The sequence below is a fragment of the Gymnoscopelus microlampas genome, assembly GCF_963454915.1.
Source record: "Gymnoscopelus microlampas genome assembly, chromosome: 18".
NCBI lineage: Eukaryota > Metazoa > Chordata > Actinopteri > Myctophiformes > Myctophidae > Gymnoscopelus > Gymnoscopelus microlampas.
Window position 1 is genome coordinate 3,766,840 of NC_139955.1, and position 72,089 is coordinate 3,838,928.

Here is a 72,089-nt window from a genome sequence, read left to right on the forward strand (position 1 = left end):
TGTCTGTCTGTCTGCCACTCTGTCACTGTCTGTCTGTCTGTCTGTCTGTCTGTCTGTCTGTCTGTCTGTCTGCCAGTCTGCCACTCTGTCACTATGTCACTCTGTCACAGTCTGTCTGTCTGCCAGTCTGCCACTCTGTCACTGTCTGTCTGTCTGTCTGTCTGTCTGCCAGTCTGCCACTCTGTCACTGTCTGTCTGTCTGTCTGCCAGTCTGCCACTCTGTCACAGTCTGTCTGTCTGTCTGCCAGTCTGCCACTGTCTGTCTGTCTGCCAGTCTGCCACAGTCTGTCTGTCTGTCTGCCAGTCTGCCAGTCTGCCACTCTGTCACTGTCTGTCTGTCTGCCAGTCTGCCACTCTGCCACTCTGTCACAGTCTGTCTGTTTGTCTGTCTGCCACTCTGTCACAGTCTGCCAGTCTGCCAGTCTGTCACAGTCTGCCAGTCTGCCACTCTGTCACTGTCTGTCTGTCTGTCTGTCTGTCTGTCTGTCTGTCTGTCTGTCTGTCTGTCTGTCTGCCAGTCTACCACAGTCTGTCTGTCTGCCAGTCTGCCACAGTCTGTCACAGTCTGCCAGTCTGCCAGTCTGCCACTCTGTCACAGTCTGCCAGTCTGCCAGTCTGCCACTCTGTCAAAGTCTGCCAGTCTGCCAGTCTGCCACTCTGTCACAGTCTGCCAGTCTGCCAGTCTGCCACTCTGTCAAAGTCTGCCAGTCTGCCAGTCTGCCACTCTGTCACAGTCTGCCAGTCTGCCATTATTCTCGAAACCGCTCATTGCTGCTTGCAGCTATATTCTTTGACTTGTTTTTTGGCCCACTCTGGGCCATACTTCAGTACTCTGTGTGTGTGTGTGTGTGTGTGTGTGTGTGTGTGTGTGTGTGTGTGTGTGTGTGTGTGTGTGTGTGTGTGTGTGTGTGTGTGTGTCCCTACCGTGAAATAACGTTAGAAATAACGTTATTATTTCTGAGCGTCGTCATGGGAACCATTGCCGAAGCGATAACTGGTGGAAGATCCGTGATCAAACTTAAGTGTCTAGAAAAAGAAATTTTAACAAAAGGCCGTCGGTTCAGGCTTATTGGCGGCGTAGTACATGCTGAATTAGAAACGGTTCATGCCTGTGTGGTTTGTGATGGACATGTTGTCCAGCGGGTCAATCTGAAAGACCACAAGAAAGACAAGCTGGCAGTCGGAAACACGGTGTTGCTGAAAAGATTTGGAATCACGGAAAGTGACCCAGAAAAATATTTGTAAAAAGAGAAACTACATTCTTTTCCACTGGCGGAGACCTCAACATTCCTCCTGAACTGGAAGCAGCAGCAGCTCAGATCCTGCGACCAACATCTCTGCAGGTGCCAATGGGAGAGATCCACTCGGTGGATGGCCTGATTACCATTTTTGGCCAAATCAAACGGGTATGTATTTATAATGTTTAACTTATTGAATTATTAAATATGCAGACAACATTTCGCTTGTGTGTGTGTTTGAACTTAAGTGATTTTTGATTGAATTTGTTTCTTATTTGTGTCTCTTAGATTTCTGCACCAAGAATGGTCGGACAGGGCATTCCAGTGATGGACATGACTGTGGAGAATGCGGGGGAGCCAGTGGACATCACTCTGTGGCGGGAGGTGTGCGTGTGTGTTCCACAGTTCACAGTCGGGCAGTGGGTGACCATCACCCACCTTAAAAAGACGAACAACGTCTTCGCTGTGAGGCTGGGGTCAACAGCATTCACCCAGATTAATGTAAGTAGCATTTTCATGTTGGTAGATCTATCTATAACTCATGCAAGTCCGAGGTTATTTAAACTGTATCCCCTGTATTCAATTAATGTTCATGCAACTGAGGCTATATGCATAGTGTAAGAAGAGACATTATGATCAGCATCACATGCGCTAATGCTCTGTGCCTGTTTCTGCTTATATTCTCAGGACGCTACGGATCTTTTGGTATCCACTGAGTTCCTCATTGAAGGGATAACATAGGACGGGGGTGTCTTTCTGCTGCTGGTGGAGGGGAGTGACGTTGAACTCCGCGTCCCTAGGGAGAACTGGAACGACACGGTGGAATTCAACGAGTTCTCGAGCACCCTGCCAATTTCACTGACACTCCGGTGTTTTGGTGACTTGGTTGATGGTCAGTTCCCTCCGGACGCCTAACGTCCAGTTTGCAAAAGGAGAGAAAGAGAGAGAGAGAGGGAGAGAGAGGGAGAGAGGGAGAGAGGGAGAGAGGGAGAGAGGGAGGCGGACAGACAGACAGACAGACAGACAGACAGACAGACAGACAGACAGACAGGCAGAGAGACAGAGAGACACAGAAAAAGGGAGACAGACAGTTAGTCTGTCTGTCTCCTTCTTTCTGTGTCTCTTTCTGTCTGTCTGTCTGTCTGTCTGTCTGTCTGTCTGTCTGTCTGTCTGTCTGTCTGTCTGTCCGTCTCCCTCTCTCTCTCTCTCTCTCTCTCTCTCTCTCTCTCTCTCTCTCTCTCTCTCTCTCTCTCTCTCTCTCTCTCTCTCCCCCCCCGTAATCTTTCCTTATTTCCTGGACCCATAGCATAGCATGCGGCATGTTGTCTATTGTTTTTTGTTTTTTTTACAGAGGAGAGACTCAGTTAACCTGCCTTTGGGGTCATTCAAAGAATTTACCAATCCATTCCCATTGAAGTTTTCTTTGATTGTTGTATACCATTAGTGCTCTAATGCAGATTTGTCTAAAATATTCATAATTGGATTGTACATTCTGTTGTGAGGTGATTTCACCAGAACTGTGATTTTTATCTTATATTTTTCTTTCTTCGTTTTTTGTAATTATTTGATAATAATTTCAAACCTTTCAAACCCCTAGAACCTTAAACCTTTCAAACCTTTAGAACCTTAAACCTGTCAAACCTTTAGAACCTTTCAAACCTTTCAAACCTTTCAAACCTTTCAAACTTTCAAACCTTTCAAACCTTTTGAACCTTTTGAACCTTTTGAACCTTTTGAACCTTTCAAACTTTTCAAACTTTTCAAACCTTTCAAACCTTAAACCTATAACACTACTAACACTATCAATACTGAATACCAGCAACATTCTTAGCGATCCCACACTGTTTCTTCAGGATCAGTACTTTCTAGTTCATTATATTATTATATGATTATTAGATAATGATTATACGTGCCCCATGATTATTATAAGATCATATATCTTAATCAAATATAATTAATCATCATATAAGTTATTAATAATCATAATACAATAATCCTAAAAACCAACAGAAAAGAAAGATTCTGATAAATATTGTCTATCGTGATACAGCTTGAAACATATCGTGATAGCATATTTTTCAAAATCGGCCACCCATATGCCCATTCATTCACAACAAACAATTTATTGCCCATTTTCGGCCAGCCGTTTCGCCATTTATATGTATGTATGTATGTATGTATGTATGTATGTATGTATGTATGTATGTATGTATGTATGTATGTATGTATGTATGTATGTATGTATGTATGTATGTATGTATGTATATATATATATATAGACCATCAGAGGGGCTCATGGGAAATATAGTCATTTCTGCTAATTTCGGTTCTACTGTATTAAGCTTGTGTTACATTACTGCTGCTTAAGGCCCCTGCATGCTACCAAATGAGGTGGTCACCCTAGCACCGTTTGTGACCACCAAAACGGGCCTTAGGTGGGCCCCACCTAGCCAATTCAATATGGGACCGAGGTGGTTCTTACGTAACTGGGATGCCCATGTGGGCTATAAGTGGGTTCTACCTGGGCCCTAGGTGTATTCCAACCAACCAGAGTGCAGTGGCCATCACTCCAAATGTTGTGACGTCAGGGCTCTCAATACTGCACATTGGGGGAGAAGGAGGGGTGCAGGGCGGGCGCACAGATCGCTGAACCAATGGTAGCCCACGGATGTTTTCTCTGGAGATTTAAAATCCGCCCCTCTATGCCACATATCAGACGCGCTACAGGGTCTTTACTCACCGAGCCATGGCCCCACTGGCTACACCAGGGATATGCGCTGCCAAGTGGGCGCAGTTCTAGTAGTATTAATGAATGTAAAATCAGCTCAATGTAGATACAATAGCATTGGTTTCATTGTATTGAAGATATGAGTAAATATACATGAAAGGTTCAAAATAAATGTGAAATTACATTTTAAAGGTAAAATACAATGATTTACAAAACCCTTCATTGGAGTAAATGTTCATTTTTCCATTTTTAATACAACTTTACAATATTCATGTTTAAATGTTCTAGACCGGAGCTTCTCACTCTTTATAGGTGGAGACCCCTCAAAATAATCATATTTGAACTGTGGACCCCCCAAAATAATCATATTTAAACTGTGGACCTCCCGAAACAATCATATTTGAACTGTGGACCCCCCAAAATAATCATATTTGAACTGGAGACCACCCAAAATAATCATATTTAAACTGTGGACCCCCCAAAATAATCATATTTGAACTGGAGACCCTCCAAAATAATCATATTTGAACTGTGGACCCCCCAAAATAATCACATTTGAACTGGGAACCCCCCAAAATAATCATATTTGAACTGGGGACCCCCCAAAATAATCATATTTGAACTAAATAATCATATTTGAACTGTGGACCCCCAAAATATTCATATTTGAACTGTAGACCCCCTAAAATAATCATATTTGAACTGGAGACCCTCCAAAATAATCATATTTGAACTGTGGACCCCCCAAAATAATCACATTTGAACTGGGGACCCCCCAAAATAATCATATTTGAACTGAGGACCCCCCCAAAATAATCATATTTGAACTGGGGACCCCCCAAAATAATCATATTTGAACTTTGAACTGGAGACCCCCCAAAATAATCATATTTGAACTGGGGACCCCCCAAAATAATCATATTTGAACTAAATAATCATATTTGAACTGTGTACCCCCCAAAATAATCACATTTGAACTGGGGACCCCCCAAAATAATCATATTTGAACTGAGGACCCCCCCAAAATAATCATATTTGAACTTTGGACCCCCCAAAATAATCATATTTGAACTTTGAACTGGAGACCCCCCAAAATAATCATATTTGAACTGGGGACCCCCCAAAATAATCAAGTTTGAACTGAGGACCCCCCAAAATAATCATATTTGAACTGGAGACCCCCCAAAATAATCATATTTAAACTGTGGACCACCTAAAATAATCATATTTGAACCGGAGACCCTCCAAAATAATCATATTTGAACTGTGGACCCACCCAAAATAATCATATTTGAACTGTGGACCCCCCAAAATAATCATATTGAACTGGGGACCCCAGGAGTTGAGGCATTACATTTAGTTTGGCTTTGTGAGCTTGTAGATCTGCTATTTTCACAATAGTTTCTCTTTCTTATATTATTTTACAATTTGTCCGTTTGACCAGTTTATCATACTATCATCATACTATAATTCTAGTAACCTCTGTAGTGGTGGTGAGTACGTGAGTGAAGATACCCGGTTCTCCTCACTGGCTGGACCAATTGCTCTGATTTTGCACACAGCCATTGACCATTACCATCTGAACTTAACTGTGAAGCCCGTTTTTCAATTTCATCAAATCTCAGCTTCTTATTAGCGTTTTTGTATCAAACACTGTCGCCATGGTTACGGGGCTGCCCAGCTATGGGACGAACTGCCTCCCGGGTTGCCAGATCATGTGCGCATATCCCCCCCACGGATGCGCTGCGCCGACCGGGTATGGTCTAGTTGATTACTATTGATGCAGTAATGATCTGTTTTTAGGTATTAAAAAGGTCTTAAAAGTCCTTAAATTGTCATTTCACTGTCATCTGGGGACCCCCCAAAAAATCATGTGGGGACCCCCTTGGGGGTCCAGACCCACAGGTTGAGAACCACTGTGCTAGACCAGTGGTTCTCAAAGGTTTTCATGTCAAGGACCCCCATCTGAAAATTCTTTGTACCAGAGACCCCATTTTATACAGGATTCATTTAAAAAAAAAAAAAAAGCAGATCTACAAGTTCACAATGCGGAGCGATACGACACGTTGTGAGCTTGTAGATCTGATATTTTCAAATAGTCAATGTATATAATTATGGTTAAGGTCCTTCTTGTAGTAGGTTACACAGATTTTGATGTTATATACATGAATGTCCCTGAGGACCCCCTGTAACCCCCTCAAGGACCCCTGGGTCCCCCCACATTGAGAACCACTGAATTCATGGATCTATACATCTATACTATATTCATGTTTAAATGTGTTAGACACAGAGCCCCCCCCCCCCCCCCCCCCGCCACTACCACCACCACACCTGTTCCTGATTATTACATTATGATACATCACCCTGTCTGTCCTCACATAGAGACATAGAGGAGTCAGGGTTAATCCCAAACCCAGCATAGAGAGGTTCAGTGAATGTGTTCTGTAAGGTGTAAAGGTGTGTCAGAGTGTCCTCTAACACTCTGTAAAAAGACAGAGACCCTGCAGAACAGTCTAGATACACTGCTACTCTGTTGGAGTCAGAGGGACGGACAGGAAGGACAGTAACCTTAGTATTGTGTCTGACATAGTAACCGTTACCATGGTGACCATCTTTACAGACCAGATTCCAGGACTTGTCATTCCATCCATGGTTACAGTCATCACCCTTTCCTTTCCTGTTGATTCCTCTGTAAGTCACTGCTATATCAACCTGTCCACTCCACTCGACCTCCCAGTAACAGTGTCCAGTCAGACCCTCTGAACACAGAACCTGGACCATTACATCAAACCTGTCAGGATGATCAGGAGGATCCTGACTCTCTTCCATCCGTGTCGCCTTCATGTTGTTCTCAGACAGAGAGATGAAGGGGTTTGATGTGTTTGTGTCCAGAGTGAGATGAGACAAATCTGATGAGAATAAAAAACACAGTAAATTAAAAACATCATTCACTGAGTGACACACACACACACACACACACACACACACACACACACACACACACACACACACACACACACACACACACACACACACACACACACACACACACACACACACACACTTTCCAAACATTTTAAAAAAATAGCAGATGTATAAGCTCACAGCACGGCACAAAGTGATGCTCTGTGAGCTTGTAGATCTGCTATTTGTAACTCATTTAGACCTGAGGCTGATTCAGGTGGAAACCTCATATGTTCCAAAACTGTTACTTTTCAGGATTCAAATTCAAAAGCATCAAAAGTATCAGATCTACAAGATCAAAACGTGTCGCTTCACGCTTCACGCTTTTTCATGTCAAGGACCCCCAAAATTATATGAATTTTGGCCGTGGACCCCCATCTCAAAATATTTGGTTCCAGGGACCCCCAGAAGTTGTAACAGAGTAAAACATTTTCGCTATGGAAAAATATATATTATGTGCACACATTTTCACAATTTGAAAAAAAAAAAAAAATAGCAGATCTACAAGCTCGTAGCGCGAGTGCCGCGCTACGAGCTTGTAGATCTGCTATTTTTTAATAGCCAAAAAAAATCTAAAATGACACAGAGATGCTTTCCAGGTCTGAATGGGTTCATTAGCCAACGTGTAGAATATCCTAAACGGGAGGCATGCGTTAATCCGACAGACCTTTTCTCCGACTATGCATCCGCGTGCGGTTAGGGTTAGGGTGCGGGTTTGGTTCGGGTTTACTGTTTAATGTCGGAGCACTGCGCTGTCGGAGGAATGCGCTGTCGGACTAACGTATTGCACCCATGGTAAACAAGGGGTTAAAATGAGTGTGATGCTGTATGAACACATTTAGCTTGGGATCCCCTGGAACCCCCCCAAGGACCCCTGGGGGTCCCCGGACCCCACTTTGAGAACCCTCAACCACTTTAACCCTTCATGGACCGGTGTCTCCCAGGGCTCTATATTTGGTCTGCTCAGTTTGTTTCCCCTCCACACTCCAAATCTCTGTCGAAAATAGCAGATCTACAAGCTCACAATGCATCGCAGCATGAAGCGTTGTGAGCTTGTAGATCTGGTATTTCTGATGTCAGTCAGTGAAGTGGGTTTAAGTATTTAACATACAAAATAAAAATAATTAAATAATGTTTTATTAAGCAAACATGTTTTATAGCGCACCGAGTGCCGCGCTATGACCTTGTAGATCTGCTATTTTGAAAAAAAACTTAACATATGTGCACATCTTTGAATATATATATGTATCTTTAAAGTGAACATTTTTAACTCAAATCTTTGAATATATATATGTATCTTTAAAGTGAACATTTTTAACTCAAATCTTTGCTTCTGGGGGTCCCTGGAACTAAATATTTTGAGAAGGGGGTCCACGGCCAAATAAATATAATGTTGGGGGTCCTTGACATGAAAAGGTTTGAGAACCAGGATTTAGAAGACATTTGTAGAATCAGCCTCAGGTCTTAATGGGTTAACCACTTAAGTTCTATTTCAAATATAGTGAAAATATCAGATCTACAAGCTCACAACGCATCACACCGCGGCACGTGGTGAGCTTGTAGATCTGATATTTTCACTATATTTAAAGTTCAGTTTGTATGTATTCCTTTTTTGGTTCTAAATGTCAATACAACAATGCATTGATTTATTAAAAAAAGTGCTTAACACATCGGGTGCCGAACACGGTCTGAACCGTGTGTTTACATAGTAGCGCTCCGGTGCCAAACACGGTATGAACCGTGAGTTTAGTCTTTTTGTTTTTTTCGTTTTTCTCCGCGCGGGCGGGGCTAGAGCAGCTCTGGGAGCACCCATTGTAATCCTGCGAAGGAAGTGCCAGATCGCTCACCGGAAACCAAAAAATGAATCCCATCCGCTTCCTGTCTATTTCCTACTTTGAAACGCCTATATCTCCGAATCTGTTTCCTGTGGGTAAAACCGGTCATGCGCGATGCGCGATCCCAGGCAGCCGTCTACATAGACGACCTGCCTGTGCCCTCTGCACCATCGCTTGTTGTCTTCACCGATGTCCCGACTGTCCCACCTGTCCCCTCGTCAGCTGTCTGGGCCAATACCCCACCTGGGACCATGTCAGTTTCCTTGGCTGTCACTGCTGATGAACTCTCTGTATTGCCACTGTTTGTCGCTGCCGAAACCAATCCAGCACTCCAGCCGTTGGACTCAGGGCCCGCACCCCAGTCAGCGGGCCTTGGGCCTGCACTCCAGCGGTTGGATCCCGGGCCTGCACTCCTGCGGTTGGACCCTGGACTGGCTCTCCAGTTGCCAGATTCAGGGCCTGCACTCCAGCCGCCGGACCCCGGGACTGCTCTTCTGTTGCCTGGCCCCTACTCTGCACCACTAAGGCCGGTCTCTGTCCCCGACCCCAGGTTGGTTCCTAGCCTTGTTGTTAGCCCCATTCCCAATCCTGTTGTTAGGCCCATTCCCAGCCCTGTCTGTAGCCCAGTTCCCCAGGCCAACTCTGTTTTTCCTTCCGTCACCCAGATAGCTGCTCTCCCTATTTGTTTATCTGCTTGTCTCCCCGTATGTGTGTCCGCTAGCATGTCCGCTACTCTGCTCTTCCGTCTTTCTACTCCCCCGTCTACCAGTTTCCCTTTCGACCCTTTTACCCGCCTGCTGTGTCTAACCTCATGTTGGTCCGCCTGCATGGCTGTCTGTCAGTTGATCTGTATGTCTCTCGGTCTGTCTTACCTTTTACCTGTCTGCTTGTCTGTGTGTATGTCTGCGTGTCTGCCCTCCTGTCTTTCTATGTGATTCCGGTTGTATGATTGTGTGTTCAGCTGTCTTTCTGTCTGTCAGTGTTTTCTCATTCTCTGTCCGGTTTTCAGCATTACGGCTAGATGTCTGCTTGTCGGCTAGTCTGTGTGATGTCTGTTGCCTGTGTCTCTTTGTCTGGTTTGAATGTGCTTGTCTTTGTATTTGTCCTTTTGAATGTCTGTATTTTGCTCTGTCTTTTCCTGCTTGTCCCCCTTTCTGCCCGTTATGTGTTAACCCAGTCCCTTAACCCAGTCCTGTCCTGCCCTGCCCTGTACAGTTCTGCTGGCCCAGTATTCTTGTCAGTTCTGTTTTTGTTATTTGCCCTTTTGCTGCTCTCACTTCCCTGCATCTGGCTCCCTCCTCCTGGCCCCCTCCACCCACCCTTGTTTGGTAGTCATGTGGGATGTCTGGGATCCGTCCCTTGGAGGGGGGGTATTGTCACGGTCCGCTCCTCGGGCCGTGGACTTTGACATTATTATTTACACCTTGATGCCCTTTTATGGTCATGGACACTTTAGGCCGACGTTATTATTTAGACCTTGAAGGTCTTATATGGTCATGGACACTTTGGGCCGGTTAGACCCTTAGTGCTTACTGCATGTTCTGCTTACTGCAGGTTCTCTTTGTATATCTGTATTGTTACTCTGTTGCCTTTTGCCCTGATGTGTATCTTATTTTGTAGTCTTGTTTCCTGTCTGCCTTGTTTGCTGTTTCCTGTCTTGTCTCCCCAGTCCTCTGATTAACTCTGTCTTGCACCTGTGTCCTAGCCCATCCCTGCGTTGATTGTCAGTTAGTTTCACCTGTGTCCAGTTACCGTGTGTCTATATATACTCCCCTGTTTGTTCAGTCCCTTGTTCGTTCGTAAAAGTAAGTCACTGTTTAGTCTTAGCCTTGTCCTACTTTGTGACGTTTTCCTAGTCCCCTTGTATCCCTGTTTGTTATTCCTGATCCCCTGTTTTTGGTTAATAAACCCCTTGCATTCGATCCGCCCTGTGTCTGCCTCGTCCTCTGCCTTTGTCCTGCGCTTGGGTCCTACACCTCCAGAACCACATTGTGACAAAACCAACCTCAGTTGTTGCATTCAGCCTTTTTTTTTAATCGCAACTTTTTCCTAAAAACATGCCCCGAGGAGAGAGAGGGGGGAAGGGACGCGGCGGCGGCAACTCAACGGCTGCAGCGTCCTGTATGGCACCCTCCTCGGACTCAGACGAAGCAGACTCCCAGGGCATGGCAGCAGTCCTTGAAGCCATAGCAAAATCTGAGAAAACTGTGCTGTCAAAGATGGCAAAGCTATCAACAGAACTATCCTCGCAAATTACTGCTCTCGCTACTGAGGTCAATAAAAAAATAGACGCAGTGAAAGAAGATGTATCCAAACATGACTGCTGTTTGGTTGACCTGGAGAATGCCATGAACACATACTCAGACAAAACAACGGTGCTGGAGAACCAGGTCACTGAACTATCGGATGAAATAGCCAAACTTATCCGCCATCTTGACAGCATCGAGAGCAGACAGCGACGCGGAAATTGCCGCATCTTTGGGGTGAAAGAAGGAGTAGAGTCCGTGGGCGGACTGGGGCCCACTGTCGCCATAGCCGAGATACTGAAAACCTGTCTCGGTTTGGACTTCACCCCGACCCTGGACCGTGCACACAGAATCGGAACAACAAGAGAGGGGGATCATCGGCCCAGAGCTATCATCGTCAAATTCCATTACTTCCAGGAGAAGACCATGGTCCTCCAGAAGGCAGCGCGGGCTGCACCCATTACCTACGACGGTCAAAGGATTAGCATCCACCAAGACTACACCGCAGCTGTAATGAAGAAAAGATCAGCCTTTAAAGAAGTACGGTTTCTACTACACCCCTGCAAGGATACCAAATTCGGCCTATTTTTCCCGGCAATATTAAGAATAACCATGCCATCTGGCGAGCAGAGAAAGTTTGAGGACCCCACCCAAGCTAAAGACTTCATCATAGCCAACCTGGACCCCCAACCGGAGAACAGATAGCCTGCTAACGGGGCAATGGCTCCAAGCTGGGCTGGCAGGACTGAGATTCGACAACACTAACTCTCAATGCAAGTACTATGTCTAAAACATTTGTGTTAATATGCTATTTGGTTACTTCATTATAGGACGCCAGCCCAGCTAACGGGGCTAACGGGGCTAAACTAGCTTGGAGTGGCTAACATAGCTACGTAGCTAAACAACAATCTCACGTCGCTAATCCTGTATAATGTCGCACTGAAAGCTGCTTGACTTTAACATCTATCCAGGGCTCTACGACGAAATATAGGTGATGATTGGGATGTTATGATTTATGATGCTGGGGAATGGGTATGGGGTTATTTATTTTACGTTTTGATGCTTGAAGTCAACATTCTTCTTTTTTTCCTCTCCTTTTTTTTTCTCTCATGTCACCATGGAATGTCTGCCCAGAAAAACACCGGGCTAAAATGGTTACGAGCGGCTGCGATCGCTAATATTAAGGACACGACGCTAATTTTACAATGTTTTACAGATAGCTGCCGGATGTAACAATTTATTTTCTTTTCGGGGTTTTATGGGGAAATGTGAGGGACAAATACGTGGTTCCGATCCACGTTGGGGGCGACGTGCTTAATAACTTTGTTTTTTACTTTTATTTCCTATCTCGGACGGCACTACTGTCGCTAAAAAACGTTAAGTGAATCACATTGGGCTGTAGGCTAACCCCCGGTGTAGCTTTCAAAATAAAAGATTGCATGCATCGTAAAGTGAACGGTATTGTACTATAATGGCATTTCCGGGGCAACTTTCAAAATAAAGGTGCACTAGCACCGTCAAGAGAACTATACTGTGATGTAATGCAACTTCCGGGACAGCCTTCAAAATAAAAGCTCACTAGTTTCGTTAAGCAAACTATACTGTGATGTAATGTAACTTCCGGGGCAGCCTTCAAAATAAAAGATCACTACTATTATTAAGCGAACCGTATTGTGCTGCAATGCAACTTCCGGAGTAGTTTTCAAAATAAAAGTTATATAACCTAGTTATACTCCCCTCAATGGGACTCAACAGGACAGTAAGGGGTCTAGATGGGCCAATTGGCAGTAATAACCCCCAAATACTAAACATTAGTTTTATATAAATGAATAATTTATGGTTTATGTTAGTTACTGAGGGAACTGCTCGGATAATTTTCTCTATTATTTCATTGTATTATTATTTCAGCTGCTCATTTTATTAACTTCCCTCCTCTCTTTTTTCTCCCCCCTCTCTCCCCCACTCACATGGGCTTGCAGATCGGCTGTTTTCCCTCTCGTTCCATTTTTTATGTACTTTTCCCGACTGGATAGGACTATGGAGGTTGGGGGGCTATCATATTTGTCTGATGGTGATTGGGTGTATGTGGGGGAGAGGGGGGGGGGGGGGGAGACTACTTATTCAAGAAAAAAATAAAAAAAAAATAAAGAAAAAAAGGAAAAAAAATAACAATTTTTCTTCCCTATAAAATCTTACAAGACTACAAATGGTACGACCTTATCAAGAAGGAGAGAGATAGAGGTAGAAGGTTCTGATTGGTAGTAGCATGTTGTATGCAATGTTTACAAATGCAGTGTAATGAAACAACATATTATTATTATTATTTTCTTTTTTTATACCCCATCTATTTACTATTACCATTAATAGTATTATTCAATTATAATGTTGTTGTTTTTTTACTATTATTATTACTACGATTATTATTATTACCATCATTATTATTTCTGTTTTTAATTTATTTATTTCTAGTATTATTTATTTATTTTGTTCTTATTTTTTTTCTTAAAAGTTTTTATTTTTTATTTTTTTTGCTTTTGCTCTTGATGGGTTTGACATAGTTTAACATGGGGTGGACTGTGAGTGAAGTAATTGCTCCCCTTACAGCCTGCCCCATGTGCTTTTAATTAGGTCTCCTTTGATTGGGACACACAGGTTTAGTCTAGCAGGTTGATAGGATATACTCCTGTCTAGGCGATTTAGAAGCAGCCTCCCATATATGGGTTGGCCAGCTTAGGGGTCCAAGACTGGTATTGGGGCCCGTATGTCCACGTTTTTGGTTGTGTAGTCATTTTAGTTTGGTGTTCAGTATTTTCTGTGGTAGTTTTCTGTCTTTTTGTTTTGTTTTTGTATCCCAACCTCCTGGCACAGCATCTCTACGGCCATCTATTCAAGTACTATGATTTCCTATTATAATGCCTAATATAGATACACGCCTGCCTGGCTCCACAACTTTTATTTCCTGGAATGTGAAGGGGCTAAATCACCCGGTTAAACGCAGCAAAGTATATGCACATCTGAAAGCACTGAATTCTGATATTATTTTTCTCCAGGAGACCCATCTAAAACCTAGTGACCAATCTAAGCTTAAAGTAAGGTGGATCAACCAAATTTTCCATTCCAAATTCGGGGCCAGAGGGACTGCTATATTGATCAGAAAAGGCATACCTTTTACCCCTTCTAAAACTATTTTGGACTCCAATGGCAGATATGTTATAGTAGCAGGAAAACTATATAATACAAATATTGTGCTAGCAAATGTATATGGACCCAACTGTGACGACCCCCAATTTTTCTCAAACTTTTTTTCCAAATTCCCAGACTTAGACTCCCACCTTCTCCTACTTTCTGGTGACTTTAATTGTGCTCTACATCCGCTGGACAGATCAAATTTTAAGCTGAACAGACCAATCCCAAAATCTGCGGTAGTAATAAATTCATTCACAGAACTATACAAGCTATCAGATCCTTGGAGAACGAGTAACCCCACTGCTAAACAGTATTCCTTTTTTTCCCCAGTCCATCAATCTTATAGCCGTATAGATTACTTTTTACTGGATAACAGAAATATACCTTACAGACATAATACCCAATACCATAGTATAGTAATTTCAGATCATAGCCCGGTCCAACTGGACATATGCTTTCCGGAAAGTACTACCGCTCGACGCACCGCACATGGCGCCTTGATCCATTGCTATTGTCCTGCAATATATTTAAACAGTATATATCAACTCAAATTGACATGTTCCTAGAGATTAACCAGACGCCGGAAGTATCCCACACTACGGTCTGGGAATCATTGAAGGCTTATTTAAGAGGCCAAATTATTTCAAAGCTAGATTTAACAAGATGGTCATCTCTTCCCATCTCATTAGCCGGCCGTATAAACTCTATTAAGATGTCAGTGCTGCCTAGGTTTCTTTATCTATTTCAGATGATTCCGGTCTTTATACCAAAATCATGGTTCAAACAATTAGATTCTTATATTTCCTCTTTCATCTGGAATAATACCCATCCAAGAATTAGAAAGTCATTTCTAGAAAGACGCAAAAATGATGGTGGACTGGGCCTCCCTAACTTTCTTTTTTATTATTGGTCAGCAAACATACATAAATGCATTATATTGGATCTCCACTTTTAAAAATAACAGAAATCCTCCAACGTGGGCTCGTATGGAACTCCAATCAGACACAACAACTTCCCCGGTGTCTCTCCCTCTGGCCCTGGCACCCAAATCTCCAATATCATTGTTAAACAGGCCATAAAAAAATGGTTTCAATTCAGGAAACATTTTAACCTCACTCAGATAAGCTATCTCTTTCTATTGGTTTCCAACCATCTTTTTCCTGCATCACAGTCCGACTTTGCATTCCAGCTCTGGAGGAGAAATGGTCTAAACTTTTTAGGTGACCTTTTTGTAGATAATACTTTTGTTGCCTTCTCTACACTTACAGAAAATTATAATATTCCTAATACCCATTTTTTCAGATATCTTCAAATTCGTAGCTTTGCGATACAGCACTTCCCTTCATTTCCACATCTTAAAGTTTGATTCTGAATCCTTCAAAGAAAGGCACCATCTCAAGTCTATATAATGCGATTCAAAACCTGAATCCCCTATCCTGGGTGGGTGTAAAGTCAGCATGGGAGCAGGACATAGGTATAGAGATCCCAGATGCTATATGGAACCATAGTATTGAGCGTATCCACTCTTCATCATTTTGTATTAGACATGGTCTCATCCAATTCAAGGTCTTCCACCGATTACATTACTCAAAGGAAAAACTGGCTAAAATGTATCCAAATACAGATTCCAAGTGTCCAAGATGTAGCCACAGCCCCGCAACCGTGGGACACATGTTCTGGTCCTGTCAAGCGTTGACAGATATCTGGAATAATTTCTTTAAAACATTTTCACATATTTTCAAGAAAATGATCAACCCGAATCCATATATCGCCATCTTTGGAGTATTCCCCATCGAATATAAGCTGTAGATGGACAGCACTGTCGATTGCTGTCCACATGATAAAATGAAAAAAAAAAGAAAAATAAAGTATTAAAAAAAAAAAAAAAAAAAAGTTCACTTTATATTAAATAAATCACTACATTCTAGGGGAGTTGCAGTGGTGGAAAAAGTACTCAAATATTTTACCTAAGTAAAAGTATCAATACTGCAATTTAGAAATAACCTGTTACAAGTAAAAGTCCGGAATTTAAAATTGACTTGAGTACAAGTACAAAAGTATTGATATCAAAATGTACTTAAAGTACCAAAAGTAAAAGTACTCATCATGCAGAATGCCCAATTTCACAAGTTTTCAAATGTATGAAATGTATAAAAAATATTTTGAAAATAGCAGATCTACAAGCTCACAATGCGTCGCATCACAACGCATTGTGAGCTTGTGGATCGACTATTTTCAAATGGCCAAATGGCTGAAGTGGTTAACTCACTGAGTGCCATTAACGTGTTTCACCGCTATTGCGCAACGTGCCATTAACGTGTTTGACGTGTTTTTGAAAAAATTGAAAAAATTGGATTTTATTTTTATTTTTATTTTTTTATGTTCAGAACCCAAGATATCATTACCTGAAGATGTGTAGCTCCATCCACTCCTTGTTAAACTTAGAACTAAAAAAGGCTATATCTCTCTTCCTAAGCACTTTTTGTTTTCTGTGAAAAAAAACTCTGGCACTTTTCAGAATCAATTCTGAAATAATTCTGGCAATCCTGGCACTCAGTGAGTTAATGTATGTTTTGTAATAATAATCTGCATCTACAAAGTACCTAGTAACTAAAGTGTTCAAATAATTGTAGTGGAGTAAAAGTACAATATTTGCCTCTGAGATGTTATGGAGGCAAATATTGCCTCCATAACATCCAAGCCGTCCCGGCTTGGAGGAGAGGGGCTTAAAAATGTTTTTAGTTTTTACATTTATAAAGTGTATTTTCATTCTCCTACCATAGCATGATGAAATGATCTAAAATGATCTAAAAGTGTGATTTCATTTTCAAAGTAAAAGTACTGAAAATTGGAAACACTCCAGTGAAGTAAAAAAAAACAAAAAACTCAAAATTGTACTCAAGCACAGTACTTGAGTAATTGTACTTAGTTAGTTGACTACAGGGAGGGAGGGGCCAACGGAGTATAAAACAATGTATAACATGTCAATGTGACAGACATACAGACAGACAGACAGACAGACAGACAGACAGACAGACAGACAGACAGACAGACAGACAGACAGATACTCACATCTCTTAAGGCGTGTCCAGTGTTCTCCTCCATGATTCACACTGTAGGAAGTAGAACAACAATGAATAGTGTTTTATCACTAGCAGGCTTGATTACTGTAATGCTCTCCTGTCTGGTCTTATATAATAAACTATAGGTCTGTTACAACTTGTCCAGAACGCAGCAGCTCGTGTGTTGACAAAGACCAAACAGAGACACACATTACACCTATTTTAAAGTCCCTGCATTGGCTGCGTGTCAGTTTTAGAATAGATTTTAAGATCCTTTTAGTGGTTTTTAAGTCATTTAATGGGAATGCACCTTCCTACTACTTCTCCTACACATTCTACAGACTAAAACTAAAAAGTATGGAGGAGCAGCTTTTAGCTATTATGGCCCCACGCTTTGGAACAGCCTGCCGGGGATCTGAGGGTCTCTAAATCTGTGGACATTTTTATAATACATCTAAAAACACATCTTTTTAGCATTGATTTGACTTAGATTGCAGCATTTCTCTTCATAATTTACTTGTTCGTTTAAATATTTTGTATTAATGATTTAATTTTTAAAGCACTATTTTTTAAATGCATTTCTATGTATTATGCTTCTTATCTCTGTTTATTTTTTTTGAGAGTTTTTAAATTATTTGTTTTCCTGTGAAGCACAATGAACTGCTTGTTGTCTGAATTGTGGTGTATACATAAAGCTTGATTGATTGATTGAATCAATGTCTAACTGTCTAACACAACGTCTCCACTATCTGACATTATTATTATCCGTCCCGGCTTGGAGGAGAGGGCTTAGAAATGTTTTTAGTTTTTACATTTATAAAGTGTATTTTCATTCTCCTACCATAGAATGATGAAATGATCTAAAATGATCTAAAAGTGTGATTTCATTTTCAAAGAACGCTGATATGAAGAGGATGTAGTTATAGTTTCTGTCTCTATGTAAGATAATAACACAGTTCTGTTCCTTTTACTATGACACACACACACTCATGGATTATGCATAATTACCAGTGATGGACAGTAACTAGGTATTTACTTGAGTATCTGTACTTTACTTGAGAATTTGTATTTTTAGATACTTGTGACTTTTACTCCACTACATTTCTAAGACAAAGTGAAAAACTACTTTATGAATTAACTACTTAACCCCTATATCCCTTAGTGAAAATAGCAGATCTAAAAACTCACAACACGTTGCATAGTGGTGCGTTGTGAACTTTTAGATCTGCCATTTTCACTAATCTTTGCATTTCTTTTTCATGTCAAAATGTTAATGCAGCAATACATTGATATTTATTAAGTACTGCTTAAGTATTTAATACAGTATTTATATATATAAAAAGGGCTATAGTCTCCGCCCCTGTCCGTCCGTGTGTCCGTCAGTGTATGTGTAGGTCTGTGACTGTGAGCAGCTAATCTCTGGCACCGTTGGACCGATCAACATGAAACTGTGTGTTATATATACACATACTCCTTGGAGGCTGTAAAAACCTCTGCCCCACATTTCTCTCATCGGCCTGTTATATCTACTGCCAGGTGGTAGATTTATGCAAAACACTTTTATTTATATTATTCCTACACATTTTGCCCAAACACATTAATCAATAGTCATGTGATCCAAGACAGAGCTGTACGATTTTTCATATTCCATCCTGATTGGCTAAGATTGTCTTCTAAAGTTTGCAGGAGTTAGTCATGAACGCAGCGTTAAATGCTGTGAAATATTGCTGGCCCACAATAAGCTACCTGCCCTGGTGGAGACCTGTGCTCTGAGGAGCACATTCTTCTAGTTTTTTCTCCTGTCCGTTCCTTGACTGACAGGAGAAATAAACACTGATACCTGTTTATCTTCAAGGCAGTTGATGAGACATTACCCCTGTATATTAAATCTATAGAACCATGGATCATATAGACATTACCACTGTATATTAAATCTATAGAACCATGGCTCATATAGACATTACCACTGTATATTAAATCTATAAAACCATGGATCATATAGACTTTACCACTGTATATTAAATATATAGAACCATGGATCATATAGACATTACCACTGTATATTAAAGCTATAGAACCATGGATCATATAGACATTACCACTGTATATTGAATGGACCATGAACAGATTATTTACACAAAACAGTCCACCTCAATGCATTATGGTATGGTATAGAACATGGATAATACCGTGATTGCCAATCATTATTTTTTAAATATAAATATGTGTATATATATATATATATATATATATATATATATATATATATATATATATATATATATATATATATATATATATATATATATATATATATATATATATATATATGTGTGTGTGTGTCCTTGCTTTTATGCATCTTTTCATTTTTTACATGTTGATTGAAGCTTTGAAATTCAAGTCAGACATACTATCTATAGTGTGTCTAGAGTATTGCTGTGCTATTATCTCATTTTGGACAGAGGACTAGTTCATAATCCTGTGGGGTATAAAGAAGGGATGGAAGGATGAGGATTGTCATGGTGACCTGCACATTGGTCTGCCTGGCCCATCCAGTTAAACATTGTAAGGGAAACACTGCACTAACCAACATGGACACAGTCCAAGTCTACTCACTTGAGAGTCTCCAGTGCAGCAGAGAGCTTCTTCAGACCAGAGTCTCCTATGTGGCTGAAGTTCAAGTCCAGCTGTTTCAGATGGGAGGGGTTGAAGGTCAGAGCTGAAGCCAGAGAAGAACAGCCTTCCTCTGTGACCCCACAGCCTGACAACCTGCAGAGAAATACATATTTAACAAACTGCTGTTGATGTAGAGATCCACACAGAGAGAAAACACATTATTTACCTCAGGATCTGCAGTCTACAATGTGGACTCTTCAGTGCAGCAGAGAGCTGGTCCAGTTGTGATTTCTGCAGGCTGATGAAACTGAGATCCAATTCTCTCAAATGGGAAGGATTAGAGCTGAGAGCTGAGGCCAGAACGTCAAATCCCGTCTGTGTGATGTTACAGCCAGCAAGTCTGTAATTACAGATTACATATCTGGATTAACTATCAGAGTTTTGGAGTAAAGACCCAAGAGATGGAAAGAGCAAGCAGTCAGGAATAATGAAGTTAATTATCTTAACACATTGGCTGCCAGAATTATTTATTTATTTTGTACAGTAGACTGCCAGACTTTTTCCAATGAAAAAACAAAAGTAGTTGACCACCGGCATCTTCATAAAAGCAAACTGAGATGAATCCTGACTTTCATTGAACGGAGTTTGGCTGACTGTTGATTTGTGTCAGGGACGACACACTGAGAACAGTACAGATCACATATTGTAGTTACTGTACCAACACAAACTCGGACCGTATCATGATTCTAGTCAGTGTGGGATACCATGATGTCAACTTTATTCACTCTTCTTATTATAATCAATCAATACATCAAAATAATGCTGGTTAATTGATCTGACCTTAGTATCTCCAGTCTACAATGTGGACTCTTCAATCCAGCGAAGATGGATGAATCCTCCTCCATGTCATTATAGCTGAGGTCCAATTCTCTTAGATGTGAAGGATTAGAGCTGAGAGCTGAGGCCACAATTTCAAAGTCTGCCGTTTTGAGTTGACAGCCAACAAGTCTGTAAATGTATAATATGTAAAATCAGAGATTATCAACACAGATTAGATCATGTTCATGTTCAAGGAAATTAACTAAGAGAATATCTATCTAGTTAACTAGACATTAACAGGTCATAAGAACAGGGAACCAGAAAACATAAAAGTGAAAGACATAATCTGTATACTACAGTGTGTAACTTTACATGGATCTTTGAATTAACTTAGTCATCGTATTGTATCATTTTCTTTTTCTCCTACAGATTGTGTCCAAATCTCACAAAAATAGGTATGCATGGTGTATTGTTGCATTTATGGTCAATTATATATGTTTATCGATAATATGAATGAGACTTAAGAATCATGATAATGTTGATTAGTCAATCATTATGTCCGTCCAACAACATACTTAAAAATACAGGCAATGCAACTTCATGTTCCCCAGAGGATGACCCCTAGTGATGACCAAATACAACGAACGTCCTCTAGTACCACACCATTAGTAATGTCTCAATTAACATAAAACATAAACATAAACATAACACTTAGCGATCACACTATTAGTTATGTCTGTATTGCCATAAACGTATCAAACACATCCGTTTTCCATGGATGACAAAACGTACTGATGAAGTGAATGGCACTGTGTAGATGTTTTGTTTTATGTTCACATACAGGTCACACTAAAGTTTTTTCTGTTGTTCACAATATGGGTGAAGCGTTAAGTGAATATTCAATATAAACCCTGGTGCTGATAATATGTTCTCTTTTAAATGTTTAGCCCCTCTTAAAGGTATAATCAAATGTACTCAGTACCACAACATTAGGTCACTTGCACAACTTGTTAATGTTTAGCACCACTCATGAAAGGAGGACGATGTAAAGTGTCTTGAGACAACTTGTTGTGATTTGACACTTTAATGAATTGAATTGAATTGAATTGAATTGATATTAAAGTGGTGCTAAACTACTTTAGTCTGCTTGGGTGTACCTAGGTCTTCTAGACTCTGTTTTACCCGGCCTTAATAGGTCTAGTCTTTATTTACACAAGGCATGTAACAGTATACAGTATTATGGTATTACAGCGATATAAACAGCCACGGTATTGATACAGTGAGATTTACGAGCTGAGGCCCAGACCACTGGCGAAGCGGTCCGGGCACCTAGGCTCCAATGTATCCTGTGTCGCAGGTTCGAGTCCCGATCCCGACGGCCTTTGCTGCGTGTCACTCCCCATCTCTCTCTCCCGTTTCCTGTCTACTTACTGTACTATCAATGAGGCATAACAAGCCCCAAATGTTCCACGCTCACGGTATTCCAAAAAAAAAAAAGTAATATGCACATATTATGCGTAGCTAAGCACAGCTCCACTCACACGAGCCTGTGACCAAATAAAACATTATCTGACTAATATTACTTCTTTGACTTAAGCAGCAGTCAATGAAATCATTCATAATCATCATTGTGTCCCCCGTCAATTGCTCACTGACACGACGACACAAGGACGTGATGAGAATGTCAAACAAATCGCCCCCACCTCTTTGAGCGGCGTGTTGATGACAGCTCCAAGTTGAAGTTAATATTGTTGAAGTTAATATTGAAGTTAATATTGTTGAAGTTAATATTGTTGAAGTCAATATTGAAGTTAATATTGAAGTTAATATTGTTGAAGTTAATATTGAAGTTAATATTGTTGAAGTCAATATTGAAGTTAATATTGTTGAAGTTGATATTGTTGAAGTTGATATTGTTGAAGTTGATATTGTTGAAGTTAATATTGTTGAAGTTAATATTGTTGCCAGAGAGAATACATCATTCATCTCCGTGATTCCATGTGCCATATTAACCCTGCACAACCTTTTAAAGACAAAGTAAGATAAACTAACATAACTCCTTTGTTGTGTGATGGTGTTTCGTTCAGAAGAGCGAGAGTACAAGCTGTCATCGTGTCGCCACGAACATTATTCTCTCTAGTACAGCAGTGTTGTCCAAAAGGGCAGATCTACAAGTCACTTCATCTCCTTATCGCAATGCATTGCAGTGACGTCCACCCACAAGAGTTTACATGCCCCTCTGATAAATTGACTATACTAGACCATACCTGTGGGGGGATATGCGCACATGATCTGGCAACCCGGGAGCCAGCGAACACAAAAACGCTAATAAACAACTGAGATTGTGTGTTACACACACATGGTAATGGTCAATGGCTGTGTGCGAATTCAGATCAATTTCTCCAGCCACTGAGGAGAACCGGGCAGAACAATTTTGGCCTCACCACTACACCACTACACCACGCACTACAGAGGTTTGTCAAATTATAGGAGGATATTGTTTAAACCCATGTATCAGATATGTATGAATGAATAACAAAAAGCTTTAAAATCCTAACTTGATATTTTACTCAATTCATAGTGTGTCAGTTTCTTTTTGGCAAACATGCCATATAAATATTAATGATTAAAACACAAAAAAAAAGATACTGTATATACCGTGACATACCGTAAATAGTAAATGGTAAATGGTGCATTTATAAGCGCTTCTATCCGAAGCGCTTTACATTGATTGTGCCATTAACCCATTCACACACACATTCATAGTAGATTGATTCTCTACTAATACGTTTTCAATTCACATGACTACTAACCGAGCTTTTCTGCTGTTCCTCACAGCCGGGATGAGTCTAAATTTCCCCCATGGTGTTGCGTTGTATTTGTCCAGGTCCAACTCATCCTGAACCTCCTCTGACGTCTGCAGCATGAAGGCCAGAGCTGAACACTGGCTCTCAGACAGTTCTGTCTTTGATCTGTCCCCTGACTTCAGGTACTGTTGGATCTCCTGATGTACTGAGTGGTCGTTCATCTCCATCAAACAGTGGAAGATGTTGATACATCTATCAGCAGAGAGAGAATCATCCTCTTTTTCCATCTTCTTCAGGTTGTTGACTACTTTCTGGATGCTCTCTCGACTGTTCACTGTCTGACTCAGCAGACCTCCTAACAGACTCTGGTTGGACTCCAGTGAGAGGCCATGAAGGAAGCGGACAAAGAGGTCCAGGTGGCCATTCTTACTCTTCAGGGCTTTTTCCATGGCTTTCTGCAGGAAGTCATCCAAGGAACTGACATCAACTCCAAGGAATGGCTCCAGTACCTTCATGTTCTTCTCTGTGAAACAGTGGAACAGGTAGACTGCAGCCAGAAACTCCTGGATGCTCAGATGAACAAAGCTGTACACCTTTCTCTGATATTGCACAGTCTCTTCTTTGAAGATCTCTGTGCACAATCCTGAGTACAGCGAGGCGTCTTTCACATCAAGACCACACTCTTCCAGGTCTTCTTGGTAAAACATGATGTTACCTTTCTCCAGATGGTTAAACGCCAGCCTGCCCAGCTTCAGTAAAACCTCCCTGTCAGCTTTCATGAGCTGCTGTTGATTCACATCATGACTCTCGTGATACTTCTTCTTCCACCTCTTTGTTTGAACCAACATGAAGTGGTCGTACATCTGAGTCAGAGTCTTTGGCAGCTGTCCTGTCTCGTCTGTCTTCAACATGTCCTCCAGAACGGTAGCAGTGATTGAACAGAAGACTGGGATGTGACACATGATGTGGAGGCTCCTTGATGTCTTCATGTGTGAGATGATTGTGCTGGCCAGCTTCTCATCACTGAATCTCTTCCTGAAGAAGTCCTCCTTCTGGGGGTCTGTGAACCCTCGTACTTCTGTCACCATGTCAACACATGCAGGAGGGATCTGATTGGCTGCTGCAGGTCTGGTAGTTATCCAGAGGAGCGCTGAGGGGAGAAGATTCCCCTTGATGAGGTTCGTCAACAGCACGTCCACTGAGGATGTCACTGTGACATCAGAAACAATGTCATTGTTTTGGAACAATGAAAACCTGCTTTCATCCAGACCATCAAAGATGAAGCCAACTTTCCAGGCAGCGAGCTGCTCTGCTGTGACCTTCTTTAATGTTGGGTGGAAAACATGGATCAGGTTGAGAAGACTGTGCTGCTCATCTCTGACCAAGTTCAGCTCCCGGAATGAAAAGGGAACCAGGAGAATGACATCTTGATTTTCCAAACCCTTTGCCCAGTCCAGAGTGAACTTACGCACAGAGAATGTTTTTCCAATGCCAGCGATGCCCTTGGTCAGAACTCTTCTCTTGGGTTTGTCTCTGCCAAGGAGGAGGGGCTTAAAGATGTCACAGCATTTGATTGGATTGTCATGGAGGGTCTTCATCTTGGAAGCTGTCTCAAGCTGCCAGACCTCATGTTGGTTATTAACCCCTTCACTCTCTCCTACTGTGATGTAGAGCTCTGTGTAGATGCTGGTGAGGGAGGGCACTTCAGTGACGTATGTCACACGATCAAGTCTGTTCAAACTGATCTTATAATCCTTTAAATCCTCCTGCAGACTGACATCTGCTATGAGAAGAAAATGAAGATGTTTTAAACATTCAGCAGCATCATTTTTAACTTTACATTCTTACAGCTGTGTACACACATTATTAATGTGTTAAATCCTCCATTAGGAAAACTAAAATAGCCAAGAAAATAATATTGTGCGCATTGTTTTAGTCCAGATTTGACAGATGTTTAGCTACACTATTTGACACGGTTTTCATCCATTTGCATATTTAAGTCATTAAAGGATTAGTTTACCCCAAAACAAACTTATCTTCTATCAATTATACACCTCTTGAAGCCCTGAATTCATGATTTTTTTTGTCCTAAACCAATATTTTGATGACCGGATGTATTTCCAGTAGGAGACACAAAGAGTCGAAGAAGAATGCGACAAAAAAATGGGGTGTGTAATTGACTGGCTGAACTACTCCTTTAAAATGAAATGTCAATGAGTGTAAATAGTGTCCAGTCTTACTCTGTCCACAGCTGGTTTGACCGGGTGTCTTCAGTCCAGGTGTGGTTGTGAACGTCTCTCCTGAACATCTGGATGTCTGCTCAGTCACAACACTTCTCCTCTTCCTCTCTCTTTGGAGATGAAGACACTTTATTATGACAATATTCTTGGCTTATATATGGATATTTCCATACCGTTTGGTGTTGGTACGTATACTTTTATAGCGTTCAATCTGTCATGGAATTATACATTCATAATTATCCCTTCAATATAGTATTGCGCACTTTTTGTTTGACTGGTTAAGACGTATGTTTTTATGCATTGGTCTGTAAGTTCTAAACAAACATAATATTTTAAAATCTCCAGACATTTAAATCCCCTTGATTGTTCTTTTCATTTCTTATTGTTGGAATTCTGCCCAATTCTTGACCTTTTGTGTTTTTGGACAGTAGAGAAGTAGTAGTTAATGTGGTCACAGTAGTTACTTTATTTATTCATTTACAGATTGAATCTTTGTCCAGATGTATAGATGTCAGTTGAGTATATAAACTACCAGCTCCTCTCTATACTAGAGTAAAGATGACAGGTGTATAAACGACCAGCTCCTCTCTATACTAGAGTAAAGATGACAGGTGTATGAACTACCAACTCCTCTCTATACTAGAGTAAAGATGACAGGTGTATAAACTACCAACTCCTCTCTATACTAGAGTATAGATGACAGGTGTATAAACTACCAGGTCCTCTCTATACTAGAGTAAAGATGACGGGTGTATAAACTACCAACTCCTCTCTACACTAGAGTAAAGCTGACAGGTGTATAAACTACCAGCTCCTCTCTACACTAGAGTTTAGATGACAGGTGTATAAACTGCCAACTCCTATCTACACTACAGTAAGATGTCAGGTCTTTATTAGACTCCATGTCTGACTCTACTTAGTAACATACTTTGTGTGTGGAGGTCCAGGTTCATTACTGAAGTTAAAAGGAAGTCCTATAGACCGGTCACTCTTCATAGTCACACAGCTGGGTGTTGGAGACTCTGGTCTGTGGTGAACACTTCTGGAATCATACAAATATACCTACAATTATCATGTGAATGAAAAAGTCAGTTTGTTGCATAGACATTCCTAGTACTTTACAGTATAGCTGAAGTTTAAGTCATCTAGAACAGGGTTTGTCATGGTACTGTGTGCATGATGTCATGAAACAGAACCACCTGACCTCACAGTACATGACAGCTTGAAATGCTGCTGCATTTAAAGTCCAACTCATGAAGACCTCAGTTGAAAATATATGCATGTAAAAAGAATATGCTTTTAATTTTTATCAAGATTATCAGAGAGTTAAATGAAATAATTTGCTGTGTATATCTTATGTTGTTTAGGTCATTTGCACATCATGTAATTTAGCATGAAATCACTTTGTTAAGTTATAGTGTTGTGTATATCAGGGACGTGCAGAGGAAATTAGAGGGGCGGGACTAACATTTCCAAAAGGGCTCATTACGTTTTTGACATTTCTAGTCAGATTTATAGTCCGGGCCCTTAAGTCCATTTTTATGTTACAATAGTTCACTTTGTGATACAAGCGCCAAATTTGGCATGAACAATGCCTAGGACCTACTTTTGCAGAAAAGCCCGTTAGCCACGCAAAAAAAAAAACAATATGGCTGCCATTTTCCAAAATGGCTGCTGGCAAAAGACATATTATGTGTATTTTGACCTGGATTGTGATTCGATTTTGATTATTTTGGTATCAACATATAGTTTTGACTCCCCCCGCCCCCCATGTCTGGATCACACATTGTTCTAATCGTCACATTTGCAGGCACTCAGCCACAGCGGTAGCACTTGCATCTACCACGACGTTCAGTCTTGCACCGGCTTTTGTCAGTTGTTCACAAATGTGGTAAATTGGTAGAGTGTCATCCACGCTACTTGCCAAATGTCATCATCTGCTCGCCATCCCCAGCTGGCAGGGCTCTCTGTATGCATTTGACATACAGTTACCTTGATAAGTGGCATGCTTCACATGATGTGCAAGAGATGCCCTTGTAGGTGGAATGGCATCATAGGACCTCTGCTTCCATGCAAACAGGTAAAATCTTGCATCATCAACCCCATCACCAGTGCTGTTCTTGTCATACACTGTTACTGGTGGGTATTGACTGAGCTTCTGCAAGACATGAGACACTTCAGGCCACACTTGCCGGGTTTGCCATGCTGTCTTTTCGCCCTTTCCCACGAAAGGCTGACACGACATCACATCCAGTGAAAGTGTGAAAGAAAAGGATGCCAATGGATTTTTCAGGGCCTAGATTCTTCACTAAATCGTGAACTGGTAACCAACAACAATACAGTACAGTACAGTACTGTGCTATACAATAGCAAAACCGTACAGTACTGTGCTGTACAATAACAGAACAGTACAGTAAAGTACAGTGCTGTACAATAACAGTACAGTACTGTTTTGTAATGTGTTTGTCCTGTTTTAAGTGGTTACTTAGTTTTTACTTTACTGTTGTGTTCGTTTTATTTTGTCGTAGCGTTTCCTGTCTTGTCTCATTACCTTGTGATTAGTTTTATTTCTCCACCTGTGTCCCGTTAGTCCCTTAGCTCAGTGGTGTGCATTCTGTGCAACCTTTTTACAGTACACCCTCAGAAAACATTTGGATTATCTAAACACAATCCAGGTCAAAAACCACATAGCATGTCTTTCGCCGGCAGCCATTTTGGAAAATGGCAGTCATATATTTTTTTTTTGCGTGGCTAACGGGGGGAGGGGGCGGGGGGGAGTCAAAACTATATTTTGATGCCAAAATAATTTCAATTCAGGTAAAAAAAAAAATCACACCCTGTGTGAAGGAAGCGGTGCCTTTGATGAGCCCCGTTCTGGTGGGGAGTTTGTGTTGTCATCAATATTTGTTTATAGCCCAGCCAATAAGAATACAGAGGGGACATACGGACATACGGACGGACATACGGACAAAGTCAGATATAGAGCGGTTGGCACCACTAAAAAAAAAAAAAAAAAAAAAAAATGTCTTTAGCTGGCAGCCATTTTGGAAAATGGCAGCCATAGGGGCGGCATTGGCTCAGGGGTAGAGTGGCCGGGTAGAGTGAACTGGAAAACCGTAAGGTCCCCAGTTCGATCCCGGGCTGGGGGACTCCCCTAGAGTTAGTGTCGAAGTGTCCTTGAGCAAGACGCTGAACCCCTAATTGCTCCCGATGAGCAGGTTGGTGCCTTGCATGGTTTCCTCTGTCATCGGTGTATGAATGTGTGTGTGAATGGGTTAATGGCACAATCAATGTAAATCGCTCTGGATAAAAGCGCTATATAAATGCACCATTTACCATATTGTTTTTTTTTGCGTGGCTAACGGGGGGAGGGGGTGGGGTGGAGTCAAAACTATATTCTGATGCCAAAATAATCAAAATTGGATTATCCAATCACAATCCAGGTCAAAAACCACATAGCATGTCTTTCGCCGGCAGCCATTTTGGAAAATGGCAGCCATATTGTTTTTTTTTTGGGTGGCTAACGGGCTTTTGTGAAAAAGTAGGTCCAGAAGAAACTTTGTGGAAAATTTAGCGCTTGTATCAAAAAGTGAACTATCGTGTCACTAACAGAGTAACAGAGTAATATTCATCCAAAAGTAAGTGAGTAAAATGTATTGTTATAATAATACTGTTGTGATGTCATTCAACCTCTTAAACCTCAATATTCTCCTTTCCTCTCGCTTTCATCTCACCACATGCTCTCCCTTTAGATTGTTTACACTCCAAGAGACGGATAGCAAAATCAATAAATAAATACAATATTTGCAAGAGCCACAACCCCCCATATACTCCCTTTGTTCTGTTTTTATTTTATTAATTAATGAAGAGAGCCACACCTCTCCATGCCCTCGGGTACATGGCATGGAAAGGGGGCATTTGGATTTCTTTCACCATTGTAAATGTTGCATTCATGGTCTGGACAGAAGGCACTACTTACAAACGGGTAAAAGGGCAGGGGCTTAAACCCCCTTTGATGTCAATGTGTGTACATGCCTGGTGTTTATTGTAAAGGAGGATTCAAATACCTCTTGTGTGGAGGTCCAGGTTCATTACTGAAGTGAAGAGGAAAGTCTTTAGACCGGTCACTGTTCATAGACACACAGCTGGCTGTTGGAGACTCTGGTCTGTGGTGAACACTTCTGGAATCATACAAATTTACCTACAATTATCATGGGAAATAAAAAGTAAGCTTGCTCAAGATTATTTTATTGTTACGTCCCTTTATTCAATAATAGGAGAGGAACATTATTGGCTTTCGGTCCTCTTTTTTTCCCAGCAAGATAAAATAACCCCCTCTGGACATCATACCCAGGGGGTGTTATTTTATCTTGTGCATCATGCCACCTCACACTACAAACACAGGAGATAGGCTCCTGACCTATGGGCCACATGGCTCAGCAAGGCACCTTATACAGTATATATTCCATAGTTGGTTACATACTGTAGATAGGACATGAACACAAGAAGTCAGTCTGTATATTGCAGCTTCTCCACTGAAGCCTCACCACTGTTGATTCATGGTGGCGCTATAGCAGGCTGCTTCACGTTTTGACCTATACAAATTGTTAACCATAAGTTGTACCATAACAAAAATATGTATAGTGTTGTAGAGTTATGTATATTGTATAGTGTTATAGTGTGTATATTGTATAGTGTTATAGTGTGTATATTGTATAGTGTTATAGTGTGTATATGTGATCCCTACTGGTAAAACCTTCCCCAAGTCGCGTCTGTGGAAACAGAGTAAAAATGGGAATTTAAAGGGATTGTAGGCAACATTAAGCCTAAATTTGAAAAATATTTATATATATATATTTTGCATTTTTTCCCCTCTATCAGCCACTATATAATGATGCTGGGGTGTTTTCCTGCATTGAAACACAGTCCTCTTTCTGAAATCCGTATTTTCCCTACTGTTTATGTTTGTCCGGGGCGTAAATTAACGCATTTGTGCGCGTCCGTGTCCGTGTGAACTTTTTACATTCGGTTTTAAAACACTCTCAAACTTCTTTTTTGAGGCACAGAATTTACTTTTAAAATAGCGTTTGGATAGAATTTAGTTGTTTAACTTCATATATGTGGTCAATTTATCATGAAAGAGCCTATTTAAACATAAAAATTCAGAGAACCGGCAGGGGCAGTTCCGCGAATTGTATCCGAATAAAGCAACCTATATTCGGCATGGCGCATATAGAAGTCCCCTTAACTCTATGGAAGCCCTCCCTGTGTCACCCCCTGGTGGTCGGGGAAACAAACTGCTGAAGTTTTTTTCTTTGTCTCTGAACTTGCCTACAATCCCTTTAACTTAGATTTTTTTCTTTTGTGTTTTTCGTTTTTTTTCCATATTAACACAGTTCGAATGTTGAAGAAGGTTTGTATTCTATAAGAAAGCCGTTTTATAGTCATTAAATGGTTACAATTAGATTGTGAACATGCCTCTGTTTGTGAGAGATTTTCTGTGTGTATTTTGGGGGTTGAACATTCATGTCCAGCATTTGCATAGAGTTTTCGATTGGCCTGGCTATAGGCATCGTTCTCCGGTTTCACTCTGAGCACCGCCTATCTTCCCACAATGAGCCAGTGTTCCCAGGTAAAAAAAAGTAGTATACTTTAGTATTATGAAAAATATAATATAAGTGTACTAATATTATTAAAAGTATACTTTGGATTTTTGTACTTAATTAAAAGTATATTAAAAAATAAACGTATACAAAGTATACTTAAAAAAAGATGTAATTAAGTTCAACTTCAATGTACTAAAAATAAATATACTAATTATGGAATACTTGAAATGCATTTTGAATGTACTTATCCAAAGTGTACTTTATGCAAAGTATATTTTTAATGAAATGTAAGCACACTTTTTAAAAGTACACTAAATTGAAACTGCTTAATAGTGTAATTTTAGTGTACTTAAGAAAAGTGTATTTATAGTAAAGTCATTTGTAATACACTGTTAGTCTAATATATGTAATTGTACTATAATTGCACTCCATTGCAAATGTATTTTAATATACTAAAAAGAAGTGTACTTTAATGTAAGTATATTAAAAGTTGTATGCCAATGTCCCAGCCAGCACGCCCACGTGGGTCCCATGTGGGTTCAAGGTGGGCTAAACCATATGAGCCCCATGTCGGCATGTCAGCGGGATCCACATGGGTCCCATCTGGGATGCCCATGTGGGCCTTACGTGGGTACTACCTGGGCCCCACATGGGCCCCATGTGGGCTTTAGGTGGGTTGTACCTGGGCCCCACATGTGCCCCATGTGGGCTTTAGGTGGGTTCTACCTGGGCCCCACATGGGCCCCATGTGGGCTTTAGGTGGGTTCTACCTGGGCCCCACATGGGCCCCATGTGGGCTTTAGGTGGGTTCTACCTGGGCCCCACATGGGCCCCATGTGGGCTTTAGCTGGGTACTACCTGGGCCCCACATGGGCCCCATGTGGGCTTTAGGTGGGTTCTACCTGGGCCCCACATGGGCCCCATGTGGTCTTTAGGTGGGTACTACCTGGGCCCCACATGGGCCTCATGTGGGCTTTAGGTGGGTTCCACCTGGGCCCCACGTGGGCCCCAACTAGGCAAGTCTATATGGGACCGAGGTGGGTCGCAACTGGGATGCCCATGTGGGCTTTAGGTGGGTTCTACCTGGGCCCCACGTGGGCCCCAACTAGGCAAGTCTATATGGGACCGAGGTGGGTCCCAACTGGGATGCCCATGTGGGCTTTAGGTGGGTTCCACCGGGGCCCTAGGTGGGTCCCATATGGTTTTAAGGTGGGCTAAACCATATGGGCCCCATGTCGGCATGTCAGCGGGATCCACTTGGGTCCCATCTGGGATGCCCATGTGGGCTTTAGGTGGGTACTACCTGGGCCCCATGTGGGCTTTAGGTGGGTTCTACCTGGGCCCAAGGTGGGCCCCAACTAGGCAAGTCTATATGGGACCGAGGTGGGTCCTAACTGAGTTTGTTTGTGCAATGGTTCCTTTGATTTCCAACGTGGGTCCTAATAAGATTTAAATATAAATAAAATAGATTAAGCAGCAAACATGAACCGTGTTAATTCTTGTAAGCAAACCTAAAGTAAAAATTGGGTATAAGATTTTACACGTCTTCAGTTTTACCAGGATGAAAATAGACAATATATATTTTGACAAATGTATTAAAAACAATATTACAAGATAATGAAAATACAATGACAATAAAGTGAGATGGCAAACACATCAAATGTGCAAGTGTACATACAGTATATACATAAAATCACAAAAATGCAAAATAATATTCCGACAATGCGCCACAGAGACTATTAACAGAACAATATATAAGAATAAAAATGGTCCAAAAAATAAATAAATAGTGTATAAGAGGTGCATCAAAAACTTCCATTGTCCATGTAACAGGGCCAAGGGATTCTGAGATCCAGTTTCATGTTGCAGATGAATCTGGGCCCTCTGTGTGCCTGGGTGTCTCTTGAGCCTTTCTGTTTAAAGCCCCAGTGACAGAACCAACCAAGCATTGTGCTGCTATGGGGAGAGAAAGAGAGACAGAGTCATTGTCTACTGGGGTGGTGCATCATCCAGTTGTGGAAGCTGTCTCTGAACTCAAACTTTGTTTCCACCTCTATCACGAGCCCCAGTGAAGGACTTGGAGAGAGCCTTCTCTGCATCCTTGTGTTCTTCAGTCCTCCTAATAGAAATGACAAGAAGCCAACTGTTAGAAATTATAGAATTCTGAAACTTTCCATTACTGTATATGCTGTGGCATGCCTTCTACTGGTATACATCAAATGTGTTGCCACATTACATTTAAAGTTAGACAGATAAAGACATATCAATGTCTTGGCATTCACCAAGACAAGCAGGAAGAATGCCCGAACTGAGCAGCATAAAACAGCATGAAAATAAAGTTTAGCTTGAGAACAGAGTAATGCACAATCTACTACTTAAAGAGATCAGTACAGCATTTAAATATTTACTTACTTAGTTATGAAAAGAGAAATCCATCACAAGGCAATTCTCCTCTCTGCTTTGCTCCTTGAGTCCTTTGTCAGTTTAAATTTGAATTTAGTGGACAAAAACAGGGGGCCTTTAGGACCCAAAGCAAGCAGGACCTTTAGCTGTCCTTAGAAATGCCTGAGCAAATAAACAATAAATAAATAACAATAGAATACTAACTGAAAACTAAATACAATGGCCTTGCCTGTCTTAAGTGTGTAATACTGCATACAAGCAAACATCACCAGCCTTAATCAACATAACCTGTGCTGATGTAAACATTCGACTTTCTAAATGAACACCCGAGCTCGCTCTCTCTCTCTCTCTCTCTCTCTCTCTCTCTCTCTCTCTCTCTCTCTCTCTCTCTCTCTCTCTCTCTCTCTCTCTCTCTCTCTCTCTCTCTCACACACACACACACACACACACACACACACACACACACACACACACACACACACACTCTCTGTCTTTCTAAAAGAAAGAAATGTGTGTCCCCACTGCTGCCTAAGCTAAGGCTATTTTTTTTTTTAACTTTTCTGACTAATCCATATTACAATAAAAAATTAAAACTAACCTTTAAAGAAAGAAATAAACTAAACCTCCACCCCTCCAGCCCCAGACTATTCTGGCATGGCTTTGAAGTGATAATTTGCATACCCATTGTTTCATTGTTGCTATCTGTGTGTGACCCCCATAGGGCAGTGTTTATCAACCTTTTTGGTGCCAAGGTACACCTGGCTTAGCCAAAATATCCCAGGGTACACCTAGATATATGGTGCATATATATATATATATATATATATATATATATATATATATATATATATATATATATATATATATATATATATACACACACTATACACACAGATTATTGGGCAGGTATATAAAGAAACCTTGACCATTACAAATATATACATCTTTGGCCTACAAATATATACTGTCTGAATGAAAGCCATAATATTTTGGCACACTGAGTATAGCAACATTGTATGCCTTTCATTGCTTTCAAGGCAAAAAACAAACCATGTCACTCTGGCTTTCATGAATATTCAAGGCAAAAAAAGTACCATATGTCATTGCTATGCGCTAACTGCTAGCATCAAACTCTGCTGGAATTGATAGTTTTAAACTCTCTAAAATGGATCTAAAATGTTGTGCTTACCTCGACAATAAGTGTTGTCCCTATCTACTTCAATGGACTACTTTATTTGGGCTGTTTGCTGGATTCTTTTTTTTTAACGAGGCAACGAGCAACGACAACGAGCGTGCGTGCGCGCACACACACACACACACACACACACACACACACACACACACAGACACACTCTCACAGGCTGCAGGCTGCAGGCAACCCTGGCAGTCAGTGGCTGCACAGGACAACTATTTGCATTCCTGGGTGACGGTCCCTACACTGAATGGACTCGGCCGTGGCTGTGTGTGAAACGGATGATGGCCGTATCGATTGACGGACGCGCCATTGTTCTCGAGGGGCTGGTTTCACACGTTCTTCAAAGCTCACGGTACACCTCGCAAGTACCCGCGGTACACTTAGTGTACCATCTACCGCGGTTGATAAACACTGCCATAGGGTCACACACAGAGAGACAGCCATTAACAGGCAGTCAGGGGGAGGGGATTTAGTCTGGATTTGACCAGGAGAATACAAATGTACTGTAACTGAAAAAAGCAGAACGCTCTGAATCCACAAGCTTATGAACATATTGTATTATCATTGCTCCCTATCACAAATGACACATTTATACTCATATCTAAGAAAAAGTGAGTTGGGTAGCTGCCCCTTTAACCACTTAAACCCTTAGTAAACTTGTACTTGGTCTGATCTTTTTCCCCCCTCTACACCAAACCTCTTTGCCAAAAATAGCCGATCTACAAGTTTGAGCTTGTAGATTGGTTTATTAGCCAGGGATCCTTTTAATGGTTACCAGTTAAACGGTTTACAGTTAAACAGTTAAACTGCCATGGCCATCTCTAATAAATATAAACAAATACTTAAAAACTTAAAAATACAATTTAATGTCCAATCTGTATGGTAGAGTATGTTCATACAATATAACTTATACTATATTATATATAATTGGGGTGGTTGCATTTTGTCTCCCTGCTCTTCTATTGAGACACTTTGATTGTGTCAAAGGTCATGTCTCACCTAGACAGAGGATCTGACACAAATTCTGTCCTGATGGTCAAGATTGAAATCATCCCCTGAGCAGGCAGGCTCTATCTTAATGGTAAAATATGTCAGCACTTGTGAAGGAAACTGGGTTAAAATCCGGGGTAAAAGAGGAAGATATAAACTGCTCACAAAATGTAAGGAAACTTGAATTTGGGCCATTATATCTCCCCTTTACTAATACCAATCAGTAAAGTGTTATATATCATTTTTATCGGTGATTAGTCACCTTTACAACAAGGTACAGCTTGTAAGCATCGGGCATTCATGGAATGAGCAACACAGGCAAACACGTGGGTAGCGCCGAGCAAAAATGTGCCAAAATGGCCTGTTAGACTTTTCTGCTGACATTCAATGTCGTGACATTCAATGGGCTTCAGGTGTGTGCCAGTCACAGGTGTGTGACTGCCTCACAGGTGAGTGACCTCCTGAATATGGGTTCTGCAACTTTGTTGAGTTTGTGTATGCTCCAAGCAGCAACACTGCCCCCATGGAAAGATGCCACTTTTGTCAGGATAAGGCCCGTGCAACAGGGCAAGTGAAGTTGTGTTCCGTTATGCAGAGTGACAGCATTATTTGGTGTTAGCCCTGGTACCATTTCCAAACTTAGGACTAAGTTCTGTGAGACTGGTGAATTCAACAAGGAAGACAACCCAGACCCCTTGCTTCACTGACGAACCATAGATTTACAGGCAAGATTTGCGCAACGGTACATGCTCAGGTGCCAGTCACACACCTTTGACTGGCACACACCTGCCTGCAAATGGTACCAGGGCTGACATCAAATAATGCGTAATCTGCGTAATGGAACACCAGCTTCACTTGCCCTTCACGGGCCTTATCCTGAAGGTACAAACGTGGCATCTTTCTATGGGGGCAGTGTTGCTGCTTGGAGCATACACAAACTCAACAAAGTTGCAGAACCCATGTTGCAGAACGTAAAGTTGCAGAACCCACCTCTCAGCAGGTGTGTGCTGGCAGGTCGCTCAAAACAAGAGCGATTACCAGCAAACGCATATTGGGTGATTTTGGCACATTTTTGCTCGGCAATACCCACACATTTGCTCATTCCATGAATGCCCGATGCTTACAAGCTGTACCTCATTGTAAAGGTGACTAATCACAGACAAAAATGATATATAACACTTTAATGATTGGTATTAGTAAAGGGGAGATATAATGGCCCAAATTCAAGTTTCCTTACATTTTGTGAGCAGTTTAGTACAACTTAAAATGGGGTTGAATATTTTGTCTGTCTTTGTGAGCTTGTAGATTGGCTTTTTGGCCTTAGCGTTTAGTTTGGCAGTGGTAAAACAAAAACAAATGTTTCTGTTTACACATTAATCGATTTATAGTGAGTGAGTGAGTGCGCGTGCGTGTGTGTGTGTTCCAACCCATGCCCAGTTAGCCCATATGTACATGCCAGTTAGCCCACATGTACACCACGTGGGAAACACATGGGCCTGCCCACTTCCAACCCATGCCGGTTAGCCGACATGCAGCCCACGCAGGAACCACGTAGGCTTGCCCGCCGCCAACCCATGCGGGTTAGCCCACATGCAGCCCACGCAGGAACAACGTGGGCTTGCCCGCCTCCAACCCATGCCGGTTAGCCCACATGGGCTTGCCCGCCTCCAACCCATGCCGGTTAGCCCACATGCAGCCCACGCGGGAACCACGTGTGCTTGCCCGCCTCCAACCCATGCCGGTTAGCCCACATGCAGCCCACACGGGAACCACGTGGGCTAGCCCGCCTCCAACCCATGCCGGTTAGCCCAAATGCAGCCCACGCGGGAACCACGTGGGCTTGCCCGCTTCCAACCCACGCCCAGTTTGACCACATGCAGCCCACGTGGGACCCTCATAATTTGCCCAGTTCAAGCCCATGCCCACTTGGTACCCAAGTAGCCCGCATTGGGCCCATATGGGTCCCACGTGGGCGTGCTGGCTGGGGTACTTTGAGATAGTATACTAAATTACTAATACCTATAAGTGAGCTTTTAGTGTACTTAAGAAGAGTACATTTATTTTCAGTCATTTGTAATACAGTGTTAGTATACTTTATTTAAGTGTACTTTAATTGCACTCCATTAGAAATGTATTTAATATAGTTAAAATAAGTGTACTTTAATGTAAGAACATTGAAAGTCGTATGCCAGTGTACTTTGAAAAAGTATAATAAACTACTAAAGCTTATAAGTGTACTTTTAGTATACTTAACATAAGTACATTTATTTTTCAGACATTTGTAATACACTGTTAGCATACTTTATTTTAGTGTACTTTAATTGCACGCAAGTAGAAATGTATTTAAATATACTTAAAATAACTGTACTTTAATGTAAGTATATTAAAATGATATGCCAGTGTACTTTGAAAAAGTATACTAACTTACTAATACTTATAGTAGGAATTAAGTGTAGTTTAAGAATGTTATAATACACTATTTCTATGCTTCATTAAAGTATACTTTAATTTAACTTCAGTATATGTTTATTAAATTATAATAATACAAAATGCATTATAATAATTTTAAGTTGTATTTTAGTGCACTTTTAAAAATGATACCAAATTGCAAATACCTATAGTGTTAATTTAGTGCACTTATGAAAAGTACACTTATTTTCATGCCTTGTGTAACATACTATAAGTATGCTTTATGAAAGTGCCCTTTAATTTTACTCAGTTAGAAATGTACGTAAGTATGCTTATTTTAATGTAAGGTCATTTTAAAATGAATTTAGTGTACTTTAAAAAGTATGATTATTTGCAAATCCTTTTTAATATACTATTAATATGCTTTATTAAAGTGTAGAATAATTTAAATACATTAAAAGTCCTGCAATCCTGAGACTGCATGCTGCACTGGCTTCCACGTGATTGGTCAGAGTCACAGGGTTCCCTTTCAGCAGAGCCATTGGCTCTCCCTTTCAAATTTGCAGTCATGTGAATAGGCCTATAAATGTTTTAAATTGCACATTTGCAGACTGCCTTCAAGAGGTTTCAGTGGGCTTTAATTAAACTTAAAGGGTTAGTTCAGATTTTTTGAGTATTTTTTGTAGGAAATACTTACCATTAATGTAGTGGTTGCAAAGGTATTAATTGATTGCCCGAGTCCCGTGGTCAGAGTTATGGTCCGTTTCTGATAAATATGAAGTAGTTCCGGTAGATTAGTAGATTTGGTGGGGGCCGCTCATTAAAAATAAATTAATTAAAAAAACTAGCGTCATTTGTATTGTTCACCTATTTCTACCATATAGAGAAAGTTTCGTTCAATTTCGACCCCTCGAACATGGTACTAATGTTTGTGTCCAGAATCACTACGCCGCGGCAGCCTACTCACGCACAAAATATATGCTTTTTCCTTTTTTTCGATTAAAAAAAAAAAAAATCAATTTTCTACACGGACCATTTTCAGTGTAACACCACCGGAACGGAACTATTTGCGATCCGGTTTTGCCGTTCCCGTCGGCCTCCATTCTAAAGCGCACACAAAAACGCCATTTTCTCCCTTGTAGTTTTTTTCTCCTCGGTCATCACTGTTTAACATAAACCGTTCTAACTACAACATTTGCCCCGTTTGACACGTGGTCTGCACTAGTACACACAGGGACATGTGCACGATGTTTACAAACAGTGCATCGCGCATTCTTAAGGATTTTAACGGGGTCTATGGCGACATGAAAAAAACAAAAAACAACAAAAAAACCTTGGCACTGGTGAGTACATTATAAGATTAACCTCTGGCGGTGGATGTGTTAAAGGTGGAAAAATTGAGCTGGTCAGTCACATCTTATAAATACCTGGGCATTTGACTAGACTCCAAGCTCTCATTTAAGATTCATGTGGAGAACCTTATTAAAAAACTAAGAGGACAGATTGGTTTCCTCTACAGAAACAGGTCCTGCTTTTCCTTTACCAGCTGAAAAAGCAGTTATTCAATCTGTCATAATGTCTGTGTTTGACTATGGTGTTGTGCTATACATGCATGCTTCAACCTCCACACTTAAGCCTCTGGATGCAGTCTACCACAGTGCCCTACGTTTTATCACTGGTGATGATTATCTCACCCTCAAGTGAGTTGGCCATCTCTCGCAGTACGGAGAGAGCAGCATTGTATGTTATTTATTTATAAGGCCTTGTGTGGTAAGCTTCCTTTGTACCTATCTTCGCTTTTAGAGCCAAAGGTTACTGGACATGCAACGCGTTCACAATCACACATTAGATATACAAGTCCACGTAAGAGCAGTGAACAAGGAAAAACTGCTTTCATGTATTATGCTCCACACAAATGGAACAAACTTCAGGACTCTCTGAAACTGGAGCGATTGGTCTCAATAGAAACATTTAGGGTACTTCTTGAGGACCCATTGCATAGTAACTGCTCCTGTTTCATGTAACACTATATTTATTTGTATCTGTGATGATCGTAATTTGATTCAAATGTTTGTTATGGTTTTTCATTATGTATGTATTTCATTTGTTTTAAATGCTGTTATCAGGGTGTCCTTGAAAAAGAGAGGTTTGCTCTCAATGGTCTACCCTGAATAAATAAAGGAAAGAAAGAAAAATTAGATCAAATCAAATCTGTATAATTATGACTCCAACCTGGACTGAAATGAAAAAAAAAAAAAAACATGAATGACTCTCCTCTGTTTTCCTCCAGTAGACACTAGAGGCTCAGAGTCATTAAAGGAGACACACCATGAAAAAAAAAAATATATATATATTTAATATCATATGGTGTATGTCCCTCAAACCATTTTCAGAAGGTTTGACCCTAAATCAACACTCAGATATACTCATCCCAAGTCAATTCTCTCAGGCTTATAAAGCACTTTCAGCTGCAATACCAAAACGTCCTGTTGGGCAGAGGGGTGCTACTGAGCAATTCTGTCTGTCAAAATACATGGGCAGAAAGTGATGTAAGCAAACATTGCCATTCTGAGATGGCCTGTTCAGACACGCCCATTCTGAAAATCTCTGAAATGAGAATGAATGACTGAATGTTAAAAAAAAAAAATGTGGGGGTACAAGAGACACTGGGGAGCCCAAAAAAAAAAAAAAAAAAAAAAAAGTGAAATTCATGGTGTGTCTCCTTTAAGTTATAAAGTCATAAAAGGTTGGTCAGTATTTTCAAAGCAGACATTATAATTATCTATGGTTTACAATGTTCAATAATATGTCACAATGTGATGCATTAATAGAAGGTCTGCTATGGAAAGGTAGAGGGTCATATTCCACTTGAAGGGTCCATTTGGTTACATGTTTTACTCTCTCAGAGTTAAATTAACACTGATATTTTTACTGTAAACACAGACGTGGCTTATACTATGTCTTACAACTGTGAGAACCATATATTATATATACAAAGTAAAATAATATAATATACAAAAACATGTTGTATATTATAATCAGCAGTGTTGTAAAGTTGTGCACTGCAAAAGGATTTATGTTTTGTTATGTAGGCTAGGCCTAAACCATTCATTTATTTAGTTTTACAACATTTAGTTTAATGTTAAGACATTTATGTTTGGAGGAGAGTGATTATCCACACATGTTAAAACACTTTATAAATAAGAAAGGAGTTCATAATATGTATTTAGATCAAATAAAAACATTCGGAGGGAAAAGGTTGAAGGTTAAAAAAAAAAAAAAATCTCTCAAAAGAAAAAACCCAAACAGTACATTGGCATCTACATTGAACATTAGACACATTTCACAAGATAGATTTGTCCGTTGAACAAGATAAAATAAAGTGCTTCTTTAAATATGAGTTAGATATTAAACTTTATGATTATATGAGCTGCCAATGCAACATGATAACAGAGACAGTAGAGGTCAGGTGGTTTTACTGGTTGTACATCTATCTGTAAATGCACAAAATGTGTGTCTGTGCACGCACGCACACATGCCTTTGTGTGTGTGTGCAGGCACGTGCACACATAGACATAAAAGATCTTGTTGGATGCGTGACTTTGAGGACATTAAGCACACAATGATACATTTTCAGATTTTTCAGGGTTTCGGGCCTAAAAGCATGGTAATTGTTCGTAAAAGAAAAAATCCAATAAGTGCCCTTTTGAAATTCCAGCCCCTGCCTCTCAAAACCCCTATGCACGTGCATGCGTGCGTGCGTGCGTGCGTGCGTGCGTGCGTGCGAGTTTAATAAAACTAAATCATGTGTTTTTTTCTGATAGTTTTATATTCTGACCTCTGATCAGTAGAGTGGTGTCCATCTCTGAAAGTAATAAATCCTTCCTTGGAGCGCCGGCGGTCACTCTTCATGGAGACCCAGCTGGGTTCAGGAGACTCTGCTCTCTGCTGATCAACCCTGACAGGAAGATAAGGAACCATTGAGTGTTTAGAATGATCACTGGAGGATTTTAAAGTTATCTGAAATTAAAAAAATATATATATGTTTATCTTGACCCATCACAATGCATTGACACAGTGAAATGGTTTTCATGACCTGATTTTTTTATCCAGACAAAATCTTGCTTTTAATTAATGTTTTCTTCTATTCTCATTCCATCAGCATCAGGACAGCATCAAGTTTCAGTAAAAATCATAATTCCTGTAGATACTAGTCAGAATTCATAACACGACTTATTGTGATAATACAGTGTGAAACTAGCATTATAATTGTCAATGCAGGTTTTATTTTAAAGTCTCTCTCTCTTAATGGCAGTTGGCCAACAGCTTTTACATGCATTACCAAAATGTTATATACCACAATGTGTGTGTGTGTGTGTGTGTGTGTGTGTGTGTGTGTGTGTGTGTGTGTGTGTGTGTGTGTGTGTGTGTGTGTGTGTGTGTGTGTGTGTGTGTGTGTGTGTGTGTGTGTGTGTGTGTGTGTGTGTGTGTGCGTGCGTGTGTGCATGCACATAAACCAGGCCTCTCTCCCCATCCAGCTATGTCTACCCCTTGTTAAACTTTATGATTATACAGCATGAACTGTTTCAACATGTTCCGTATCAAAGTGTAACAACATCAGGATGATAGCAGACCAACACAACACAATGACAATCAAAGACATTAGAGGTCAGGTGGTTTATTATGTCTATTAAATATTGAACATTAACTATTATTATAATCTACAGTACGTCTCATACCACTCATATACTCTAAGCTGGTTTCTGCCCTGGCCGCTCCAGTACTGGACAGTAGCTCCTTTACTATGTTTCATCTGTTTCAATTAAAACAGGCCTCCAGATCATTAAGGCCGCCCCTGGTACTGGATAATCTTTACCAACACATTGAGGATGGTTTGAATGTAAACTAATAACTAAAGCATATTTGTATAGATGTCTCTGCTGCCTATGACACAGCACTGTACAGAGGTCAACGTCAACACACTACTGGACATGAACTCAACTTATGCTAAGTCATCAAAAACCTGAACAACAACAACAGACACTTTTACGTCCAGCTGAACGACCAGAGGAGACCAGGGGCCTGTTCCTCAAAAGGGAATTAGAGCTTAAGCCTGGCTTTAACACCTATCCTGGCTTAATTTAGCCAGGATTAGGGCTGAATCGGTTCCTCAAAAGCTGAATTAGCTTGAAGATTAGTTTAGCCAGTTCACCCTGGCTAAGTTTAGCCATGACCCGATTCCTCAAAAGAGAATTGAAGCAAGCCTACCTGCAATTTAGCTGTGAAGTTAGCCTGGTCAGGAGCAGGCTAACAGCCAAGCTTACTTAATCCAGTGCCTTTGTTCTTCAAGTTTTTCCACAGTTAATTCAACACATGTGTTTGTATGGACTAATTTGAATGACCCTGCATTCAAATAAAATGAAATAAATACAATAAGATATAATCAAATTAATTATATTACTGAAATAGTGTGTGACCATGAATCATAATTGTTTCACAATGACTCATGTGATATGTCATTGTCACTCTGTTAACACTATAGTTCATATTGTTGTTAGATGTTTGATAATATATTACAGATTTTTTTAAATGTTATAAAAAATGTCTGATATATATATATATAAATAAATTATTAGTATTAGTAATTATTAGTTACGGGTTTAAAACAGCCTTTCACTGAATGTAAGTGAGGAGCATATTTTAAATTATCAATTTCTAGTCAATATGGAGGAATATTTTTTTTATTTCTTGTCCACTTTTGGAGTTACATCATGATGGCAAGGTAACTACACCACAACCCAAACCTCTACCAAAGTGGTCTTGCAAATGTGGGGTTATTGCGCGTCAACCCCCCCCCCCCCCCCCCCACCCTTCTCCGTGCGTCCCGTCGCGGCCCCCGTCGCGGTCACCCCCCGCCCCCCACCCCGTGCGTCCCGTCGCGGTCAACCCCCGTCCCTGGGCGTCCCGTTGCCCACCCGACCCCCGTTCCGTCGCAAACACACACACACACACACACACACACACACACACACACACACACACACACACTTTGCCACGCTTTCTCCCTGGATCTATTTATTGCGGTCGCGTTTCCTTTATTGCTTCATACATTTTACTTCCTTGTATGATTTCATGAGCTGCTGCAGTGCTGCTGTACAGCCACAGAGAAGAACGCCGCTCTGGTTTTAGGCTCCATGATTGGTCAAGTTCAAGGATTCTGCTATCGACTTTCATGGTCTTTTATAGAAATACGTGAAGCCTGGCTTTATTATCCTGGCTGGACATAGCCTGGCTTGACAAGGCCTAGCTCGACAAAGTGGCTCCTTTTCAGCCTGGCTTTGCTTCGAGGAACGGAATAAACGAGGCTTATATGGACCCGACTTTGTCAAGTCTGGATTTGGCTTAAGTCCAGGCTTAGTTTATTCACATTTTGAGGAACAGGCCCAAGGTATCATACTGGTCTCCCTCCTTTTCAACATCCTCACAACACAATCAGAGTCCCTGCCCTTTTCTGTACCCAAACCTTTAGGTACAACTCACGGCCAAAGCAGTGCTCCAATTCTCTCCCAACTTGCTACAAAAATCGCTGATGGCTTTTCTGACAGTAACATCTACTTTATTTTCCACCTTCACATGTGTCTCCACTTCTAATAATCATAAAGTGTTTGCAATATTTCAGCGCGCAGTTTACTTCCGGGATGTGTGCAACGTCAAAATGATCACTGATTTGACAAGCCCATCATGTGTGAGAAACAAGCATTACCACATCCGTGAAACGGGCGAGAAACAAGCATTGCCACATCCGTGAAACGGGCGAGAAACAAGCGCTGCCGTGGTCTATGAAAACGGGCCCAAAAGAAGCGACCAAATAAGCCGAAAATACCTTACAAAATAAGCACACCTGTGTGTTTGTCATCAAGCTGCGATGCACACCCCTACTCGCGCTGGCCGCTCATACTTATTCCAACTGTTGTGTTCACTACAACTCATGCTAACAACAACACGTTGACTTGAGAAGCTCTATTTTCTTACACAAACTAATCACCATGTCACAGAGAACACGGCGGCACGGCGGGAGGGAGGGAGACAGAGAGAGAGAAAGAGAGAGAGAGAGAGAGAGGCTATGTGTTGCACACTCTCCTAATATTACAGATGACCGTGTACATCGTATACTTGGAGAGGGTGTATCTGGCCGATCTATGAAGTGGGCGGTACGTCACACTAGATGTGAGGCCCGCGCAGCAGGCCGAACTTCTAGTATACACAAATGACACATGATGGGAGAATGAACATTGAATTAAATATGAATTTAGCTTTTTCTAGATGTGTATTCACCCCTGATTCACACACAGAGACAACAGACTCATTTAAGATGCTGAACTAATTATAATAAAGACATTGTGATAGTTTTACATTCTGACCTCTGATCAGTAGAGTGGTGCCCATCTTTGAAGTCCTTATGTAAACCCTTGGAGTGGTCACTCTTCATGGAGACACAGCTGGGTTCAGGAGACTCTGCTCTCTGCTGATCAACCCTGACAGGAAGATAAGGAACCGTTCAATGTTTAGAATGATCACTGGAGGATTTTAAAGTTATCTGAAATAAAAAGGCCTGACCCTCCTGATGACATAAATATATTTATCTTGACCCACCCCAATGCACTGACACAGTGAAATGGTTTTCATTTCCTAAAAATTAAATCCAGAAAAAATTGTGCTTTTAATTTAGTTTTTCTTCTATTCTCATTCCATCAGCATCAAGACACTCACACAGTCAGACCTTCTGGGAATCTCCGGTGGTGATGTGTTTTGGTTTACCGTAAATCCTCTAATAGTGACCCAGGCTTTTATTTGTTTCAACTGTAGCGGGCACCAGGTTTTTATTGAAAGGAGGTATATATAAGAGAGACCTATATTTATATTTTTCAAACGGATCAGAATGAATGAATGAACATGTTGTGTCAGTTTGAACAAAGTAAAATGTACTGGGTTCATTTATTTAAATCAAGTACTTATTGTAAGTCGCTTTGGATAAAAGCGTCTGCTAAATGACTGTAATGTAATGTAATGTAAGTACTGTATGAAATAAACAGTGCCGTTAAAGCTGCTCACTGGTCATTTTAACTTTAAATCAAGTAACTTTACCTGAGCCTCCATATACCACAATACTGGTATAAAGGTAAGAATCAAGATAATTCTGAAGTAGGCTTACTCTCTTGGTAAACATTAACCAAGAGGGGGGGGGGGGGGTGTATATGGGGACATTTCATCTATCCTAATATCAGGAGCAGTAGCGCTACAGGGAAACAGTTATGTCTTGCTCAGTGACATGTAGTATATTAGAATAAGCATATAGTCTAGAAAATACTACATAATGAACACACACAAAGAACTGACCAACTGAAAGAACTGAACAGACACTCATCCCCCCAGGATGTCACACACAGCGCCTAGTAAGGCATTCCCGATTAGGGACAGAAACCCTAAACCTAAAAGGCCCATTCTCTTAGGAGGTCCAGATGTCCAGTATCCAGGGGTCATCTGACCTTAGTTTGACCAGTATATTGTCTTAACCAACTCACACAATAGCCTTACACACACACCAAACTACTTAGCTTAGCACATACACATTTACACACATAGTTTCAGCACTTGTAACACACACACACACACACACACACACACACACACACACACACACACACACACACACACACACACACACACACACACACACACACACACACACACACACACACAGGACACACACAGTTAGACATCTGGATCAGAACACATACACCTCGTGCACAAGCCTATAGAAAACAGCATGCATGTGCATACACATTGGGTATAAAGATCCACTCTTGAGCTGAGTTCTGTCTCTTTTCCTCCTGAAAACTGCCATGTCCTGACCTGTGTAACCATGTAAGTAATTCTCTTCTCTCCTTAATAAAATCAACTGAGGAGAAGGAATGCCTGGACTCTTTAATTCTCCTTAAACAAGGGCAAATAGCCCCACAGATTAATGCACTTTTACCACAAATGGCGAACCAGCTTGGAGTTCATTAATTCATTTGTGGGACAATCTTCTAGTTTGTCCCTCAAAATGTTTTCGAAAACGAGAACCTATTTTTTAATTTTTATAGTTGCCATCTGTGGGGCATTGTTTTTGCCTTTGTTGAAGGAGTGTTTTGGGTTCATGTTAAATTCATTTTTATTGAAATTTTGGTCAAAAATATATGGCTTACATTTCAGTGATGCCTCTGTGTCAGGCGATTACGCATCAGATTAAGACGTCACGCTCTGTCTCCTAATAATTTTGCCTGACTGATCATGAAGCTAAAAAAAAATAATTAAAAAAAATAGAAAAAGGAACAGTGAACTTTACTTGGTCACTCTGGTGATAATTTATGTTCGTTGCTTAGTTACTAGTGTAATGAGTTGATGGAATGTATTTATCGCTTGTGTGCTCAGTTGTTTTGGGGAACTTTACTTTCTCACTCTGGTGATGGGTTGTTTTCGTTGCTTAGTTGCTCTTGCAATAAGTTGATCGGATGTACGTTGTCACTTGGCTGTTGTGTAGTTCTTGGAATTGGGTTCTTGTTTTGTAATTTTTTAAGTGGTTTAAGAGTGACTGGGATGTGATTGTTGTTGTCTTAAATGTTTGTGTTTTTGGGGGTTTATTTTTTTAATGTTGTGTATAGGTGCATCTTTTTTGTTTTTGTTTCATACATTTTGCATACATGTAATAGCTATACATGTGTACAAGTGAGGAGATGAGAATGAAAGTGTCTTGTTTGTCTGTCTGTCTCTATGGGTATCTAATGTGTCTGCCTGTCAGCTGCAGTGAGCGGTGGATATGTCTGTGTCTGTCTTTGTCTGTAAGTGGCTAATGTCCACACTGTGTGTGTGTGTGTGTGTGTGTGTGTGTGTGTGTGTGTGTGTGTGTGTGTGTGGGGAAGTCTGTGTGTTTCTGACTGAAGAAGATGATGGTGTTTTGATTAGGTTGACCGTCTAACGTAAAGGCGGAAAGAGGTATAAGCAGTTATAATGATAATAATAATAATAATAATAATAATAATAATAATAATAATAATAATAATAATAATAATAATATTAATGATGATAATGATAATGAGTTTTGCTAGGTAGTGTATTCCATAGTTGGACAGTGAGAGTGGTCCTACTCCCTCACTTGTCTGCTGCTCTCCTATTTTCTCCTCTGTATGGGGGAGAAGGGGGGGTCCACACACGCACACAGGCCTGTCATTTTGCCTGGAGAGTAGTTCTACTTAGTACTTGAGTGCTCCGGTCTCTTTCCTGTGCGCTTTCCTCTGTGTTTCTGAAACCTGATTCTCATGTTTCAAGAGGGGAGGTGAAACAGGAGAGATGCGTGATGAGTATATTTACTTGAGTAACTCAGAAGGGGATGCTTTGAGGTAACCAATTACAGTGTCCCATTCTATTCCTCTGAGCAGTGGGAGCATAGGACCCTGATTAGAGCCCATAGCTGAGAGTGAGAGAGAAAAATGATGTGGCAGCACATTCTCACCTCAGATGTTCTCAGATACGTATTGTAGTGTACTGTTTGAGTTTTAAAATAAGTAATGCACTGTTTGCCATCTAGTGATAAACATTATAATTGTGAGCATGTTATAAAAGTGTGCAAACACATATCTTCTATTTCACCACGTTAATAACAATAGGGGAAATCATAATGAAACATGTAGTAATTGTGAATCTCCTTTACATTCTTCATAAAGTATAGTCTGTTTGAGACATTTAATTCTGGAACCAAACAAAAATCACTGTTGGTTGTCTGTGAGTGAGTGCGTGTATGTGAGCCTAGGCTCCCTGTCTCTATGCCCCCTCAAGCCCCCACCTCTCAGTGGGCACCCACAGTCCCTTGGCCCCCACCAATTTTTACCCTATGCTATAGGATGTGCCAATCTCTCTCTCTTCTGTGTGATTGGCCTTTGTGTCATTTCTCTTTTTTGTTTGAGTGAATGAGTGAGAGTTAAGAGTTATTCTGCATTTAATGTAGTGTAGAGATTATGGTTTGAAGAATTGAAGAATTGAAGAAATAACGCTAATGCAATTGTTTATTTTCTTTTGTGTTGAGCGCACATGTGCCATGGGGAGTTCCCTGGAGATCAAGCCAAACCTTCTGAGGCCATCCCCCTGATACAAAGATCCAGAAGGCCAAACAGACAACACAGAGGTCTTTCATCTGGATGGACACAAGCAGCCCCATTCCATGACCTGAGGGATGCCGGTCCATTGTATCACACAGGATCAGTTTGTCCCTAAACCATTTGGAACTTAATAGCCTAACAGCAGTAGTTTGACATTTATTATTTGAGTGTGTGTTTGTGTAGGCATGGAATCGACTCATTGAATTAGGTAAAGTGATCTCTTTTTTTGTTTTAAGTGGTGAACATGGCTAGGTGCACTCTACCAAAAATCATTTTGGAGTTTTGAGTGCCTGGAAGAACTATGTTCGCCTGGCCGTCGAAACCTGAAGACATAGGGAGGAGTTAGTGACAGTATAAGATTTGGGGTAGGCAGAAAGCCATGGGGTTCAATGAAGAGGTTACATGCCTGTGTGTATGAAGTTGTTTGAAAGTGTATGATTACATCATGTATGAGTGAGAGAGAAGATTGAATGGGTATGCCTGGTGAGTGAATGTATAATAGAGCTACTGATACAAACCAACTTCTGAAGATTCACTGTAGTACTGAACGAAAACTATTTTTGGGAGATATGTAAGAGTTACAAGGAGAGACAAAAATTAAGAGAAGATGAGTGACAGGTCTAATAAAATAGTGTATTATTATTGGGAGTGATTCATAAAAAGATAGAGCCACATTATGAGCAACGTTTGATCTTCATAAGGAGACAATAATGCATATTATTGTTTGTGAGGGGTTTGCCCATCACCTGCAATGATCTGCATCCACAAATTGTAGTATATTACGCACAAGGAAGTGTGACAATATTCTTGAAAGGAAAGGAAGTAGCAAGGTCCATAATTATGTTAGGAAGAGTGTATACTATAGGAGGACAGTTATCAAATACATAGAGATAAGTGCAGTTGAGTAAGAGGGAAACACATATAGGTTCTTATCTATAGTAATGAAAAATAGTGAGTTGAACATAGTAATTGTATTCTGAGTCTGATGTCTTAAGTGATCACAAGGAGTAGCTTGTTGGACAGAGGGTATTTTGATGTGGACTGAAACAATCACCGGCTTTTAAGTGTGACTGTGAGTTTATGAGAGGACGTGGAGGCGGCGGCTGACAGGCCCTCCCTAGAACACACAGTGACCATGGGGAGTCGCGCCCCTGTGATCTGAGCACAGATTTGCTGGTAGCTAATTAATGCTGTGGGGGACTAGTCCAGTCTAAGTTGGCCCCCACCTCCAGGGGTGGTTGCTTTAGCCAAGGGATCATGAACCAAGGTTGAGCATTAGGGTTAAAGCTGACAGAACAATTCTGCCCCACAGCCTAAAATCACACGTCCTACCCTGATTCTAAATGAGCTTGTTGTTTGACATCAGTGAGTTTGTAGTTTCAGTGCCGACTTTTAGAGTAACGTATGGTAATTTGTATTGGAGTAACTTATCACCCCTATATTCCCGTCCTTAACATATGCAGTCTACATAGACTAAACAATATTGCCAAATGAGATGCGTTGTGGACTGACGATTGTTCGTGGTCTGTGTATGAACCTTTAATGGTGAACGTATAGTTTTTCTTTAATGCTTTTCAACATTATTTCAAAGGCTATATAATCAAAAAACACTATTATTATTGGGTTTCTGGCCATGCACAGTGCACCTACAAGGGTCTACCACAACTATCACATATATTGTTCAATATTATTTGAATACTTGATCGATATTAGTGATGGGAGCCAAGCCAACGAGAGCTCCTTCCCCCACAACGACACCTGTGTTTATTGTACAACAGAATAACCCCTTATTCAAAGGGATTTCCAAAATTTCCAAAAGATGGAATAAGCGCTGGCCTGGATTAGACAAGCCATGGCCGCAATATGGCTCTTTTGATCCAGACGTTATTAAAACAATGCAAGTTCTTGTCGGCACGTACAAAGCAGGACAGAAAACAGGCAAGAAAGGTGATGCTAGGGAAGAAAAGCGAGAAGTAGAAGTAGCAGTTTTAGACTTGTTCTTCAAGGAAGGTCAGAAGTTGACTAGGTTACTCAAGGAGCGTCAGGATAAAATTATAGCTGCAACATTGTCTACAGCTAAGCTTAGGGAACCGGACTGCAGGAGTGAGACTGAGCAGCGGGAGGGTCTGGAACGACAGCCTGATAAGAGCCTGCATGCAAACTCTACTAAGCAAATGCCAGTGATCATTAGGGATCAGCAACTTGATTATGAGCCGTTGTCGCATACAGACATGTCAGATATTGTGGCCAAGCTGCCACCACTCCAGGAGGGAGCTTATCTGTGGATCTCTAAATTTGATGAAATTTCAGTGAGCACTCATTTAGCGATGGGGGATTTTAAAAATTGCTCTCTTGGCTGGTGGGCATTTATGTGTTAGATGATATTCTGACTCGAGCAGGGCTTCAGAGATACATTGACACTAAAGTATACGACGCAGAACTTTTCGCTGCAAACCGAGCTCTTCTGTGGCATACGTTGAGAAGCATTTATCCGACAAATGTCCACCCGGACAGTATTGTTATTGATTCATTGGCCGACACTGAAAATCCTCGTGCTTATGTGGAAAGAGCCTATAGCAGGTGGCGAGACGTCACAGGTAATGACCCTCGACGAAATCGCCTGGAACAAGTAATTCTGCGCAGCAAAATCGTACAGGGATTGCCTGTTCCAGTGCAGTACAGACTTGAGAATGTGGTGGGCCTTGCCAGCATGGATTTGCCAACTTATACGTCTCACGTCGCCCACTGTGTTGACCTTATCCGTAAGAAAGAAAGCTATCAAAAGGCTCAGGATCTCGAGACATTGAGGGAGCTGAATCAAGTCAAACTGGCCATACAGAAGACAGTTATGCCGAAGCTTATGGGTCTTTGTTATATATGTGGGGAATGTACCCATTTCTGGAGACAATGTAACAGAGGAGAGGGGAGGCCACAGCCCTCCCACAGACAGGGGTGTCATTACCCCTTGGAGCTGGACAATTGCAACTAGACTCAAAGCAGGAGGAGCACATTGCCCCTCTATGTCTCTCCCCTCAGCCCCTGGACATACATCTCTCCTTTCCTTTTCTCTTTTACAGTTTTATCTTAACTTTACTCTATCTTTTCTTGTGAGACGGGGTTTTCCGTTCATGAAGACAGATGTCCGTCAGAGACCCTGATGAAGACAGAGATCGTTTGATAGTGCGTTTTAATATAGGCGATTTTTTTGTGTTTTGACGCGCATAGTAAATGGCGATTTGTATGTCCTTCTGTTTTCATAGATTGTCATTTTTAGTTATCTTTTGAGACCTGTGTAGCCTATTTGTTTTACAGGTTTTGTTTGTCAAGGGGGGTCTGGATGATCCTAACACATTTGTTCTTTTTCTACATGAGGAGTAGCAGGTTTTTATTGTTTGTGTTTTGGTACTAATGTTTGGTTAGTTCTTTGATGCCTTTTAATTTGTGTTACTTTAGTGTTACTATAGGTTCTATGGTTTTCATGTCCCCACGTTTATGGAGGACCTTTAGGGCCCTCCATAGGGGGGATGTGTAGTATATTAGAATAAGCATATAGTCTAGAAAATACTACATAATGAACACACACAAAGAACTGACCAACTGAAAGAACTGAACAGACACTCATCCCCCCAGGATGTCACACACAGCGCCTAGTAAGGCATTCCCGATTAGGGACAGAAACCCTAAACCTAAAAGGCCCATTCTCTTAGGAGGTCCAGATGTCCAGTATCCAGGGGTCATCTGACCTTAGTTTGACCAGTATATTGTCTTAACCAACTCACACAATAGCCTTACACACACACAAAACTACTTAGCTTAGCACATACACATTTACACACATAGTTTCAGCACTTGTAACACGGACCCTTTGACACATAAACCAGCCTTCTCTACCCAGCTATGGCCCCCCCTCATTAAACTATATGATTATATGAGCAGTTTAAACATGTTGTTCCGTATCAAAGTAATAAAAACATAAGGCTGCTAGGTCAGGTGGTTTTATTGTGTCTATTAAATGTTGAACATTGACTATTATTATAATCTACAGTACGTCTCATACCACTCATAGACTCTAAGCTGGTTTCTGCCCTGGCCGCTCCAGTACTGGACAGTAGCTCCTTTACTATGTTTCATCTGTTTCAATTAAAACAGGCCTCCAGATCATTAAGGCCGCCCCTGGTACTGGATAATCTTTACCAACACATTGAGGATGGTTTGAATGTTAACTAAAGCATCTTTTTATAGATGTCTCTGCTGCCTATGACACAGCACTGTACAGAGGTCAACACACTACTGGACATGAACTGAACTTATGCTAAGTCATCAAAAACCTGAACAACAACAGACACTTTTATGTCCAGATGAACGACCAGAGGAGACAAGGTATCATTCTGGTCCTCCTCCTTTTCATCATATACACACATGACACATGATGGAAGAATGAACATTGAATTAAACATGAATGAAGCTTTTTCTAGATGTGTATTCACCCCTGATTCACACACAGAGACAACAGATTCATTTAAGATGCTGAACTAATTATAATAAAGACATTGTGATATTTTTAGCGGTGCCAACCGCTCTAAGCTTGACTTTGTCCGTCCGTATGTCCGTATGTCCGTTTGTCCGTTTGTCCGTTTCAGCACGGGCTTTAAACAGCTATAACTCCAGTTTGCAGCATGCCACCAAGTCCAAATTTGGTATGTGGACTTACACCACCAATAGGGATGAGCATTAATTGCTTATAAGCCCCGCCCGCCCTATTACAGCGCCACCAGGAGGCCACTCATCAAAGGCACGTTTGTCCGTTTGTCCGTTTGTCCGTTTCAGCACGAATGTCCGTTTGAGCACGGGCTTAAACAGCTATAACTCCAGTTCGCAGCATGCCAGCAAGTCCAAATTTGGTATGTGGACTTACACCACCAATTGGGACGAGCATTGATTGCTGAAGCCCCGCCCCGCCCTATTATAGCGCCACCAGGAGGCCACTGGCTTTAAACAGCTATAACTCCAGTTTGCAGCATGCCACCAAGTCCAAATTTGGTATGTGGACTTACACCACCAATAGGGACGAGCATTAATTGCTGAAGCCCCGCCCTATTATAGCGCCACCAGGAGGCCACTCATCAAAGGCACCGCTTCCTTCACACAGGGTGCGATTTTTACATTCTGACCTCTGATCAGTAGAGTGGTGCCCATCTTTGAAGTTAATATGTCCATCCTTGGAGTGGTCACTATTCATGGAGACACAGCTGGGTTCAGGAGACTCTGCTCTCTGCTGATCAACCCTGACAGGAAGATAAGGAACCGTTCAGTGTTTAGAATGATCACTGGAGGATTTTAAAGTTCTCTGAAATAAAAAGACCTGACCCTCCTGATGAAATAAATATATATATCTTGACCCATCACAATGCACTGACACAGTGAAATGGTCCTAAAAACTTAAATCCAGACAAAATTGTGCTTTTAATTTAGTTTTTCTTCTATTCTCATTCCATCAGCATCAAGACTGTTTCAGTAAAAATCATAATTCCTGTAGATACTAGTCAGAATTCATAATACGACTTATTGTGATAATACAGCGTGAAACTAGCATTATAATTTGTCAACACAGGTTTTATTTTGAAGACTGTCTACAAGTCCACAGTCTCTCTCTCTCTTAATGGCAGTTGGCCAATAGCGTATGTGAGCGTTATGTGCATTACCAAATAACTTAACATTGTGTGTGTGTGTGTGTGTGTGTGTGTGTGTGTGTGTGTGTGTGTGTGTGTGTGTGTGTGTGTGTGTGTGTGTGTGTGTGTGTGTGTGTGTGTGTGTGTGTGTGTGTGTGTGTGTGTGTGTGTGCACGCACATAAACCAGGCCTCTCTCCCCATCCAGCTATGTCTACCCCTCGTTAAACTTTATGATTATACAGCATGAACTGTTTCAACATGTTTTGTATCAAAGTGTAACAACATCAGGATGATAGCAGATCAACACAACACAATGACAATCTGCTCTCTGCTGATCAACCCTGTCACCATGACAACCAACATCAAACGTTACATTTATTCATCAACTAGTCACACTAGTTGATACACATCTATGTATTACATCACTTATATTTAAAATAGGTATACAATATGTACGTTGTTAAATGAGCATTTCATAACATAGATCAGTGATTCTCAACATTTGTATGTCAAACACCCAACATTAAAATGTTTTAGGCTGAGGACCCTTATCTGAAAAGATGTTGTGTCAAGGACTCCCAAAAGAGAACATTTGTTTTCAAACTGTGATTTGAACACAAATAGCCTAATTAACCTATTCCAAATTTATCACAATTTTGTCAGGATGTTTTACCCCGAAAATATCAGTACAAGCTCACAATACACTGTTGTGTGACACACTGTAAGCTTGTAGATCGGCTATTTTCGGAAAATCCAAAGACTATGGGGTTTGCCATGAAAATAGTCACACCCACTAAACTAAATGTCACACATATGGGACACTGCAGCAGTGTTTAACACTTCAAATGGACATAACTCTAAACTAAAGGTCACACATATGGGACACTGCAGCAGTGTTTAACACTTCAAATGGACATAACTCTAAACTAAAGGTCACACATATGGGACACTGCAGCAGTGTTTAACACTTCATATGGACATAACTCTAAACTAAAGGTCACACATATGGGACACTGCAGCAGTGTTTAACACTTCAAATGGACATAACTCTAAACTAAAGGTCACACATATGGGACACTGCAGCAGTGTTTAACACTTCATATGGACATAACTCTAAACTAAAGGTCACACATATGGGACACTGCAGCAGTGTTTAACACTTCAAATGGACATAACTCGGTGACCATTGCTCTGGTCAGATGAATATAGGGCTGGATTTGAAGGCTGCGTAGCGTCCTGTAAATCTACTATGAAATAATTGTCTTTGAGTAAAGGAGTAAAAAGCTGCAGGACAAAAATACATAAAAAATGTTTTGTTTTTTTAAGGACAACGGTGACAGACACTTTGACCACAATGGAAACAGGGCTTAACCTTTGACCTGTACTACCTGTACTGTTAATAATTGTCTTAACACAAGACGGGGAAAGTATCTGTCATTTTACATTTTAACCACTTTAACCATTATCTGATACTTTGGCTATTCAAAAATATCAGATCTACAAGCTCATAGCGCGGCACCGAGTGCCGCGCTATGAGCTTGTAGATCTGATATTTTTTGGAAAATCATGAACATTATTTTGTGCAAATCTGTGAATCTATATTCTTCAAAGAGAACATTTGTAACTTAAACAAAGTTGGGGGATTCTACAAATGTGTCCTAACAGTTTTTTGAAAACATTTATGTTGCCATAATCAGTGGTTCTCAAACTTCTTCATGTCAAGGACCCCCAAAATGAAATGTATTTGGCCGTGGACCCTTATCTCAAAACATGTTGTTCCCCCAGAAGCAAAGATTTGAGTTAAAAAGTGTCGGTTTAAAAAAAATATATATATATATTCAAAGATTTGCAAAATATTTGCATGATTTTTCAAAAATAGCATTTTATAAAAATCAAATAGATCTACAAGCTCATAGTGCAGCACTAGCTATGAGCTTGTAGATCTGCTATTTTTGAATAGCCAAAGTATAAAATAATGGTTAAAGTGGTGACACAGATGTGTTCCCGGTCGTAATGGGTTAATAAAGTATTCAATCAAGCTAAATCGTGGCAAAAAGTTAAAAGTCATAATTTGTAGCACAGATTTGTTTTTTTAATAACCTTATATAATTCATGGTTCTCAAAGTGGGGTATGGGGGGGGGGTGATAGCAGATCTACAAGTTCACAGCGCCTCACACTGCGGCTCGTTATGAGCTTGTATGTCAGCTATCTTCATCACACAACACTGTCACACTAAGAAGTAAATCAAGCTCTCAATAGACAATATTTCATGTCAAGCTTTTTTTTCTCCACTGTATTTACACCTAACATGTTGGTCAGGGGATCTTAGTATAATCTTACATTTCAGTCCAATTCACTTTTTAAAAAAATATTTTACTGATTTTCCTTTCAGACCCCAAATTAGATATTGCTCAATTTTTCAAATATTCACTTCCAATTTGAAGCTCAGATTATACTAAAATCCCATAAGCCTGTGAAGGAATCTTAGGATAATCTGAGATTCAATTCGAATTCACTTCTCAAGTCTATTTTACTGATTTTCGTTTCAGAACCTAGATAAAACATTGCTTCATTTTTTCAATTTTCTATCCCACCAAAAAATCAGGAAAATGCTCCATTTTTCTGATATTCTGCTTAGTATTTTGTCTTGTTTTGATTTGGGATTGACACTTAGAAAAGCTCAAAATAGTTTTTTTTTCAAATCTTTCATCCCAGAATAAAAATCAAAGAATGTCTTCATTTTTCCAATTTTCTAGCCTACCCAAAAATCAGGAAAATGCTCCATTTTTCTGATATTCTGCTTAGTATTTTGGCTTCTTTTGATTTGGGACTGACACTGAAAAAATCTCTTAAAAACGGCTTTTGCCATTTTTTCATCCCAGAACAAAAATCAAAGAATGGCTTCAATTTTCCAAATTTCTAGCCTACCCAAAAATCAGGAAAATGCTCAATTTTTCTGATATTCTGATTAGTCTTTTGGCATCTTTTGATTTGGGACTGACACTGAAAAAAGCTCTTAAAAACGGGTTTTGACATTTTTTTATCCCAGAACAAAAATCAAAGAATGGCTTCATTTTTCCAAATTTGTCGCCTACCCAAAAATCAGGAAAATGCTCCATTTTTCTAATATTCTGATTAGTATTTTGGCGTATTTTGATTTGGGACTGACAAAGGAAAACATGTTTTTTTGTCTTTGTTTTTCAAAATGTCAGTCATCTTTAAATCTACATTTTTCATCAAAACAAAGAAGTCACGTGACTATGTGTTAAATCACATGGTCTTTGTCCTTCAAAGTAAAAGTTGTAGTCTAACATGTAAGCAATAGGATCTACAGACAGTCATTAACACCACATGTAATGACTGTACGATGTTGTTTTTAATGCCTTTTATTTTTATTTTTTTTAGATCAAAGCTACGGCTCACAAAAGTATGTTGCAAGACTATCAAACCTTTGTGGGACATAAAACCGTAAACCCCTTAGAATTATATACTTGTGGTGAGGAAGCTCCACCAGCAGGGGTCATTCATTTTCCCCTTGTGCCTCCCAACTTCACAGCACCTTCATAGTTTTACTGAGGTGCTGTCAACCAAACAATCTTTTTGTTCTTCTATACTAATATTTTTCTTTCACATCAGGATTGACGAGTTCACCCATTTTCAACCTGTCTTCATCTTACTTTCTAACTATATAAATGGCGACCAACTTCCGCACCCTCGGTGTCCACACCCCACAGCTCTGTTATCGACTAAACAACGCACCGCCAGACCACATGTCGCCAACTGACTCGCCACGCCGGCCGCGCTGAATTTACGCCTCGCGTAGGGGACATCTCACTGCTCAATACACCTTTTCCACCGCGCAACATAATTAATTCTACTCACCAAATGTCGGACAAAACGGAAGGGGAGGCAGCTTCGTACCGTTTACCGTGCGCACGACCTCATCACCACAACAGCACGCAGCCGCTGCGGGGTTTTTTTCCTTTTTTTCCAAAAAATTTTTTTGGTCACCATTTTCTCCAGGCACCATTTCTGGTGTAACGTCGGGTGTTTCTTTTCACCAGCCAATCACCTTTCACGTTGCCACGTCCGTTGCCACGTCGCGCTGACGTACGCTAAACAAGCGCTGCCGTGCGCACAATGCAAACGATCCCAAAGGCGCGCCAAAATCAGCCGACCATTGCTTAGACACAAAGTCAGACCTGGCAACGCAGCCTACGCCAATCATGTGTGAGAGATCTACAAGCTATGGGGCAGAGACGCCACCGTATCTTAGCAACAACTACAGCGCTCACTCTCATTGGTCGTGTCACGCTAAGAGCAGTCTCCAGACAATGGCATCGCAGACAGCTTGCTGTTACTGCTGTAGCCATCACAGGCAGTTGCAGCACGACGGACAGGGCGCTGTGATAGCTGCCATGTCGCTAACGCTAACCTGGTTGTCATGCCTGCAGCGGCTGTGCAATCACTTTGTCAACAATGCACGTTCGTGTGGTGAATGTCTATATTGCTGCTCAGTTCGTCCATTGTAGATGGTGTATGTTTGTGTGTGTCTTCTGGAGAACTATGTCGCTCCACAGCAACTACAGTAACTAACGTAATGGCAGGACCGCCCCGTGCAACATATGTTAGGCTGCATTATGGTCATGTAGTAATTTCAGATAATTTCGCTCCGATTAGAGCAGTGTTTATCAACCCTTTCACGCCGCCGCCCCCCCCCCCCCCCCCCAAATACACGTACTTGATCTGGGACCCCCCCATTCTGTTTGACTCCGTTCCACAAGTAAATATTGTGAAAATAGCCGATCTACAAGCTCGAAACGCCTCACGTTCAGAGGCTTTGTAAGCTTGGAGATCGGCTATTTTCTACATGATTGCCTCTTTCTTACATTCTTTGCCAATGTGGCCCATGTTTTCATAGCATAGTTTATTGACTACTTCTGTTGCAGAAATGGCCATTTCCTTTACTTTCGGTTTTTTATTGTCTCCGCCAGGCCGACAGGCATGGCGCAACACTATGTTTCACCCCCTGTCCGTCCGTCTGTGATAGCTAATCTCTCACATCGTTGACTTGATCGCAGCAAAATAACAGCCCGATGTGGAGAGTCAGTGAGAGCTGGATAAACGACGTAAAATGTGTCAAAAGGAGTCTGTACGGCTGTCGATAAATGAACACATGACGTTGGTGGGAGAGCAGATATTGTGTCTTTTGGACAAACAGCAGCGTGGTGCTGATGTTTGTTGTGTGAAGCAGCTTAATGTCAGAGTGTTTGTGTTGGAGCGCCTCAGTGCGGCTGCAGAGTTCATGTGCAACCTCTTCCAGAGAGACACAGAGACACTAGAAACTCTGCTGGGGAAAAAAAACACTGCTGGGCATTGACTTTCCTATGGACATTGATCTACACACTGCAGGTATATCTGCTACACACACAACATCAAACTACACACTGCAGGTATGATGCAGCGTTTGCATTACAGCCAGCATGCCAGCGTAGTTCCCATATGGTTTCAAGGTGGGCTAAACCATATGGACCCCATGTCAGCAATGTCAGCGGCATCCACTTCAGTCCCAACTGCGATGCCCATGCAGGCTATAAGTAGCTTCTACCTGGCCCTTAGGTGGGCCCCAACTAGCCATGTTTATGTGGGACCAAGGCGGGTCCTAACTGGGTTTGCCCATGCAGGCTTTAACTGGGTTCTACCTGGGCCCTAGGTGTACCCTAACCAACCACAGTGCAGTGCCCATCGCTCCAATTGTTGTGACGTCAGGCCTCTCAATACTGCACATTGGTGGAGGAGGAGGGGCCGCAGGGCGACCGCACACATCGCTGAACCAATGGTAGCCCACGGATGTTTCCTCTGTGGATTTACAATCTGCCCCTCTATGCCACATATCATCCGCACTACAGGGTCTTCACTGACCAAGCCACGGCCCCACTGACCCTCATGACGCTACGCCACTTAAACGTGCGGCAGCATGCGCTGGGTTGCCAGGTTTGCACAGCCTGCGCCAGAAACAAGCAACCACCTTCATGAAAAAAAAAAAAACACCGAAATGGTCCGCAATGTTCCAGGGGTGTCCCCGCGCGTCCCAACACTCCACAGGGGGTCAGTGGACCATCAGGGGGTCCGCGGACCCCCTGTGGACCCCCTGAAACATAACAAATATTATTTCTTCAAATTTTTTCCTTTTTCAAAAAAAAATTTCCACAGTTTCACTCCGGCGATTTGGGTCCCCCAATATACACACGGCTGGGCCCCGTGCGCGGCTGGGGTTGAGGGGGGCGTAGCCCCCCGAAACTCTAGTTACTATATAATTGACAAAAGCTCCGAAGGTTCGTGCGGGGTAAGCAAGCACAGGATCACTCCATTTGCCCCGAGATTTGCCACAGACTGTTGATCAGAGCTATGGCTATGTTTTAGGCAACTTACCCTACCTCGATCTATGATTGGACTCTCGGTTTGATTGATTATCTGATTTGCCTATCAGACCCTCAGCCTGATCTGGCAGGTTGCCATAGCAACCAGATACAGGAAGTCTGACCTCTTTATAACATGACCGAGGTTGGGAGGTTGGGAGGATGTGACTAGAGGCTATGGCCGCAAAGCAAATCGGGGAGGGAGGAGAGGCGAGGAGAGGAGCCGGGAGGAGAGGGGAGGCCAGAGAAGCCGGACTTCGCATGACGTGTGTGCAGACCTGGCCTATATATTAGGCCTATGATTATTGTATCAGACTGTTAGCCACACCATTGAAGGATGAGGAGGAAATTGACTATTTAGAAGGGATGACAGAGGAAATGTTTGGAGAGTTTGAAGCGGCCCTGACATCTGATGAGTTTTGGACCTCGGATCTAGGGGGTCATAGGCCATATAGGCCAGGTCTGACGTGTGTGCAGACATGGCTAGAGGTTAGGGCCGCAAAGCAAAGCAAAGCGGGGAGCCGAGGGGAGACGGACTTCGCATGACGTGTGTGCAGAGCTATAATTAGCCGTCATGGTTCATAAATATCTCTTACAGAGCATCTTACAGAGCCACGTCACATGTCATTATTGTCTCCGCCAGGAGACATTGTTTTCAATTTCCACATGTCAAGCTAACATTGGTCAAGCCTCACGTGACACGTGACAATACGGTGAAATAGTGTGATCTGATTGGCTAGTGACGTATAGCGGCCTATAAATACATGTGTCACTTTGAAAGAGTCTTAGCCTCTTTCAAAGTGAGGTAAGACAGGAATAATCACGAAATGGCGGATACTGTAACAATTGGATAGGACACTTACACAGACAGGACAGATAGGACACTTATACAGACAGGACGGATAAGACACTTATACAGACAGGACACTTACACAGACAGGTCGGATAGAACACTTACATAGACAGGACGGATAGGACACTTATACAGACAGGACGGATAGGACACTTATACAGACAGGACACTTATACAGACAGGACGGATAGGACAGTTATACAGACGGATAGGACACTTGTGTCATGTTACTTTGACACAGTAACATGTTCTATTTTTTTGAAAGAATTAGAACATAAGAATTAGAACATTCCCAACATTCCCAACACAAGTCTGCTGGCGGAGACTTGTGCTCCGAGGAGCACTTTTTCTAGTTATTATTACTCTCCGCCAGGAGAGTATTGTTATCACTGCGTTTTCACTTTCTAAACATGACACACCGATTGGTCAAGCCTCACGTGACACGTGAAATACTGTGATCTGATTGGCTAGTGACGCCACCGGGCCTATATATACATGGCATCACTCTGACAGTGTCTCCGCCACTGTCAGAGTGAGGTAAGACGGGAACCATGAAATGGCTGCATGGCTGATACATAATTGGCAGATAGGACAGATAGGACATTTATATAGACAGGAGGGATATGACATAGGACACTTATACAGACAGGAGGGATAGGACACTCACACAGACAGAACGGAAGAGGACACTTACCCAGACAGGTTGGATAGGACACTTACATATACAAGAGGGATAGCGACCTATAAATACATGTGTCACTGTGATAAGCCAGATTCCAATACCGAAAATCCGGCCACTAGCTCACTCCCAGACCTTCGAACCGGAAGTAGTCAAGTAGTCGCGGTCCAATTGTTCCTATCTGTCTTATTGGACAGATAGGACAGATAGGACACTTATATAGATAGGAGGGATATGACACTTACATAGACAGGACGGATAGGACAGGAGGGATAGGACACTTACACAGAATGAACGGAAGAGGACACTTACCCAGACAGGATGGATAGGACACTTACATATACAAGAGGGATAGCGACCTTCGCGACCTTCGAACCAACACAAGTCTTCTGGCGGAGAGTTGTGCTCCGAGGAGCACTTTTTCTAGTTATTATTATTTTGTTTCGTAATGATGTGTTTTTGGGGCGGTGTAACCGCCCCCTATAAGTGAGGTTTGGACACTGACCAATCCTGCACCGTGATTGGCCAATAGTCTACAACGCAGTCTACGACCCTAACCCTTCCACAGTCAATGCAAATCAATACTTTTGCAAAGTTAGCCAATCACATTACATCTTGTGTCATCACCACTAGCTGTAATGTGTTTGGCTGACTTTGCAAATTCAGGACTGTGATTGGATAGCGAAACACATGACGCATGTGCAGCCCTATGAATAGCAGTATGGACTTAAAAAAAACACTTTTATGTTTTTTTTTAAGTGAATCACTTCCATCACTGTGATGACCACTGTGACCACACCGCCCACTTCACACTGGGTGTGATTTTTTATTTGTTAAACTAGATGTGAGGGCCGCAAAGCGGCCCTGACATCTAAGTTATTTAAACAACAGACAAATTGTGCAATGAAATAATTTGTCGTGTGTCGGTGAAATTAAGAGCAGACAAGACAAGACAAGTTCAAATTAAATGTATTTATTAAACAAGCATTAAGTTAAAAGTTAGAGAAATGTACTTAACAGAGATCTCTGGGCTCACACTAGCTTTCCTTATCATCAACAAATTGCATCGAGGTCACCTCACAAAGTCTGAGCCCTCCTATCTGTCACTAGAGCCCCTATATACTGAAATGTGTGATGGTCTTCAGATTGGTAGAGACACCTCCTTCGTCTGCCCTTCGCCACCTGACTCAGCATTTCTCTTCAAACAATGTGGGTGGGGGGGGGCATTTCTCTCCAACCTGCATCTTTCTAAGATTAGGGAAGGACATAATGAACAGAAACCACAAATGCAAACACATTTACAGACAGATGACCTCTCATCACTCCAACTGCCGGCCCATCTGACAGTTTTGATTTTTTCATTAGGACAGCAATTAAACAATAGTAATTCAAGCAATCGCATATTCTTATTATAATACAAACTAGTAATAACTAAAGCTTTAAAAGGATATCGTTTGCCATCAGATGTCAGACTTTTTGTTGTCTCCATCTATGGGTATCTCCATTTGGGAAGGCTGTGATCGAATAGGTCACTAAAGTCGGGACTGATGTCAGGATGTCATTTGTATATGTGAGGGAACTTAATTTAACAGACTAAACATCTTTTTTATTTTAAAAGAAAAACCTCTCTGTCACACTTATGCCAGTGTGCCAGCGGTGATCACCCTGGCCTCCCCTGTGCCAATGTTGGCACCCGTGCCTAAGGTTGCCTAACCCTGTGTTCAGCTAACCTCACAAAAATGTGCGTTTCATCAGAGAAAAATAAATTCTCCACAGCAGGATTCGAATCCGGAGGGCTAAATAGAAAGTGCTAGGTGTTTGAAATGTTGAATAAACATTCGATTTCCAACCATAACTGACACTCTGTTGTATCTTCTTAAATGTTCTGAGCTGTAGAAAATGTGACCTGAAGAGACTTAATGTGAAGTTTGCCCTGTTCACTTAGGGCAAAGTATGGTCTGGTCTAGTCAAGTCTGTAATCATCCAGGGGGAGTGGAGGGAACGGTGGAGCATCTTTGTGATGCAGTACTGTATGTGCAGTGCTTTCACTGGGGGCTTTTGGTAGGACAGAACACTTCCAGCCTGGACAGGTCCAAAGCGGGAGTCAACCAAGGGTTTATGCAGACATTCCCATGGTGCAGACTAATGGCCTGGACAGGGGGGTCAAAGTTCTTGTATGCCTCTTCAACCTTGAGCACCGAAAGGTCATGGAGAGGTCCAGCAAGAGCCTTGTACTGTAGAGTGTCATTCTGTAACACAGATGAGTGACACTAGTTGGTATACTCCACATGTTTTATACTTAATAACTCAACATGTAATAACATTGGGACATTATAATTTCAATATCACAATAATAATATTTGTTAGTGTTTATCATTTTAGAGTACAGTAGTACTAAAACAGTAGTACATATTTACATACCTAATTCATCCTTCTAAAGTTCTTGTCTTCGATGACTTGGTGATGGTCATTTGCCCGACTGGACCAGGTTTCAGCCCCTATGACTCTCAGGTCATGGACCTGGTGAGATGAAGGAGGAGCCCGGCCAGGAGGCCACCCACAGAGCCTAGTCCCTCCACGTGCCAGAGCCTCCCCGTGTTCAGGCAGAGTAGTTCCGGAGAAGCGGACTGAGTGGCCCTGTCTTTACCTATAGGACTGACCGTGGGTAGCTACCTGGGATGTAAGTTGGGGCTTGATCAACCCCGGCTGGGTCACCTGGGCGAGGGTGTATGTTGCGAGACCCGAAACACCCTATGACCCCAGGCTACAACACTGATGATACATCCCAGGTGCATCCATGTGATGTATTCTTAATTGTATGCACTTAATTTAGGAGAGAATATCTCAACTGTTCTTGGCTAATATGACCCCTGGGAACAACTTAGGAACTGTGACTAATTCTCTATCCGGGATGAAATACCCGAAAATGACCTCGCCCTCTTTTTAAATGACCATAACCGGTGCACTATACGTTTGAACCACATTTTGAGCTATGAATGCAAACTTGGTGTCTAAATCCTGTTTTTTGACAATTAGAAACATGTTTGAATGCTTATTTTTATGATTTAATCTATCTAGAGGACACTAATTTGATTATCACAAATATGGCTACTATGTTATGAAACAACCAATGTATCTTACGATGTAATTTTATTGAAGCAAGAATGATTTAACAGTAGAACTAATTCCTATGATGATAGGCATACAGCTACAGCTAATACAGTATGTTCAACAATGCTCAGCATGAAGTGTAATACTATATAGTATACTATTCTATACACCATTGACTAGTATGATATCATACAGTACTAGTCACTAGCCACTGTCAGGATTCATCTACTCTGCTGTGGAAACCACGGCTCTTGCCGGCGTACAATATATGATGATGATAACCATATACAGTACTCCAATCTTTGGAAAATCCATCTTTTCAGGCTCCAAAGTAAGGGTGACCAGAGTTTCTTTGAGATACCTGCACTCCTTTTCCCATAGTCAGGGAAGGCTGATGTTGGTCAAATAGTACCAGGTCCCTTGAGAACCTTCCTCCCACCCAAGCTGCACTGATTGAGCATATCAGAACCTGGGAACCTTACTGGACCCATCTTGCACATGCCAGTAAATCTTGCGCCATCCTCCTCCACTGTGGCTGCAAAAGTCATGTAGTGGACACAGCAAATGCTGCAAAACTGGAGTCTGCTGCATCTCTATATGTAGATGTTGTGTGATTAGGACATTAAAAACAGTCATCACCCGAGGATTCAAAAGGATCAAACACATGCAACTGTGTGTGCGTGCGTGCGTGCGTGCGTGCGTGCGTGTGTGTGTGTGATAAAGTATGTACAGTATCAGTTATCGCAGAACGGTTCTGTTGTTGTAGTAACACCAAGACACATTCCTAGCAACGATTTGTTGTTTAGCAATTCACTTTTCTGATTATAATTTGAACATATTGTTCAAGTTTCATACACCTTCTTTGACTATTATGATAGTATTCACTTTATGCTGAGCATTGATGTGCATACTGTACTGGTTGTTTCTGTACCCTTTGGATTCTTTAGTCATATTATGTTGTTTTGATAAAATTACATTGTTTTCTCCGGTTTGATCTTAACTCATTCCTTCAACGACTGTATACACTCAGTCTGGATGAAACTTTATGTTACAAAACATGGTCATATTTGGCCATATTTGTAATAAGCAAGTTAGTGTGCTCTACATGGATTCAATCATAAATATGAGCATTCCGATGTGTTTCTAAAGCTCAAAAAGTATAAAGTAGACACGAAGTTTGCCAAAAATGTCACCAAGGTAAGTGAAACACATTTGCAAAACTAATATTTCTTTGAAATATGCAAAATAGAGGTCCATCCACACCCAGTCATAAAGATAAGCATTCCAACATGTTTCTAATTGTCAAAAGAAACATGATTTAGACACCAAGTTTTCTCATTTATAGCTCATCTGGTTACAAAGCTTTAGCCAAAACCTTTTTCAGGTGGTGGCCATTTTCGATTTGGCCACAATGACGACCCAGAGCATTGCTGGCTCAGGTACCCTTGCTCAATCATTGGAGCATGCCCTGGGTAACATCAATTTAGATGCTTCTAGACTGATTCACACAAAATTATTCCTATAGCCCTGGACTGTAATATGTTGGCAGTTTCTTTTGCATTTTTTAGCTGTTCTGTCATAAAATATCAACTTAGAAATATTACACTTTACTATGTTTCCCTAAACATAAGTATTGTGAACATTTTGAGCTTCTCAGTAAATCTGTAGCTCCAACAGTTTAGCGGATAGAGCCATGTTGGAAGTAGTGCACCGGTTATGGTCATTTTAAAAAGGGCATGGTCATTTTCGGGTATTTCATCCCGGATAAAGAATTAGTCACAGTTCATAAGTTGTTCCCTGGGGTCATATTAGCCAAGAACAGTTGCGATATTCTCTCCTAAATTAAGTGCATACATATCTAAGCCAGGTCCTAGAAAGTGAATGACCCCTGCTGGTGGAGCTTCCACACCACAAGTATATAGTTGTAAGGAGTTGCGTGTTTTATGTCCCAGAAAGGTTTTAGTAGTCTTGCAACATACTTTTGTGAGACGTAGCTTTGATCTAAAAAAAAAAGACAGAAAATGCATTAAAAAACACATCATACATTCATTACATGTGGTGTTAATGACTGTAATTACTGTAGATCCTATTGCTTGCATGTTAGACTACAACTTTTACTTTGAAGGACAAAGACCATGTGCTTTGACACATGGTCACATGGCTTCGTTGTTTTGATGAAAAAAGATGATTGACATTTTGAATAATAACCTTTTCAGGCTTTTAGAGTCCAGATGAATTAAGAAAAACAAAGACAAATAAAGAGCGTTTTCCTTTGTCAGTCCCAAATCAAAAAAATGCCAAAATACTAATCAGAATATCAGAAAAATGGAGCATTTTCCTGATTTTTTGGTGGGCTAGAAAATTGGAAAAATGAAGCCATTATTTGATTTTTTTCTGGGATGAAAAAATTGGAAAAAAAACATTTTCAGCTTTTCTCAGTGTCAGTCCCAAATCAAAATACGCCAAAATACTAAGCCGAATATCAGAAAAATGGAGCATTTTCCTGATTTGTTGGTAGGCTAGAAAATTTGAAAAATTAAGCCATTATTAGATTTTTGGTCTGCGATGAAAAAAATGGCAAAACATTTTTTTAAGAGTTTTTTTCAGTGTCAGTCCCAAATCAAATCATGCCAAAATACTAATCAGAATATCAAAAATTAGAGCATTTTCCTGATTTTTTGGTGGGCTAGAAAATTGGAAAAATAAAGCCAGTATTTGATTTTTGGTCTGGGATGAAAAAATAAAAAAAAACTTTTTTAAGAGCTTTTTTAAAGTGTCAGTTCCAAATCGAAAAAAGCAAAAATACTAATGAGAATATCAGAAAAATGGGCCATTTTCAAGATTTTAGGGTGGACAAGAAATTTAAAAAAATTAAGCAATGTTTTATTTAGGTTCTGAAACGAATATTAGTAAAATATACTTTTCAGACGCTTATTCCAATCGAAGAACAAATAATACATAAGATGCCCTGACTCCAAAAAGCCCGGGGGATCTTAGTATAATCTGAGCTTCAAATTGGAAGTGAATATTAGAAAAATTGAGCAATATCTAATTTGGGGTCTGAAAGGAAAATCAGTAAAATATTTTTTTTAAAAGTGAATTGGACTGAAATGTGAGATTATACTAAGATCCCCTGACCCATGTTCATGACTCTGATGAGTTAAGAAATATGAAACATATTTTGACATATTGAACAATATCACCAGGTTCTTACATTTGGGTCCAAGACATTTTAAAAATGTAATTTAAAACATTTAATTTAAAACATTTAATTTAAAACATTTTAATTTAAAACATTTAATGTAAAACATTTAATTTAAAACATTTTAATTTAAAACATTTAAATTCATTTTAAAAATGTAATTTCAAAAATGCAATTTAAAACATTTAATTTAAAACATTTAATTTAAATAATTTTAATTTAAAACATTTAAATTCATTTTAAAAATGTAATTTCAAAAATGCAATTTAAAACATTTCATTTTAAAAATGCGTTTTTAAAAATTTGGGTCCAAGACATTTTACATTTTTTATTTAAAACGTTTAATTTAAAACGTTTAATTTAAAACATTCAATTTAAAACATTTAATTTAAAAATGTAATTTTAAAATGTAAACATAAATGTAAGGAGTTGAGAACTCACCCTGTAGTTGGTTGAACAGGATCCATGCTGCTTACTGTGTTCTTGTACTTTGTAATTCACTCTGGATAACAGCGTCTGAAAAACATTTTGTTTTAGGGCTCCAGCAGTTCATTGAAATAATATGTTCAATAAAAAAAATAATGGATTATCAGTCATTTAATAAAATAATCAATTATCAATCTATACCAATGTTGGGCATGTCATTATAGGCACAAGTCGTGTGTGTAAATATCCCTCTATAAGATCACAACACATCACATCACCATGCGCTGTGAGCTTACAGAGCAGATATTTTCACTATTATTGATGACGTATAAAATAACGTTTGTGTGGTTAATCGGTGGTTAAAAATATATATTCAGCAATTATTTGATGAATGTAAAAATGTATGGATAGAACAATCACTAAGAAAACAATGGTTAGTTTCAGCTCTAGTACAGTATATTGTCATGTAAATATTTATTTACAGTACCTGTCCATGATGTCAGTAGAGAGAGAGAGAGAGAGAGAGAGAGAGAGAGAGAGAGAGAGAGAGAGACAGAGAGAGAGAGAGAGAGAGAGAGAGAGAGAGAGAGAGAGAGAGAGAGAGAGAGAGAGAGAGACACACAGAGAGAGAGAGAGAGAGAGAGAGAGAGAGAGAGAGAGAGAGAGAGAGAGAGAGAGAGAGTAATGAGTAATGTTTACACGTTTATGATGGTGTGATGTATTGTGTGATAACTGATCTGCTACACAGAATGTTCAAAGTTCAAGTTCACTCTTTCTTCATCTATGAGGAGTTAACCCTCAACCTTCCACCTGAAACTTTAGACAACTAATGCATTTCTGTGATGTTTTTTTTTTTTTTTTGGGGGGGGGACCCTTATATTATAGCCCTATACACCCCTGAAGGGGGAGGTACATCATTAATAAACAATCCTTACAAAAGCAGATCTACAAACTTGCAAAAAGACTTTTAGAAATCTTCTATATCAGGGGTGATCAACTGTGATGATGTAGAGGGCCACTATATTTCATCACTCACTCCAGAGAGACACATTGTATATCTCTGCTGTCCAACTCCTAAACACTCATTTTTCAGGAAATTAAAAAACAAAATATAAGTTTTTCAGGAAATGAAAAAAAACTTATATTTTTAAAACAAAGCAATACAGCCTCATTAAAGGTGGTATATAGTCGGGGATCCACAGGCCCAAAAGCTCTTGAAAATGGGTTGAACCTGTGATGTCATGCTATACTTTTTTTTGGTGTTTTTTCTATTAATTTGGTCATTAAGGTCCACAGAATGAGAGGCCTGCTCTGCCGGAAACATCGCGAAAAAAAGTTATGGCCATTTTTGTATAATGAAGCCTTTATTTTTTTGCCCATTTTCGCCTATTGTAAAAAAATCACACCCATTGTGAAGTGGGCGGTGTGTGGTCATCACAACATGACTCACTTTAAAAAAAGGATAAATTACTTTTTTTAAAGTCCATACTGCTATTCATAGGGCTGCACATGTGTCATGTGTTTCGCTAGCCAATCACAGTCCTGAATTTGCAAAGTCAGCCAATCACATTACAGTTAGTGGTGATGACACTAGCTGTAATGTGATTGGCTGATATGAAAAAAGTATCGATTTGCATTAACAATGGAAGGGTTAGGGGGTACACACATTTTTTGGTCGGTGTCCAAAACTCACTTATAGGGGGCGGCTACACCGCCCCAAAAATAGGTTTATTTTCTTAAAGTGCTCAGTAGGTTGTGTAGGCTGTCAATAAATGATTCCCAGATACACAGAACCCATGTGAACAACACCAAGTCCAAAAATACACTCACAAAGCGTTTCCAAATGATTTATAGACATTTTTGGTACCAAAAATGCACCCGTTTTTTGCATTTTCCCCAATACTTTCATCTTTACTTCAATAGTAATCAACTTTGCCATGGGTTATGACATCAGCCAATGTCTCATTCTTTTCATCAATCTTTATAGTAATAAAAAAAATAAATAAAAAAAAATCAACCCTAAATTAAAGGAACTGTGGTGACTTTATTACCATTATGCTCAGAATTCCCAGAATTTTGAGCCAGCCTATTACAGCCTAGTACAGCATAGTCCAGCCTAGTCCAGCCTATTATAGCCTAGTCCAGCCTATTACAGCCTAGTCCAGCCTACTACAGCCTAGTACAGCCTA

The 72,089-nt window shown here is 40.8% G+C and overlaps 1 protein-coding gene across 3 annotated transcripts; it reads right to left on the reverse strand.

Annotated features, from left to right (window-relative positions):
- Window positions 1-6,291: 6,291 nt before the first annotated feature.
- Window positions 6,292-54,818, reverse strand: LOC311065346 (NACHT, LRR and PYD domains-containing protein 3-like). 3 transcript variants are annotated; one of them, XM_084085645.1, is made up of 10 exons: window positions 54,711-54,818; window positions 29,809-29,922; window positions 26,670-26,783; window positions 25,742-25,851; window positions 23,508-25,281; window positions 20,716-20,883; window positions 20,102-20,275; window positions 19,876-20,028; window positions 17,270-17,310; window positions 6,292-6,875 (listed from the first exon to the last, which is right to left on the reverse strand). In XM_084085645.1, the coding sequence occupies exons 1-10, from the start codon at window positions 54,776-54,778 to the stop codon at window positions 6,316-6,318; spliced, it is 3,276 nt and encodes a 1,091-aa protein (XP_083941771.1). In that variant the 5' UTR covers window positions 54,779-54,818; the 3' UTR covers window positions 6,292-6,315. The 3 variants fall into 3 exon arrangements, with proteins under 3 accessions (XP_083941771.1, XP_083941770.1, XP_083941772.1); XM_084085644.1 differs by having other exon boundaries at window positions 23,508-25,284; XM_084085646.1 differs by lacking the exon at window positions 54,711-54,818 and having other exon boundaries at window positions 23,508-25,284; window positions 26,670-26,780; window positions 29,809-29,877.
- Window positions 54,819-72,089: the final 17,271 nt, after the last annotated feature.

Bases quoted from the DNA above. Each gene is read 5' to 3' on its own strand.
- LOC311065346 (XM_084085644.1), bottom strand. From the start codon at position 54,778: ATGAATAGTGACCACTCCAAGGATGGACATATTAACTTCAAAGATGGG. The intron at 25,285-25,741 runs GTAAGACTGGAC...TTCTTCTCATAG, and splicing joins TCAAACCAGCTGTGGACAGA to CAGATGTCAGTCTGCAGGAG. The intron at 6,876-17,269 runs GTGAGTATCTGT...TATTCTCATCAG, and splicing joins CTGGACACGCCTTAAGAGAT to ATTTGTCTCATCTCACTCTG.